This window comes from Schistocerca serialis, chromosome 9 (genome assembly GCF_023864345.2).
Source record: "Schistocerca serialis cubense isolate TAMUIC-IGC-003099 chromosome 9, iqSchSeri2.2, whole genome shotgun sequence".
In the NCBI taxonomy this organism is placed as follows: Eukaryota; Metazoa; Arthropoda; class Insecta; order Orthoptera; family Acrididae; genus Schistocerca; species Schistocerca serialis.
In genome coordinates this window covers 137,724,349-137,785,296 of record NC_064646.1, presented here as the reverse complement: position 1 = coordinate 137,785,296, position 60,948 = coordinate 137,724,349, and the positions used below count along the sequence as shown (strand labels likewise).

At 39.3% G+C, this 60,948-nt stretch overlaps 1 protein-coding gene across 1 annotated transcript; it reads left to right on the top strand.

Annotated features, from left to right (window-relative positions):
* The first annotated feature begins 16,509 nt into the window (after window positions 1-16,509).
* LOC126419155 (actin-related protein 2/3 complex subunit 3-like) lies at window positions 16,510-55,707 on the top strand. Its single transcript, XM_050086266.1, has 4 exons — window positions 16,510-16,658; window positions 16,801-16,974; window positions 42,022-42,217; window positions 53,369-55,707. The coding sequence occupies exons 1-4, from the start codon at window positions 16,653-16,655 to the stop codon at window positions 53,524-53,526; spliced, it is 534 nt and encodes a 177-aa protein (XP_049942223.1). The 5' UTR covers window positions 16,510-16,652; the 3' UTR covers window positions 53,527-55,707.
* Window positions 55,708-60,948: the final 5,241 nt, after the last annotated feature.

Here is a 60,948-nt window from a genome sequence, read left to right as displayed (position 1 = left end):
CTTACTGGCAGCCATGCACCCTCCACTGGATATGTGTAAAACGAGCCTAACTCTATATTTGGAATGACGAACGATAACGCTCGAGGTTAGGCTTGTTCTGTACACCTACGTCATGTTTCTATGACAGCCAATGAGTTGTCAATAGTGTTTTGAACATAATGCTGTGTATGTCACAGTCACTGCCAACATTAAATATGGTTGTCATGAGTTATTTAGTGATGTTTCATTCCATTCATTGTGAGTTGTCATCGCTGATGTTGGTGACAAGTGACAAATTCTTCATACGTAGGTGAAAGAGACAGTTTGCAGCTTGCATGCTTTTTCAAGCACACAGCATGTGTACACACAAACTGCAGTTGTCACTTGGAACCAGCAACAATACAGTCCCTATCCATGCCACGACCTGTGTGTACCTCCATCGTTCATGTATCAGACTACAGTTTATGCACGATCACTTTTAAGTGTAATGTTATGATTTCAGTTTGTTCTCCACTGCGTTTTTCTTCGCCTAGAACTGCGCTGCTCGTGCATTTGTAAGTTATTGGTGTGGGGTAACAGTAACTGGATCATCATGTGCCCTGTCACTGATTAATACTTTAAATATGGGAGCCATAACACCATAAGACAACAGATAACTCAAAAATTTTTATTTCGCTGGAACACTTATTTCTTATTATTAACAATCATGCCTGCTTTTCTCCTTTACTTAGCACTCAGACTACTTTCCACACTCAAATAATCATTACTCATTACTCCAGTCACCACACTAGATTCAACCTAGCTAAACGTAGTCCAAAGAGCCCCAACGACACAACAGTCTCACTGCTATAACATTACAATTGTCAGCTGTGACGAATGCATCATCAACATTTTCCATTAAACTACCTTTCAGATGTACACTAAGGATTAACCCTAACATCTCACTGCTCTGAAATATGGGTTTAGCCTGCCTTTTGTGCCTACTATTATGTGAGCTTCACTACTTTTTAGGAGTACCTGAGACTCTGGAACTTTGTTGTGATTGCTTCACAGTTTATCACCAGTATTTAATCGTCTCTTCTTTGTAGGGGGTGGGGTATTTCTTTAGTTCTCACACTAATATTTTGCAGTCATGTGCTGGATGGAGAATCACAAATTTAAAACATTCTCTTGTGTGCCTCCATAGACCTTCAGCTCATTAGTAGTAAATTGTACTGTGCTGAGGAGACCTCACAGTGTCTAGAAAGTGAAGTGTCAGATTTATGTCACTGCAAGAAACCTCCAAAAATTGTACATCTGGTTTTCATTTTTAATTGCGCAATCGTCTACTCCAACGAAATATTTGGTTTTGCACTCAATATACCAGAGACGATTTAACTATTAAATTTAACAAGCAAGACAGTAAAGATCATATTATTGCAGTAATTTTGAATGGAATGTATGCATTAACATATAAATGCCACTTTCCATTCATGAAATTGGACCCTTCCTAGAAAGGAAATGAGGCTTTTTGTTATGGAATGGAAGTGTGATAGCTGCATTACTACTGTCACTATATATAGTTATTCATTCAAAAATATCAGTAAGAGTAGTAAGGAAAGTGCAACTCACCGTAAACAGCTGAAAGAAAAAACTATCAATCTAATTCTACATGCTGTCGCTGCTGCCGAGAATATCAGCGTTTTTGAACATGATAGTGATAACTCACAGATAATGAATCCTAGTGCTGTCCCCTATATAGTCTATGATAACTATTAACACTTGACAAAAATTGATCACTTCATCAAACCACAATTTGTACTGATAGCCAAAGATGCAGGACAGTTTCACTAGTATCATCCATCCATCAGCTGCTGTTGTTGTGGTCTTCAGTCCTGAGACTGGTTTGATGCAGCTCTCCATGCTACTGTATCCTGTGCAAGTTTGTTCACCTCCCAGTACCTACTGCAACCTACATCCTTCTGAATATGCTTAGTGTATTCATCTCTTGATCTCCCTCTACGATTTTTACCCTCCACACTGCCCTCCAATACTAAATTGGTGATCCCTTGTTGCCTGAGAACATGTCCTACCAACCGATCCCTTCTTCTGGTCAAGTTGTGCCACAAACTTCTCTTCCCCCCAATCCTATTCAATACTTTCTCATTAGTTATGTGATCTACCCATCTAATCTTCAGCATTCTTCTGTAGCACCACATTTCGAATGCTTCTATTCTCTTCTTGTCCAAACTATTTATCGTCCACGTTTCACTTCCATACATGGCTACACTCCATACAAATACTTTCAGAAATGACTTGCATCAGCTATACAGACAAAAGGTATGATCAAATATAGTAATGCTTTATTAGAAATTAGCAAGTTTGGACATTTGTAAATTTTGTAAACTTTTAAACCTCCAATAAATGTTTCTGTATGAAATTAAGCCCAAATTTACCTCCAATTCTATAAAAAAATATACATATTACCGAAACTATGTACCCAAAAACTGTTGTCCAACTCAAACTAATCTTTGACTATTTAAAACCTAAATCGAACTGAACTGTACTGTACTGTACTGTACTGAACTGTACTCTTCTGAATACAACTTGTCTTCATATTACATGCCCAACTGAAGTAAAACAATTATCTGTCCCTAACCAAAATTTCCACTTACCTCGTACCTTGACAACACTGTCGCCAATTTTTTGAAAATGCAATGGCAAACAGCAAGCAGGCAGTGGCAAAGCTAGATTTCTATTTTTAAATAAAATTTCCAAACAATATGTAAATTGCATACCATGTGGTGCAATGTGGTAATACATAATCTTTAAACAGTGGGATGGGGATAGTAGCTACTCCTATGAATGATACCCCAAAAAAACGGTTTTAGAGTGAAGTATTCATTCAAAAAGACAGAGTAAAGTTTCACATGACATTCACACATAACATTGGTCTAAACAATACTATGTTTCACAAAGTGAACAATGATTTGAAAAGGGGACAGTGTTAAAAAAGAATTTATATAAAAACCAAACAGCTTAATCAGTTGGTATTTTAATGCATGACTCAGGGGAGTAGGGTGGTCTTTCTCTCGGCTATGAGCAAGTTAACAAGTTGACAATAATCATTCCGACAACTAACTGCACAGTGCTGCAGCATTACCTCACATTGCTTCTCTTTAAAAAAATTATTCAAAATTTAATTCTTCTCGCTTTGTAATACACATATTCATCCTTGCTGTCCTATACAACAATTAATCTTTCATCATCTAACAGATACAATCACAAGCCGACACAGCACTACTGAATACATCCATCACATACCACATTTCAACTAAGAATGTATCAGACAGCGCAGAGGCAAAGACTGTGCCGCAAAAAGGTCAAAGATTATTTAAAAACAACATAACTTTATCTCTATCTGATGTGCACATCGATAACTTACAATGATTAAAAGACATGCCCACCTTACAAACTGAATCCTAATTATTTTGTTGTTCTTTTCATTTATTTATTTATTCACCTACCTGGAATGAAAGAAAACAATAGGAAGTTTCAAACCAGTGCGCATTCCAGCGCAGAGCGAAAATTGATTCTGCAAACAATCCCCTAGGCTATGACTAAGCCATTTCTCCACGCAATCCTTTCTTCAGGGAGTGCTAGTTCCACGAGGTATGCAGGATAGTTTCTGTGAAGATTGTAAGAGAGGAAAGAGGTACATGGTGGAAGTAATGCCACGTGGGCGAGTTATGAGATCTGCTTAGATAGCTCTATCAATAGAGTGCTTGCTTGTGAAAAACAAACATCCCAGTTTTGAACCACAGTCTGACACACAGTTTTAATCGGACAGGTAGTTTCAAACTAGTGCACATTCTGCTGCAGAGTGAAATTCATTATAAGAAAAGGATGTTGTCTGCTACACTCAGAAGCTCCAGTAACCTTGTGGACAGGTTACTACATAAAAGACACTGCAATATTCCAAATAAATTGGATTAAAAACTCAAAGAGTTTGTTCATTACCTCTGAAGCTGACAGTTCAAAGAATAAAATGAAATCTGTTTGGAAGGTAGCAAACAAACAGGGAGATCAGTAAAAGAATCAGAAGCCACAGACAAAATACAAGTGTGTTATGGTGGTAGAAAAATAGAGGCATGATCAACTGTTGCTAATGTTCCAGAATGAGATTGTTGCTAATATTTTCAAAACACATTGTTTGCAGCAACTGGTTAAATTTGTAATAGGTTGGCGTTGCCATTACCCTTATGTAAATTAAATACAGTACATAATCAACTTAATTTGTATACTCTCCATCACGACAAGCGTAGTAGAAAAATTCATGAAAGAAATGAGAAACATCAAGTCCACTACCATGAACAATATACACTGGTGTCCAAAATTAAATAAACACACAGAAATTTTGCAAGGTTGCGTCTATTTGTCACAAAACATTATGAACAGGTTTAGTAAAGTACAAAAAGAATAAATAACGTAAAAGACTGCAAAATAGGTAATGGTGAACAAAAATGTTCTTCGTTTTTCTCAACTTAACAGGTTTGCACACACATTCTGAAAACTGGTTAATGTGTTGAGTATGGAGTGAGACCACCTCTGACAGCAATACAGGCCTGACAACGGCAGGGCATGCTGTGGATGAAGCTATCAATCTTGTGCTGAGGCAATAATGCCCATTTTTCCTGCAAAACTGCTCGCAAGTCTTGGAGAGTGGCTGGTCGATGATGACACATTCCAGCCCGTCTACCTAGAGCATCACAGACGTGGTTTGTCGGATTCAAATTGGGAGAGCGAGCAGGTCACACCATGTGTGCAATAACTATCGGCCCCAAGAAAACATCAGTCACATGTGCTCTATGAAATCGAGCATTATCGTCCATCACTACGAAGTCTGGGCCTATAGTACCTCGTAGCAACTGCACATCAAGTCCAAAGTCCTCATCATGATACATGACAGCAGTTAAAGCTTAAAATCCGTACAAGTTCATGAAGAGGTGTTCGAGCAGTCAACATGATTCCTGCCAACACGATAAGGGATCCTCCTCGATATCAATCTCTTTCCACAATGATTTGGTCCCAAAATCGTGTCCAAAGTTCTCTCCAGATGCTAATCGGCAGTGAATCACTTTCCAGACTAAATCGGGACTCATCTGTGAAAAGAACATTGGCCCACTGTTCAATCGTCCAGGTGACATTTTGACGACTCCACTCTAGATGTTCCCTTCTGTGAAGATGTTTAAATAACTGCATGTAATGAAAAATGCAAATTTTTAACATATTATCCAATAGCATAAGTGATATATCGATTACAAAAATGTAGGTGTGAAAGAACGCTGTGAGGCGGCTATTGCTGAGCCAGAGTATGTGTAACAAAGAGCTTATGTTAGGTTGCGCAGGTGGGCAGTGGCTGCTCAGGAGTAGCAGAGACTGAAAGTGTCTGTTGTGATGACACGGAGAGGGCAATCACTTAATATTAAATATTCATTTCATTGATTTCAGTGTTGTGTATTAATGTTTTATGGAAGAAATAAGATTTGGAGCAAAAATTATCTTACAAACTGCTACAAATATTATGATGAAATTATGATGAAGAATCTTTCTGCATTTGATACACCGATCTACTGTGAACTAATCAGTAGTCATGTATTTGTGCACTTTTAACTAATTTGAATGTGGCTAGGTTTGTATGTAGTCCCACGTATTTTATTGTATTTTTTGTAAAGATAATTTGTTTGTTTAAATGCAATTTTTATGGTTTAACAATTGCAAGTCAGGTTCACAATATAGTAAGACCTTCAAGTCGTTTTTATTTAAACAAATTCTAAATGTGTCTCAGTCAAATATCTTGGATTTTGGCTTTTGCAACTGTAGCTAGTTTAGTAGTACTGAGAGCAGAAAAACATGTTATCCAAAGTGGCACCAATATGAGGTACGAAATTTTATTTCACACCATTACTGGATTTTCGCACAGGGACCACTCTTGTACTTATTCAGATTTACAAGACTGTAGTAAGATCGAGTAGATCTGAATGTACTTACCTCTAATTTGTCATTATTGTGCACAGGTTTTCATTAGTTTGAATTTACTGGTATTGCTTTCTTACTAGTAAACGGATTGTTTAAAACAGGGTTAGATAAATATGCAGCTACACATAATCAGATACATAGTCAGCACACCACTTGATATAACTGTTTCTTGTTAAAGATAAACATTATGCATTACTTAAGACAGAAAAGGTACAACGTGTCAGAGCAAGTCTGATAATAAAGATCACTCTGCCGTAGCTCTCCGTACATCGTCTGCCTCGATACAACACGTCCAGTGAATGCTGCGAGGTCAGATGCCAGTTGCCATGCAGTAGTGAGGGTACACCATCATGCCCTTACAGCCAAGTAACGGTCCTATCTTTCTGATGCAACACATAGTCAGGCCTGCCCTGGTCTTTAGGATACAGTTTCGGTCTATATAAACTGTCACTTCATCCAAGAAGCAACAGACTGATTCACATTAAGCTATCAGGCCACATAATTTTGCGACTGCCTGCATCCATTCTTCCCGTGACCCTCCACCACACTGACTGTGGTAGGAGTCTTCTCTGTGCCATACTGCACCGTCTGTGACTTTCTACACACCAATTGTGTATCTGAGACTACCCAGGAAACTCTAATATGTTAGATAGGTGTCCTGACGTCATCATTGGCGTGGTTGTCCATTGACAGAAATGCTATCTTGTGTGCAGAAGACGATCATAAGGACATCTTTTGACAGTTTGTATGACTATGCTGTGAACTAGACATAAGATGGGGAAACAGCAGTTTGTTCTTTTAATTTTGGATACCAGAGTAGCTAGCAAAGCTCTGAAACATTGCTATAAATGTGTAATCCATGTTGTGTATGGTATATTCAGTGAGTAACTGAATCAAGGATTGGTCCCACATTGACTCAAATATGTGACCATTAAATTACTTTTTAAGAAAGGTGATTATATTTAGGTCTCCAAGCACTGTCCATTGTCTCTAGCAGAAATATTTATAAAGTTCATGAAAATATGATCTTAATAAGACTATGGAACACATTAACAACCATAAAATCCTTAAGAAAAAGTCAGCATGGATTCCACAAAGCACCACAGCTGAACATGCTATAAGAATCTCTTGCGCAACCACGCCATTCCAGCTCTCCAACAGCGTGGATGTGTGGATGGGATCATTTTTATGCAAGATAGCGCACCTCCGCACATTGCAGATCCAGTTAAGCAGCTGCTGAAGCGCCATTTCTGGAATGCCACTTTTTTCCTACATCCTGGCCATCCTTAATATTAATCTATGTGACTTCTGGCTGTGGAGCAACCTGAAAGATGATGTGTTCAGTGCTCCAATTGCAAACTTAATTGCACTGAAGGCACGCATCATGCAACACATTTGAACGTGACCCCAGAAACACTTCAATCAGTTGTGGAACATACTGTTTCTCGATTTCAACTTGTTGCAGAAAACGGTGGACAGCATATTGAACATGTTTGGCGCCAATCACACGGAAATTAATAATCCGATTTGATTTTGATTGGTGCTTTTTATTGAGGTTTTTGGCTTCAGGAAAATTAAAAACCGAGATGACTGATGCTTTTTATGCAGTTTTTGGCGTCAACACAATTAAAAACAGATGTGAATATTGTTTTCTTTGCGGTTTTTGGCCTCAGAACAATTAAATACAGATTTTTTTCCCATCTGATGCGATACGACCTTGCCATGGTGGATGGGCATACGTAACTAACGGTATAATACCTGTACATCCATGCACACTGAGTAGTACAGTTTGTTTAATCTTAAACGAACACCTTAGGCATTGTTGTATGATTCATTTGTAATTTGTAGTCGACCACTATTAAATTATGATGCTTATAGCACCATCTACTGCTACATTTTGTAGCTATTTATTTTTCTTCTGACATACGTTTTCCCCCTTCTCTGATAATATTCCGTTGCAATTTGATGTCATTATGATCAGTGATGTTACTTCTACAGCGGTTTGAAAGTTTAACTTTAATTATAATCACACAATACCACGTTTTAAAAATAAAAAATTACACAAATTTAATAGTGTTTATTATGAAACTGATACATAAAATAATCAAAGGTCATACAGAGAGTAACAAAAGCATAGCATGCTACACAAAGGACTGTGTTACTGAAAAATCAAAGTGAACGATCCACATCTGCTAATATCAAATCTGATAGCAATGACGTATCTGGATTTGTAAAGCATCTTAAACACTACATTTTACAAACTTTCTTCTACTCGACTTTTTTGGCATTATATAACCAATATATCATTATGAGATACCACTAACGAACTGCTTACTACAAGTTAAAACATATGAATCCTGTTAATACAATATGTGAGTACTTGTACACATTTTGAAGTAATGAGACACTTACTGTCACTGTAATATCTTGTAAGTACCACTTGCTGTCACTGTAATATCCTATATATGTTAGCAATGTAACATCTTATCACTTTTATCATGATGGAAGTGAATTTTGCAGTGTTCAGTGAAAGGGTTTGTGAGAGTTATTAACATGGTACCTGATTATTATTATTGCATTTGTCATGATAATTACTGATGTAGTAATCTGACCATAAAGTCGTATCTGTACCTAAGAATGAATGATATATCTGTAACATATGCAAGTCCTGCATCTGAACCATATAATTGCATCATGAATGTATCGAACATGTAAGGAACAAAAAAAATGCGATTAAAGTGGACACACATGTTGCTTGCAGTTTTTCACGGTGCCAACTGATAGTGAAGCCAATAGATCCAGAGGTAACTGCACACCAAAGAGAGTTAAGTGCCACAACGCTACCATCAGGCTGAGTCTGCAACCTGTGTTTCGAGTGTAGTGTAGTTCAGCGCAATTTCAGATTATTGATACAGCTATATTTGTGAGTTATTTGAAGCGGGTGTTCAAGCTTTCATTTTTTTAAAGAATTAGAAAGAGAACCGCGACAGGATGCTAGAACACGAGTTGAGGGTGAGTGGGTAGATTTTAAAAAATGAAGCACTACTGAAAAAATTATTGGAATCAATTATATTGATGAAAAATACTGTACAAAATAAAAATAAATCTTTGAATTTTATCATGTTGAGAAATGAGAAGGCGCAATCTGTTACATTTGGTAAAAACTTTCCAATGGACGAAATAGCATAAATTTTCCGTAATATTCCACAACCAATTTTGAAGGACATTGCTGTTATTTTCAGGTCTTCAAATCTTTTTTACAAAATTTGTCCATTGTGAGATGTAACCTCAAGCCAAATTCTCATCTTAGAGCAGAAAATGTAACACACTCAGACAAACCTTTTATATAATATGCTACATTTTATCAATTAACATGACAGTGTGGACGAGATTCCAACTCAAAATGAACACATTTTGTAACAAAAGTTTTGAAGACCTGAAGATGACAGTAAACACTGTCAAAACCGCTTGCTGAAAATAAAGAAATTTTGATACGATTTTGGCTTAGAAATGTTTTTAGCAAATAAATATTTTTAATAAATAAATTACTAACTATATATAATTTCTAACAAAAACTCAAGGAAAAAATCTGTCTTAATGTTAATGACAGCTACTGTGCATTGACTGTAGTGTGATATAGGCCCATATTAAAGAGCAGAATTTTTTGGCTCCTTATAAATGATTAATAATGCTTAATTTATCAATAGAAGTAAAAGGAAGAGACCTGTAATTAAGAGGTGACAAAATATTCTTTTCCAGCAGATGTGTTTTATTGCAGTTTTACTTTGAATTTCCTGGGCTTGACCAAGTAAACTTTTTGATTATGTCATTATCGACAAGATACCTAAATTTGAGAATCGTCTTTCACCCATTTTTGATCTGAAGTAGCTAGTTTTTTCATCTTTAAATATCTGAAACTACATTCATAGTATCGTTTCTTTGTGGAGTTACTTGGATGAAATGAATGTCTAGGAATGACAATATGACAAAGTGTGCCTTTACAGTCACAGGCTGAAGGATAGGCTCCTTGTTGGCATTCTTATAAATCCCCTCAAAAATATTTTGTTATTAAACAAAATCGCTAATTACCAGTGAATTTAAACTACAATGATGCTGCCTACATACCACAGTTCACTTTGATGTTCACATATGAATGACATGTTCACATGGGCATGACTTTCAGGCACAGTGAAACTGACTGTCCAGTAAATTTTCATATAAGAAATGATAGGGTCAGACGTTTGACACAATCATTAACAAAGAAACGTGACTTGATAGTTTAGCATTTGTCCAGGTTTCATTCACGCTACGCAATGACAAAATACTGAAGACATAATTAGCTGGTCTACTGGATGCATCAGCTCTGAAGCTGATTGTGCGATAATTATCACAATTGTCAGCTTTGACTTTAGGAAAGGTGAAGACACCAGAGAGGCAATTCTGACCTTGTGATTGATAATGGAGCAAGACTAAAGAAAAATCAAGACATATTCATAGGATTTATCGACATAGAAAAAGCATTCAACAATGCAAAATGTTGCAAGATGTCCGAAATTCTAGGAAAAATAGGTGTAAGGTATAAGGAGAGATGGGTAATATACAATATGTATAATATGATAATATGTATAAGAGCCGATTGGAAATAATGAGAATGGATGACAAAGAACAAAGTGCTTGGATTAAAAAGAATGTAAGACAGGGATGTAGTCTTTCACCCCTGCTCTTCAATCTGTATATGGAAGAAGCAATAATTGAAATAAAAGAAAGGCTCAGGAGTGGAACTAAAATTCAAGGTGAAAGGATATCAGTGACACAATTTGCTGATGATATTGCTATCCTGAGTGAAAGTGAAGAAGAATTACATGATCTGTTGAATGGAATGAACAATATGTAATATGGACTGAGAGTAGATCGAAGAAAGGTGAAAGTAATGAGAATTAGCAAAAATAAGAACAGCAAGAAGCTTAACATTATGATAGATGGTCAGGAAGTTGATGAAGTTAAGGTATTCTACTACCCAGACAGCAAAATAACCCATGACGACTGAGCAAAAAGCACTGGTAAAAAGGGCATTCATGGCCAAGAGGAGTCTACTAGTATTAAACATAGGTCTTAATTTGAGGAAGAAATTTCTGAGAAGGTACGTTTGGGGCATGAACTGTGGGAAAACCAGAACAGAAGAGAATCGAAGCATTTGAGATGTGATGCTACAGATAAATGTTGAAAATTAGGTGCACTGATAAGGTAAGTAATGAGAAGATTCTGTTCAGAATCGGAGAGAAAAGGAGTATGTGAAAAATACTGACAAGATGAAGAGACAGGATGACAGGATATCTATTAAGACATGAGGGAATGACTTCCGTGGCTCTAGAGAGAGTTGTACAGGGCAAAAACTGCGGAGGAAGGCATAGATTGGAATACATCCAGCAAATAGTTGAGGACATTGGTTGCAAGTGTTACTCTGAGATGAAGAGGTTGGCACAAAAGAGGAATTCATGGTGGGCCGCACCAAGCAGCAAACAAGTCAGAAGACTGATGATGACTCAATAAAAAAGTGGTATTATGACAGCAGGTGTTTGAACAGTTTATCCCTCGACTAAAGGCAGAGCACAAGTTTGCTTTCCCATTGGTTTAATTAAGCTGAACAGTATGTGGTTGGCTGTAGATACAACAACTGAGTTAATAACGAGCATCAAAACCGATTCAGGGATTAGTGAACACAAAGTTGTCGTAGGGAGATTGAATTCTGTAATCCCCAAATCCTGGAAAAATAAGCGAAAAATATAGATATTTTAAAAAATCAGATAAAAATTCACTTGACGCCTTCCTGAGAGACAATCTCCACTCATTCCAAATCAATAACATACGTGTAGACCAGATATGGCTTAAATTCAAAGAAATAGTATCGGCAGCAATTGAGAGATTTATACCAAATAAATTAACAAATGACGGAGCTGATCCTCCTTGGTACACAAACACACTGCAACACTGTTGCAGAAACAACGAAACAAACATACCAAATTTAAGCAGACGCAAAATCATCAAGATTAACAATCTATTACAGAAGCTCGAAATTTAGCGCGGACTTCAATGCGAGATGCCTATAACAGTTTCCCCAACGAAACTTTGTCACGAAACCTGGCAGAAAATCCAAAGAGATTCTGGTCGTATGTGAAGTGTGTTAGTGGCAAGAAACAATCAATGCCTTCTCTGCACGATAGCACTGGAGATACTATCGAAGACAGTGCTGCCAAAGCAGAGTTACTAAACTATGCCTTCCGAAATGTCTTCACAAAAGAAGACGAAGTAAATATCCCAGAATTCGAATCGAGAACAGCTGCCAACATGAGTACTGTAGAAGTAAATATCCTCAGAGTAGTGAAGCAACTTGAATCACTTAATAAAAGCAAGTCTTCTGGTCCAGATTGTATACCAATTAGGTTCCTTTCGGAGTATGCTGATGCATTAGCTCCATACTTAACAATCATATACAACCATTCGCTCGACGAAAGACCCGTACCCAAAGACTGGAAAGTTGCACATGTCACACCAATATTTAAGTAAGGTAGTAGGAATACTTCACTAAATTACAGACACATATCGTTAACGTCGATATGCAGCAGGATTTTAGAACTTATATCGTGTTGGAACATTATGAATTACCTCGAAGAAAACGATCTATTGGCACACAGTCAACATGGGTTTAGAAAACATCGTTCCTGTGAAACACAACTAGCTATTTATTCACATGAAGTGTTGAGTGCTATTGACAAGGGATTTCAGATCGAGTCCGTATTTCTGGACTTCCAGAAGGCTTTTAACACTGTACCACACAAGCGGCTCGTCGTGAATTTGTGTGCTTATGGAATATCGTCTTAGTTATGTGACTGGATTTGTGATTTCCTGTCAGATAGGTCACAGTTCGTAATAACTTATGGAAAGTCATCGAGTAAAGAAGAAGTGATTTCTGGCGTTCCCAAAGGTAGTGTTATAGGCCCTTTGCTGTTCCTTATCTATATTAACGATTTTGGAGACAATCTGAGCAGCCGTATTCGGTTGCTTGCAGATGACACTGTTGTTTATCGACTAATAAAGTCATCAGAAGACCAAAAAAAACTGCAAAACTATTCAGAAAAGATATCTGAATGGTGCGAAAAGTGGCCCTAAGTAACGAAAAGTGTGAGGTCATCCACATTAGTGCTAAAAGGAACTCATTAACCTTCGGTTACACGATAAATCAGTCTAATCTAAAATCCGTAAATTCAACTAAATAACTAGGTATTACAATTACATACAACTTAAATTGGAAGGAACACATAGAAAATGTTGTGGAAAAGGTGACCAAAGACTGTGTTTTATTGGCAGGACACAGGATTTTTATATTTTTAGGTTTAGTATATTTTTTTTGGGTCTTTTGCTGTTGCTCTGTTAAATTTAATTAGGCTCTCTTTCTTGGTCTGACTTAAGCCAAACAAATGTACATTATCTTCATAAGACTCTGCATCAACAGCAGATTTTGCTACATTTATGAAGAATTTATTAAAATTTTCTGATATCTGAGCAGGATGTACAATTATTTTGTCTTGTACCTTTATTTTAGAGATTTACTGGTCGCTAGGTTTGATTCCAAGTTCAGATTTGACTACTGTCCATACTGCTTTGGATTTATGTGTGTGTGTTTTTAATGAATTTGGTGTTTGCCTTTTCCTTTGCTGCTTTTGCAACCTTCTTAAATAGTTTTTTATACGGTTTAATATAGTTATTGAACTCAGAAATTTAATTTGATTTCAGCTAAGCATGTAGCTCTCTTTTTCTATTACTAGATACTTTTATGCCAGTGGTAATACACTTCAGTTTATTTGTTGTCGTTCTTGGACAGCTATAGGTGGAAATGTTTCATTGAATACATACAAAAAGCTGTTTAAAAACTTAACAAAACTTACTGAACATTAGTTCTCTTGTTGTAATGACCAGTCTACCTCATTTAATCTATAACAGAACAAGTTTATATGTGAGTGCAGGCGTTCTCGACGAATTTCATATATGAAGTCTTCACAGATTGTCAGCCGAGTAGCGTCGTCGTCTCGTAGCAGCGTTTCGATCGAATGCGTCTCCATCATCTTCAGGCGAAGTGTCGGGATATCGTCGGTCGCAGGCTGATATCTCTGCTGGAGCGAGATGCTTCCCGCCGCCGGCCAATCACGTGCCCGCGAAATCTCCCTATGCGCCTGGAGCGGCCGGTGGGGTTGGGGGGGGGGGGGGGGACGCATGTGTGGAGTTCGTGTCCCGGCGTCCGTCTCTGTCTGCTCCGTCCGTGACCCTTGGTGGAACGGAACGTTCTTCTCTGATTTTCCTGATTGAAGGCTCCCAGGCTGTGCTGATATGGCACCCACTGCCGCAGTTGATTAGGTTGTCGTGTAACCGTATTTCTCTGGACTCTTTGATTACTGAGTCCCCAAAATCCGTTTATACTGCATATTTTCTTTGTGTCCTCGAAATCGAAGTTGGGCTTCTCGTCAATACTATGTTTCGCCACAGCATATTTGTTGGTCTGACCCAAGCGTACATGCCTGATGTGTTCATTGCACCACTGTGAGATGTAATGCTGCGTCTGTCCTATATATTGCATCCCACATTCGCATCTGGTCTTCTACACACCAGGTGCCGTCAGACCTAGTGGATCCTTGGTTGAACCGAAAAGGTCTTAGATTTTTCCCGCTCCACAGAAAACAATCTTCATTTTATGTTTCTTGAGAATTCTCACGATCTTGGCAGTTGGAGGACCCCCATATGGCTAGAACGCACAGTCCATTGCTTCGTCATCATCTGGTCCCTCTTCTCTCTTCTTGTGGTCGGTCTTCAGGGCTCTCCTTATTTGTTTCTCACTGTATCCATTTTTCTTGAAGGTGTCCTTGGGGTGTTGGCATTCTCCTGGCAAACTTGCCTTATTGCAGATGGACCTGGCCCTGTGCACTAAGGTGTTGAGTACAGAATTGCGTTGCGCAGGGTGGTGGCAGCTGTTGGTATTAAGGCAGAGTTCTGACTGTGATTTCTTTCTATACACTGCGTGTCCCAGTGTGTGTCCATGTTTCTTGTCATCAGGATATCCAGAATGGGTAAGCTTCTGTTCCCTAATCCAGTTCCTACCCATATAACACCAATCATCTCGCCTACCTCAGGCAAGTACCAGACACATTCACAACAATCATCACATATCACAGACACCAAAAAACTATAGAGAAATCACACACACATGTACACAGGGGAGTAAAAGCCGAAAGGCTACAAACTCCCCCTCACACTTCCCCAAAGAGGGGAAAGTAACAGATGAAAGCAGCAGCAGTATCCCGAAACTTCGCTTGAAGATGATGGAGAAGCAGTCGGTCGAAACGTTGCTACGCGACGACGACATTACTAGGTTGCATGAAGCATCTCCTCCCATTTTTTTGCTATTTATTTTTTGTAAGTTGAATTCTAAAAGCAGAGCAGAGTGATCTGAGATACGTAGGTTTAAAGAGAATTTGACAGTGTCCTCAAATGTATAATTTGTTAAAATATTGTATATGCATATTGCTGTCCGCTCATTTACTCTGGTGAAGTCAGTGAAATATAGTCTTTAGCCATGTTCTTGAATTATGTCAATAAACTTAGTTGACATGCTTCTTTTGCTGGCTGCATCTACGTTAAAATCAGCAGCAATTCAATTTTTTCCCTATTTTCTTTAGTGAGTTTATATAGGAGACACTAGAATTTTTATAAGAATAATGTATTTAGGTCACTACCTGGAATTCTGTATATAGAGATAATGATGATATTCTTTTGTTCGAGCTCTACACAACAACTTTCAAATACAAGCTCTTCATTTAGAAATTAAAATTTGTCTCTTTCTTTCTATTCCTACAAATTGTTAATCAATATACAGGAGCCTTCACGAGAACTGTTTTGCCTACAAACACGATTAGCTATCCTAAAGTTTTCTAATTTATTTAAAACTGTGATTGAATCTTGCGTGAGCTAGTTTTCGTTTAGGCAAACGACTCTGATATTTCTTCCTTGTGAAAGAATAATTTGCAGCTCGTCAATTTTTGTGGTTTTATCGTTAGGACATGTTGCATTTAGGCCGTTCATGTTCCAGTGCATTAGGAATGAAGACTTAATTACACTTACTTATAGTTTCCAACGTATCTTTCCTTGAATAGCCCTCTTCACGTTTACTGTTAAAATTTTCTTTCCAGAGCGATGTTTTACACGATTGATGTAACATTTCTCTGGAACCACTTACCGTAAATTATATTTACGAAATAGGCCTACAGGCACAAAACTTAGTGCCAGTCCAAATGTAGCATATTCTGTAACATAGCGTCCAGTTCCCAAAAACCGTTGCAAAACTTTTAATAATATTCAATTCTTAGTTTTTTTGAAAATTATCCTGTTGCAAGCATTAATCGACATTCAGGGAACCATTGTCACTGCTGTCGTTCATTTCTCACAGCAGAATTCTTATCGTTTGTTCTCTACCACTGTTAACTTTGGGAAGACAAAAGACGTCGCCAAAGATCATCAATATACAATACTGTGTTGATGTGCGGAAGTGGTTTGTGTTTTGATGTGTGTCGTGTAGTTTGAAAAGCAATTTTGAAGTCGCAGTCGTCATAATGCCGGTAAGCTAAAATTTTGTTTCCTGTTCTGCCTTAACAATATCTTCGACACTAGCAGCATCAGTAACACTTGACGAAATCGACATTTTATTTTTGTTTCAAGAAATGGGTGTGACACCTTATCAATGCAGTTGTCATTTTTCAGGCGTATCATTCAGGCTTTACGGAATTTAACCAAGTCGTGGGTAACATGGCAATTTTACCTTTTAGAACACAATTTAGAGGACCAGCGCCTACATTCACAAAGGATACAGACATCATTGATGAAGCTCTGTACTACTTCAAAGCAAATGTATTCTTTAGGACGTACGAAATAAAGGTAAACCAAGTCTTAAATATTAAAATAGTTGCCATGTTATAAGAACAAAGGAATCCACAGTATAGTAATAAACGTAAATATAGATTGCCTATCTGCCTTTGATTTATGAAAAGTGACAATCTAATTCTGCAGTGGAAAATTATGTATTCTTAAGCTCATTCTTATGTGTAATTGTGATAAATCTGAAACTGAGTAAGGTAGAAGAACGAGTCTTTGACAGTATTCCAGTAACTGACACTTACCTCAGGTGTGTGAAATAAGGAAAGTAAAACCTGTCTCCTTGATATACACATACAGGACATTTTATGTCTTACTATATTGGCATCATCGTAGGTTAGGAAATCCTGAACACCAGATTTTGTAGTAAGGAGAATAAATTGTAAAATGATTTATGATGTGTTGAGAGCAATTTTACCCTACTTTCATGAAGACAAATGTTAAGGTAAAGCTCTTCTTTATTGCCTGGTGTGTGATATTTACAAGTTAAGTTTAGTAATAGTATTACGTGGAACTGACCCATGATATTGCATGAAGTAAAGCAACCTGTTAAAATTAAGATCAACTGTACCTGCTAATTTTAAGGTTGGGTTATAAGACTGTTACATTATGTTTTTTGATGATCTGGTCTTTGATATGCCCTGTCAATGACTGGTAGAATGATTTTATTTTTACATTGAGTTCAGAACATATTATCAGTAGCCAAAATTAATTAATTTATGAATTCCTATCTTGGACTTTTCTTTCTGTAAATCGTGGTTCCAGTGGAAGTCAGTCACTGGAACAACTGGCTTCTAATGACAAGCATCTTGTTACAGATAAGAGGCACAAGAGAAATTACAAGCCTGAACAAATTGCAAAAGGGGTAGAAGTTGTCCAGGCAGGCATTATAATGGCTTTTGCAGCCAAATAGTTTGATGTGCCGAGTGTGATATTGTGTTTCAAAATAAGCAGCAAAGGTGTGAAATCATGCACTGCGCTGACTGAAGATGAAGAAAATATTGTAGTCTAGCAGCTTTCCTCAGCTTGAAAATTGCGCTATCCAGTCGTAAAAGACATGTTGCTGGACAGTGTACACTAGGGAAGAAGTGAAATGTAATGATAGAACCAATTACTGATGGAAGACAAGGCAGAAAATAATATACATTACTTATTAAAAGGCATCCAGTTTCAAGTGAGAGAATAACATGGAACTTATCTTCCCATGAAAATGTCTGTGAGCAACAAAGTTGGATATCCCCTCTTCCCCCCCTCTTGCTTAAAGGAAAAAGTGATTGCATGTAAGAGGAATATCGCTGTATACTCTGTTGGGGAAGATAAGTAAGAAAATCTGACTTCGCTTGCCACAGCAAATGCTGCTGGTAAGCTTGCTCTTCCTATGATTGTTTTGTCGTATGAGAGAAGTCCTGGCATAATAACTAACATCGTACCAAGGACATGGGGAATACCTATAAAGAAAGTGAGTAGTGCTTATTGCATTGTTTATTTTACAGTCAATGGACAACTGAATGTCAGTGTAGTGAAACAGACTGTCTTTCACAAATTAACAGCACCTGTTCTCTTGTCTGCATGAGCAAGACTAAAATACTAGTTTCTCAATTGTGTGGATATATTTGAAAAGGCTTGAAATGATGTGTTACTTCTGAAAAATTCTCATGGCAGCTTATGTCTGATTCCCATTGTTTTTCATGTATGTTTCTTTTATCTGTTCATAATTGTTAATTGCAACCAGTCAAACAATGTTTGTATTACATTAATGAAATGTGTTATTTGTCTAATATTCTGTTTATGCACTTTTCCACATTCTACTTACCACAGAATGGTTTGGAATAAATAATGTAAACAGTTTTAGGATGTTCAGGAAAACCCTAAGGAAGCTTTAGATTATGAAACGTTTCAAGCAGTAGGTTGAAAGCCATATAGGAAATACATAAATATCCTCATTATAGTTTCAAAGAATGGTGCTTCTATGTTGTAGATGTGAAGTCATTCGAATGTAAATTTTCTTTTTATATTCAGGATAGGTGGTTCACGGTGTGGGTTCCTGGTATCATGTCCTAGTTCATGAACCACGGGCAACGTATGAGTGGCCAAGTAAGTGGTCCCGACAGTCAGGATACCAGTTACTTTGGAATAAGGCTGGGCATATCGGACATATTACGAGTCGTGGCCACCTATGTGCTCAGACGGCAAAGACTACCAAATCCACCGGTTAGTCCCTCAACCGTTAGGGGTAAAACTCAATGGGACCCGGGGCAAGTAAGGCTAGCAACCTGCTTCCCTGGTACTATAAATATGATGCTGGCAACAATCAGAGCAAAATGCCTCGGACCTTTGGAAGTGACGGAGTCCCACCTTTAATTGACAAACCGGGGACTCCTAAGATACGACTCTGCAAATGAATGGTAACCAAATGGGGAGCTATTAATATCAATGGGGGCTACTCTGGGAAGAAGGTAGAGCTGGCAGAGGCTGCAAGTAAGATGGGATTGGATGTTTTAGCTGTTAGTGACATTCGGGTAAGGGGTGAGAAAGAAGAGGAAGTGGGAGAATATAAGGTCTACCTGTCAGGAGTCAGAGTAGGAATAGCACAATGGGGTGTAGGGCTTTTCATCAGGAAAGAAATGGAACCCAGTGTACTTGCAGTAAGGTATGTAAACGAATGACTGATGTGGATAGATTTGACAGTGTCTAGCAAGAAAATTAGGATTGTGTCAGTATATTCGCATTGTGAAGGGACAGATCAAGATAAGATGGATAGTTTTTATGACGCACTCAGTGATGTAGTTGTTAGAGAAAGGACAAGGACAGTGATCTGCTCATGGGTGATTTTAATGCCAGGATTGGAAATCGAACAGAAGGGTATGAAAAGGTTATGGGTAAATGTGGAGAGGATATGGAGGCCAACAGGAACGGGAAACAGCTCTTGGATTTCTGTGCCAGTATGGGCTTAGTAATCACAAACTCCTTTTTTAAACATAAGAACATTCACCAGTATACTTGGGAAGCCAGGGGAACCAGATCTGTCATTGACTATATAATAACAGATCAGCAATTCAGGAAGGCTGTGTGGGACACACGTGTATTCAGGGGATTCTTTGGTGACACTGATCACTATTTAATCTGCAGTTAAATTGGTATTGTGAGGCCGAAAGTGCAGGAGGTCAGGTCCATGTGTAGGAGGATAAGAGTGGAGAAACTTCAGGATAAGGAAGTCAGACACAAGTACATAACAGTGATCTCAGAAAGGTACCAGTTAGTTTAATGTAGTCAATCGCAGTCACTGGAAAAGGAATGGACAAGGTACAGGGACACAGTACTAGAAGTGGCCAAAGAATGTCTTGGAACAGTAGTGTGTAAAGGTAGGATGAAGCAAACAACTTGGTGGAATGACACAGTCAAGGCAGCCTGTAAAAGGAAAAAGAAGGCATATAAAAAATGGCTACAAACTAGAACTCAGGTAGACAGAGAAAGTTATGTTGAAGAAAGAAACAAAGCCAAACAGATAATTACAGCATCCAAGAAGAAATCTTGGGAAGACTTTGGAAACAGGTTGGAGACCTTGGGTCAAGCTGCTGGAAAACCATTCTGGAGTGTAATTAGCAGTCTTCGAAATGGAGGTAAGAAGGAAATGACAAGTATTTTGGACAGGTCAGTAAAACTGCTGGTGAATCCTGTTGATGCCTTGGGCAGATGGAGGGAATATTTTGAAGAGTTGCTCAATGTAGGTGAAAATACGATCAGTAATGTTTCAGATTTCGATGTACAATGGGACAGGAATGATGATGTAAATAGGATCACATTTGAGAAAGTGGAGAAAATGGTCAGTAGATTGCAGTGCAATGAAGTGGCTGGGGTGGATGAAATTAAGTCGGAACTCATCAAATACAGTGGAATGTCAGGTCTTAAATGGCTACACAGGATAACTGAAATGGCGTGGGAGTCGGGACAGGTTCCATCAGACTGGACGAAAGCAGTAATCACACCAATCTTTAAACATGGAAACAGAAAAGATTGTAACAACTACAGAGGTATATCTTTGATCAGCGTTGTGGGTAAAATCTTCTCGGGCATTGTTGAAAGGAAAGTGCAAGTATTAGTTGAGGACAAATTGGATGAAAATCAGTGTGGGTTTAGGCCTCTTAGAGGGTGTCAGGACCAGATCTTCAGCTTATGGCAAATAATGGAGAAGTGTTACGAGTGGAACAGGGAATTGTATCTATGTTTTATAGACCTAGAAAAGGCATATGACCGGGTTCCTAGGAGGAAGTTGTTGTCTGTTCTACGTGATTATGGAATAGGAGGCAAACTTTTGCAAGCAATTAAAGGTCTTTACATAGATAGTCAGGCAGCAGTTAGAGTTGATGGTAAATTGAGTTCATGGTTCAGAGTAGTTTCAGGGGTAAGACAAGGCTGCAACCTGTCTCCACTGTTGTTCATATTATTTATGGATCATATGTTGAAAACAATAGACTGGCTGGGTGAGATTAAGATAGGTGAACACAAAATAAGCAGTCTCGCATATGCGAATGACTTGGTTGTGATTGACTTGGTTGTGATGGCAGATTCTGTTGAAAGTTTGCAAAGTAATATTTCAGAGCTAGATCAGAAATGTAAGGACTATGGTATGAAGATTAGCATCTCCAAAACGAAAGTAATGTCAGTGAGAAAGAAATATAAACGGATTGAGTGCCAAATAGGAGGAACAAAGTTAGAACAGGTGGACGGTTTCAAGTACTTAGGATGCATATTCTCACAGGATGGCAACATAGTGAAAGAACTGGAAGCGAGATGTAGCAAAGCTAATGCAGTGAGCGCTCAGCTACGATCTACTCTCTTCTGCAAGAAGGAAGTCAGTACTAAGACTAAGTTATCTGTGCACCGTTCAATCTTTTTACTAACTTTGTTGTATGGGAGCGAAAGCTGGGTGGATTCAGGTTGCCTTATCGATAAGGTTGAGGTTACGGATATGAAAGTAGCTAGGCTGATTGCAGGTACTAGTAGACGGGAACAATGGCAGGAGGGTGTGTACAATGAGGAAATCAAAGAAAAACTGGGAATGAACTCTATAGATGTAGCAGTCAGGGCGAACGGGCTTAGATGGTGGGGTCATGTTACAAGCATGGGAGAAGCAAGGTTACCCAAGAGACTCATGGGTTCAGCAGTAGAGGGTAGGAGGAGTCGGGGCAGACCAAGGAGAAGGTACCTGGATTCGGTTAAGAATGATTTTGAAGTAATAGGCTTAACATCAGAAGGGGCACCAATGTTAGCACTGAATAGGGGATCATGGAGGAACTTTATAAGGGGGACTATGCTCCAGACTGAACGCTGAAAGGCATAATCAGTCTTCAATGATGATGATGATGATGATGATGATGATGATGATATTCAGGATGGAAACACAGTTCAAGAATTCCACAGTGTCCTTTTGGAGTTGTATATTACGATAATACTTGAATTAGATATTGCAGAAGTCAGTACAGCAACTACTGTTTTGGGGAGTGCGGTTCAAGTCTTAACTTACTCATAAAGGCACAGGTATCGCACAGGGCTCCATTATATTATTGTCAATAAATGATAGATTTGTTTATTCAGCTAGGCCACAAATACTTCCCTTTTTCTGATAGGAAGGTCCCACAAACCTAACAACTTTGACATAAATAAGATGTAACACTAGCTTTCCTTCCCTTCTTTTTTAAACTTTTGTGCTCATTGGCAGACACTATTTGATCAGGCAGTAGTTGTTTTTAATATATGAATATTGTTATCTGGTGACCTTATGTAATACTTTCACAATGTGACAGTTATTTCTCTGTGATGCCCTCTGCCAAGAAATTACACTATCTATACCTCATTTAAGGATATACTAGTCTAAGTAATTTTCAGTGCCAGTTTATTTATTGCCTTGTGAAAATTATTTTACAAATTAAATTATTTCTAGAAATTTCTGCATTCATGTAAGTCTTCCTGGTATGACTGATGCAACTTCTTGTGGTTATTTGACATAACTTCTCCTCCTATGTGAAAAAAGTGAAGTATTTTAATTATGTTAGAAGATACGGGTGTGTTTTGTGGAATTAATAAACAGTGTGATACTGCGCTGACAGATCATTTTGTTTTCTTCATTCAAATCAACCAACATTCTTGCACACAAAATATGGAGTGTGGGAATCTGTTAAGTTTAGTCCAAGAAAGAGTGAATCTGTGGCATCTTGAGGCTGAAAATATAATTAGGATATAGTTCAGACTTTATAGACCAAAATCACAGGTTTATTCAAAACTTCAAATAGGCGAATATTCACTGGAAATTTTAGGCATAGATTACAACCTCAAAAATTAATTTGTTCAAATGAAAAGAGTGATCTATCTTTTATGCTTATAGCCACTGTATTGGATCCTTTTTGTGGTGGGTTGTCTACAAATTATTATTACTGCTTACTGGCCTTGTATGCCAGTAGGGTAGTGTACATGTGTTGTATGCTACATATTTCCACTTTTAATTGCTTTAGGTTTTCAGCGTAGCTTATACTACACTTTTTGCGTGTCTTTTATTTGTGTGCTGAATGACAGTTACTGAAGGTTAATTGACATACTTCAGCACAACTTTAAATAAATACAATGAATCAGAGTGTTTATAACTTGCTTTTCAAGGTCACCAAGAATTATCTTGAATATGTAACAGAACATCTTTCCTGTTATCTCACATATTCGTAGAACTTGTCTGGTTAGGCCTTTAACTGAGAACAGTATGTACAATATTCTCCATGTTCTTTATGAGACAGGAAAGTTCGTTCACATGCATTCGGCTTCTCTTTAATAGCAAAAGCTGCTATGCAGTACTCATATTGAAACACAGTGGCATCATGGTGTCTACCTCACCCTAAAAGGTTAAAATCTAAATCTAACCTACCACCTCAACTCTGCCAAAAACTGATGGAGGTTATCAGATGCACCAAGACCAATATATGCGATGATGGGATATATGTTCTGTTACATACCCAAGATAATTCATGGTGTTCGAAAAGCAAGTTATAAACACTCTGTTTCACTGTACTTGTTTAAAGTTGTGCAGTCACACATCAGTTAACCTTCAATGACTGTCATTTACTACACAAGTAAAAATCAACCATAAAGTGTGGAATAAGACACTCTGAAAACATAAAGCACTTAAAAATGGAAATATGTGCCATACACTACATTTCCAAACCATTTCATATTAACAGTCACTAAACTACTGGCATAAAACGCCAGTAAGCAGCAATAATAATTGTGGACAACTAATGATAACCTACCACAATAAAACATCTTGTATCTTGTATAGTAGCTATAAGCTTGTAAGATCCACCACCCTCTCCATTGAACAAATTATTTTTTGAGGTTATAATTTACGCCTAAAATTTCCAGTAAAAATTTTACCTATTTGAGGTTTTGAATAAACCTGCAATTTCTATCTTTAGATTCTGAACTATATTCTGATTCTGATATTTTCATCCTCAGGATGCCACAATCTCACTCTTTCTTGGACTACACTTACCAGTTTCTTACACTTCATATTTTATGAACGAGAACGTCGGTTGATTTGGCAAAAAAATAATAATAATAATAATAATAATTTGTATTTCACTGATTGCCATCAAAGTATGTATGTTCAGGTGATAAGACCAGCTATAGTAAGACCGTGCATGTAGTGGCATACTGATTTGAAGAGATCGTCTGTCTCCGGCCGATGTCGGTCGGCAGCAGAATCCATTGATATTGGAACCATTGTGATCGTAACCTAAGACATACAAACAAATCAAAAGTCTAGTTCATGGTCATTGGAGTACTTAATATTTTGTGCAGCAATGTCATCAGCACTTGGTGTGATATATAATGGGAACAAAAAGGATGCCACCTGGTAGTTCTGTGCATGCAGTATGAGAGCAGTTGACTAGTGACCTGTTTTGAAATAAGAGGCAAAAGAATAGTATGGCTTCCACGTGTCAGTATATCACTGCCTTGGAAATTATAACACATTCAGTAGAAACAGTCAATTAAGATAGAAAGTTTAATTTGCTGCTAGTGTCACTTGCAGCAATATATGCTGTGCTGTTAGATCCTATCATAACAACAACCTTATAATTTTCAGAAAGAAGACAGAGAATGGTTCCTAGTTTGGCAGTAGAAATTCATTGCCCCCTTTCTTGCCACTCATTGATTTTATGAAAGTATCATTGCATTGGGTATAGGAAACAAGCATTGCCAACCTGTGAGCAGTATAGAAACATCACCGTAACTGGTCCTAATCTACTCTTTAGCCAAACATTGCAGACTCCAATTATGTAACATATGGTTATATGAAAGTATCATTGCATTGGGTATAGGAAACAAGCACTGCCAACCTGTGAACAGTAGAGAAACATCACCGTAACTGGCTCTAATCTACTCTTTAGCCAAACATTGCGGACTCCAGTTATGTAACATATTATGTCACATTTAAAAGAATACACTGGTGAGTGAAATCGTTCTCTAGACTGGAATATGTTAAAACAACCTTGTTTGCTTATGCTTACTGAAGACATATACATCTCTTTCACGGTATGAGCAAATGTTATCAGAAGATATGTGGGGTGTCCTTGTATATTGTGTTTACTAAAGCAGTTCTGGTTACTGTAGTTATCTGTGTAAAATTTGTTATATGTCTAGTTTAGGTGCCACCAAATAAGCACTGTAAAACTGATTTGGAGGTCATCGTAATGGTTCTTCCCAGTCTCTTGTATTCCCTAAAATTCGAATCAAAATGTTGTTGATCTCGTATTCCTTATGCCACAGAGATTGTCTCTGAATGGCATTCAGAAAACAGTTATGCTAGGTGCATTGTACATCATTATTAAATCTAGTAGAAGATCAGTACTTTACCACCTCCTAAGAGTCTGTATCCACATTGACTGACTTCGCCAATGTACAACTGAACAGCCACATTCCAATGTAACCTGGACCTCAGGCTATGCTCCAGATTAGTCTACAACAACAACAACAACCTCCTCGTGTTGCACAGCAGAATAGTAATTGAGTGTGGGAATAAATTTTCTTTGAACTGGCTAGGGCAGCTCTGAGTGGAACACAACCACCAAGTATCTGACAGTGGCATAACCAATGTCAAGATTTGGAAGAACTAAAGTACAAACAGACATAGAGCTTATTACATCATATAGTATGAAAAAGAACATCAGGAACACCTGATTCACCACTTAGTCAACTGTGCAGTGCAGACACAATGGTCTTCTGTAATGCACCTCCTCGTCTATCTGATATTCACATATGGAAGTGCTTCTAGTGGGCTCCTACACTGTATGCTAAAAGATAATGTAGTTGGAAAAAGAATATTCTCATGGTTCTATTTGACATCTGTTAGTGCTCGTACAATGTCAAGTGACACATCATCACTACGTCATATGTCAAAGCTGATGTCCAGTATCAATTGGGTCAACCCACTGCACATCCTCCACAGTCTTCCACTTTATCACGCTGCTTCACCAATGTACAGTGATGTTAGCTATAGATCAGTAATTCTGCTTATTATCTTTATTGTTGTTCACAATGCTAGTTCAGCAAACCTTTTCGAGTTTGATGCCTTTCAGGCCTTCGGTTCTTCAGTCATGAACTTGATACAGTTGCTATCTGCAGATGTCCTCTATCAATCAATTGAATCTGTGTGCTCCAAATTTCAGGATATTTTAGCGGGTGCACACAAACTTTGAATCCCCCGGCAGATTCTGATAGCCCTCCACTCCCAAGTCAAGGTGGAGCTGGACTGGCTCGCATCTCTCAGGATTGTGGTTTCCATTCCCTCTAGTGAATGGGCCACACCCCTTGTCATTGTGATAAAACACTGTGGTAGACTGTGACTTTGCGATGATTTTAAGGTCACTATGAATTCACTGTCTGTGCTCAACACATACCCATTGCCATGCCCGAAGAGCTATTCACACGCTTAGCAGGGGTCAATTCTTCTCCAAATGTGTGTTCAAGCATGTCATGGTTCTTAATACACCATTTGGTCTGTATCAATACCTACAGTTAATGTTTGGCATGGCAAATGCCCCAGAGTATTTCAGCACTGTTCAGAACAGGTCACATCGACTATTCCACACTATTTCAATTATCTAAATGACATTGTCACTACCAAATGTACTATGAGCAACCACCTGCACAATCTCTGGACCCTTTTCAAAACACTTCAGTCCGTGGCTCTGCATTGTAGTCTAAATTTTTCCAACCCTCTCTTGAGTATGTGGGCCACACCATATCATGGCACGGTGTCCAGCCCCTGGTGAATCTCGTCAAGGCCATTACGGACTTTCCCTGTCTCTTGTTACATGAACTTAAGGCTTTCTTGGGTAAAATTTCCTGCTACTACCTATTTATCCCTGTGGCATCCACCATTGCCCACCCTCTCTACCTCTTTCTCCACAACAGTGCTTCCTTTGTCTGGTCTCTGGCAAGGCGTGAGGCCTTTTCCATGGTGAAGGCCCACCTCAGGACAGTGCTGTGTGTAGATACTTTTGATCCTAACAAACCATTGGTTTTGGTTACGGACACCTTGTAGTACAGCATGGGGGCAGTCTTCCCCCATTAGGATGCAAATGGTTGAGAGCAGCCACTAGTGTTTGCATCCAAAATTCTTGAGTCCAGCACAGGTCCTCTGCTTTCTTCAGGTTGAGAAGCCTCTGACCATTGCATATATGGTCACGCAATTTCACATGTTCTTGTATGGCACCAAATACCAAATTATGGACCACAAGCTGTTTGTTTCATTATTCAGTCTATCCGCCCATGACCGCAATAAGGTGGCCCACGGCTTGCAGCAGTGGGCATTGTTTCTCTCCAAATACCACTATGACATCCATTTTTGCCACTCTGGGTGCCATGCCTGTGTGGACTCGTTATTCACACTGCCTTTCAGTCCGGACACAAAGTGTGACAGGGAGGTGCTCGGGTGTTTTCACTTCTATGTCGCGTCCCTCCAAGCAATAGAAGGTTTTTTGGTCACTAGTACCTGGATCGCCAAGGGCACTGCATCTGACCCCGCTTCGAGCAGATTGTCCACCCTGTCCAGCAGGTTTGGTTAACTCGTCATCCAGGCTGCACTTCTAATCCACTTTGTAATTATTGTGTCTTGCGCTATCATCTGTCAGTCTTAGATACGGTTGTCCTGCTCTCCATCATGACCCAGCTCCTAGGTGGTCATTTCCGAAAGTTTCTGGTGGGAGGTCTTACAGCTGTTGCATGAGGGTCACTGGGGTGTTTCCCACACTGAAGCCTTGGCTTGCAGACTGACGCTGCACTGACCGGGAGGCGGAGTATTTGGTGTGCTAGTTAATAGGTGGCTCTCAAAGCTTCTTTTTCCCCATGGCAGCCAGCAACCCAGCCCTGCGAATACTTCCATGTGGATTTTGCAGGTTCATTTCTGAACGTGTTGTAGCTGATTGTTATTGACACATTTTCCATACATAGCCCGGTGCTCCTTGGCCACTACCGAAGTTACTATTCAGGGGTGAGGGGTGTAGTGACCTGTGTAAGATTCCATACCCATGACGTGGGCATGCAGCTGTATTGTGTGCCACAGAATTCACAACATGCTAGCCCTGGCAGAGGCCTCCACTCTTGGATGGATGGATGCATGCATAACCTCTCCGTAGTGCACACTACCGGCTGGCCAAAGGCTTAGAGTATCGGGCCCGGCCAGTCTCGCTCTTCCTCTTGGTAATATGTTTGCATTTAGCCTATGTGTCTTGGACTAGTAGGGTAGCCACTCTATGCCAAGAGTTTTACAATACCAGTATTCCTGAAGTAATAAAGTGTTGTGTTTGTTATTATCTGTGTTGTTGTAGACTTTATCCATTTGCAGTAGCTTTGGGAAATATCGGTTGATATTTGGTTCTCTGCTTGTGTTATGTTACAAAGGCTTACAGTATTTTTTGGGTGCATATCAGCTCCAGACTGTAAATGAGGCTGAAGACATTAAAAAGCAGCAGTTCTTTGTTAGGCATGATCCTTTTGGCCTGGTATTGTGTTCCATTTTGTTCTGTTTCTCATCAGGATCATCTTGTTATAATATCTGAATTACAATTGAAACATTTCAATTTTTTTTTAGGTTATTGGTCCTGTAGTCTTTGGGGGTGGGAGGGGGGGGGGGGGGAGGTGGGAGGGAGCAGTTTGCTGCAATGTGGAAAAGATTTGATGTCACAAGAAGAAATTTAGTTGAGACTTCAAATTTATGTACTAATTTGTTACTAAGGACAAGACATCAATACACCACTTCATGTCAAGCATTAAACAGAAATCAAAGCAATGGATGGATGCCAGTGCCATGCATTTGTTTCATCCCTTATGACTTGATGTACGTGGATTGACCAAAAAGTAATGCCTCCACCATTGTAACTCTTCAACAGTTGGCAGCATTGGTATGTGGGAGGTACTGGCTTGTTCCGTTGCCTCTTCTCCACAGCTCCAGTTGGTGGGAAGCCTTAGCATTGAACGGTTTTGTTGTTACAGTGTAAAGTATGGAATCCTGCGCAGACGGTCGGACAGTGCAATTTAAGCAATGTGCAGTCATTGAATTCTTGACAGCAGGAGGTGTCACCCCAAAGGAGATACATCAGAGAATGAAAGCAGTTTATGGTGATTGTGTCGATGTGAGTACTGTGCATCGTTGGGCAATTAAGTTTAAAGATGTTGAGGCAGGAACATCTGACCTGTGTGACACAGTGTTCTGGGGCGCAGATGTTGTTATCCGTGTTGATTTCCTTGATTGTGGAACAATAATAAATCCAGAACATTACATCGCAACATTGCGAACTCTGAAACGATGGCTAACAAAGGTTCGAAAGGAAAAGGGAAATGTTTTCCTGCAGCATGACAATGCTAAACCACACACTTCATGTGCCACCACAGTGGAACTTCAGAGACTGAGTCTCACCACCGTACGGCATCCTCCATACAGTCCAGGTTTGGCACTGTCTGACTTCCACTTGTTTCCAATAATGAAAGACAAACTGCAGGTAAATCATTATGCTTCTGATAAAGACGTTGAGAGAACTATGAGACTTTGGTTGTGGAGACAGAGTGTCGACTTCTTCCGTGACGGCTTTAGAAAACTTGTTCATCATTGGCAGAAATGTATCCAATTGGCTGGTGATTAGGTGGAAAAGTGAATATTTGTAATTAAAGATCACATTCTGAGGATTATTTCTGCATTTGATTTATTAAAATAATCCCATCCAAACCCAATTAACTAAGGTAGAGGCATTACCTTTCATTCATCCCTCATAATTCTTCTTGTTAGTTGACTTCATAGCTGAAGCTGTAAGAGATGTGGAAAATTCTCCACTCTGAATTGGTGAATGTTTTCTAGGTGTAGACCCATTTACCTTTCATCTTCATAGTTTGCTGACCAGGGATCATTGGCATTAACTTTCTAGAACATGAAATCAGCACTCTTTTGGTGCATGGCCACTTGTGTCCGTCCATTGCTTTGATTTCTTTTTAATTTTAGACATGAAGTGGTGCACTGATGTCTTGTCCTTATCAACAAATTGGCGCATAAATTCAGTTAGATCTCTTTTAAAATGATCATTGCCAACCAATTCATTTTTGCATTATCTCCCAAGGGCACATAGTGAACTGATGTGACAGTGCTGAAACCTGCCACAAAAGAGGAGAATTGTGGTTCCATTAAGTGGCTGGCAAGTGCAATGAGCTGTATAGTGAACTGAAAGATGATTAGAACTAAAGTATAGATACTTAGTTAATTATCCAACCATGTGGCACAGCAGTTACTGTGTGCCAAATTTTAACAAAATATTTTTTCTTTAATATAAGTAGGTATTTATAGATGTAGTAAGACCTTCTCTAAGGCACAGTAATTGGACTAGGATGGGGCATTTAGAGGTTTTCATGCCAATGAAGAGCAGATGTGCCACAAAGCCAAGTAATCCAGACTCGCCAGAGACAAATGGGAGATGAGTAGCTGTATGATCAAAGTAGAGCGGCAATATGTTCTTTTTTTTTTCATTTTATGATTTGTGTATGTATTCTTTTTTATAATAAATAATTACCTAAAATTTGGAACTGTCATTCCTGCAAATTTTGGAGGCTCAGCCAAGATCAACTGAACAAATAATGATATAATTTTTGGCTGCCTATCTATGATGGTTACAATGAAATTCTCATCTGTCATTTTGTCTGGATCAGTGTGTTTTTTTGTGGGTTTTATATGAGGAGTTATTTGAAGACAGATTTCACATTTTAATAAGAAGTAGCAGTAACTGAATATTGCAAAGATATATTTTATTTGATATGAGGAAATGTGTAGCATCCAGTGAAACAAAACACTTTTCACAAAATATGTTTGGACCTGGAATTCTGTGTAGGAATTTTCAAGTTTACCTTTGCATTAATTTTAGGGTGTTATAACAGATAAGATTATGCAGTTTTACACTCTTGTGAAAAGTGAACTGTAAGTAAATTGATGTGATGTGTAGAAATGATGATGTTATACAAAACTGAAAAAGTAAGTGTTGACTATAGAAATTGATGATGATGCAGTAGTAGTAATTGTTGTTGTTGTTCATATCAGTCCACATAATTATTGAAAATTTTCACTGTTGTGTCACGACATTGGTGGAACACTTAAAAAAGAAATTAATGGCGGTGAAGGATACTCAGTGTGAGAAATGGGTCTTTGAGTGGACTGCCTTTTTAATGTTTTGAAACTAATTGCAAATACCTGCTTTTGGGAGGTGGAAGATTGATGCGAAGACCAATGCTACAGAGATACACAAACAACTGTCTCAATGAAAGAAGAAAGTGGAAGTCTTTCTTCACAAATATTTTGTCATAATCTGAGAGATATCCAACCTAAAAGATGTTGATAATGGCTTATCATTCCTTTACATGATAGATGAGGGAGGAGACCATTCAGTCACAAAACTTATATTGGGCTGGTGCATAAGTTCGTAGTGTTTTTCCATAAATTTCATAACACAACAGATACATGTAACAAAGACTTTTGTCATTCAATAAAATATTCTTCTTTACTATTTACAACAGTCTACCAATGCTGGGGTACCATTTCGATTCTGTGTATTTTTCGTCTGAAAAGGAAGTTCCTTACAGGTTGTTTGATAGAGAACAGGAAAGGTGAAAATCTGAGGGTGCTAGATCAGATGAGTAAGGTGGGTGCAGAATGACTTTCCAACTTGATTCCTGTATAGCATTTTTTCTCAATCTAGCATAATAAGTGCAGGTGTTATAGTGCATCACTTCATGCAGTCTTCCTGGTCCCTGTTCTTGGATTGCCTCTGCAAGAAGTCTCAGTTGTTGACAATCATTGTAAGCAGTGATAGTTACATCTCTGGGAAGCAATTCGTAGTGCACCACACCATTGCTGTTCCACCAGGTGCATAACATTTTCTTTTGTAGATGCATGCAGGCCTTTGTAAGGGAAGTTGCCACTCTGTTTCGGCTCAACCATTTCGTTCTCTTCTTTATGTTACTATAAAGACTCTGTTTCTCATCACCAGCGATGATATAGGATAGGAATGGTCAGTGTTGTTCACGAGCTCATTAATGACAAGCAAGCAGAGATGCATATATGGCCACCTGCTGATTTTTGTGATTTTTTACCTAGAGCATGCAATAACCTTACGCCCAAATTTTGAATCTTCCCCATTGCATGCAAGTATCACATACTCATGGATTGATCACTGTCACATTTGCCAGTGATGAATTATTGTAGATTAATGTGTTTAAACAATCTTCATTAAACCCCGAATTCCTGAATGTGGAGAGACGCTAAGGTCAGAATGGTCCTCCTAAAAACTAGTAAAACATTGTTTTGCTGTGCTCCGTCAAATGGCATTATCCCCATACATGGCACAAATGATTCTGGCCACCTCTGCTGCTGTAACCGCTCTATTGAACTTGGGCAGAAGAATACATCGGAAATGTTCAGATTTCTACATTTGGCACCCGTTTTTCTAGTGCTCACAGCTCCACTCACGATCTCCAAATTACAAAATGACAATATGTAAACTCAAGTAGTGGCAGTGAACTGCAAATAAATATGATAATCAATAAATAAACCCATAGCAACCAGAATACCAACACACAGCCAGCCACTGTGGCCGAACGGTTCTAGGCGCTTCAGTACGGAACAGTGCTGCTGCTATGGTTGCAGGTTCGAATCCTGCCTCGGGCATGGATGTGTGTGCTGTCCTTAGGTTAGTTAGGTTTAAGTAGTTCTAAGTCTAGGGGACTGATGACCTCAGATGTTAAGCCCCATAGTGCTTAGAGCCATTTGAACCAACAGGCAAAACAAAAGTGCTACAAACTTATGCACCAATGTAATACGTTGTGGCACAACAAAAAAATGCAAGGAAATAAAGGAGACACTATGGAAGTAATGTGAAGTCATTGCAGGAGGAAATGACAGTAATAATGGCAATCAAACTATAAGGGACACCAGCAACAAAGAGGCTGAAGACTCAGTTAATACGAGTATTGAAAGTGCAGTTTGATTTGGAACTAGTAGTGTTTCAGTTATTGTGCCAACAGCCGTAAATAAAGTTATTGCAACCACAGAAGCAAGGGCAAGGGATGCTGTAATTGCAGTGAGTTTGGCCATGTCTTGCCTGAATGCACGAAGGAAAGGAATCAAACTAAGAATCCAAAAACAGATGTAAATGATGTTAAGAAGAGGGTCACCAGTTTCACGTTTAAAAAAGCTCAACAGTGCAGTCAAGAGGAGAAGGTGCTCATTGACTCTGAAGATCAACATAACTAACTACAAGATAATGGATGGTCTAAGATTGTGGGGTAAGGATATGATCTTGACACAATTTGGGAAAACTAACAGTCAGAATATTTTAGAAGTATGTTGAGACTGATGTTTAAAGTGAAACATTTATTTGTTAAATTAGAAGGAAGGTCAGCGTTGGGCATAATTTTGATGATTTATTGACAGCAAAATCGACTTCCGATGACATAATGATCATCTTGAGTGAAACTTCCTGGCAGATTAAAACTGTGTGCCCGACCGAGACTCGAACTCAGGACCTTTGCCTTTCGCGGGCAAGTGCTCTACCAACTGAGCTACCGAAGCACGACTCACGCCCGGTACTCACAGCTTTACTTCTGCCAGTACCTCGTCTCCTACCTTCCAAACTTTACAGAAGCTCTCCTGCGAACCTTGCAGAACTAGCACTCCTGAAAGAAAGGATATTGTGGAGACATGGCTTAGCCACAGCCTGGGGGATGTTTCCAGAATGAGATTTTCACTCTGCAGCGGAGTGTGCGCTGATATGAAACTTCCTGGCAGATTAAAACTGTGTGCCCGACCGAGACTCGAACTCGGGACCTTTGCCTTTCGCGGGCAAGTGCTCTACCAACTGAGCTACCGAAGCACGACTCACGCCCGGTACTCACAGCTTTACTTCTGCCAGTACCTCGTCTCCTACCTTCCAAACTTTACAGAAGCTCTCCTGCGAACCTTGCAGAACTAGCACTCCTGAAAGAAAGGATATTGTGGAGACATGGCTTAGCCACAGCCTGGGGGATGTTTCCAGAATGAGATTTTCACTCTGCAGCGGAGTGTGCGCTGATATGAAACTTCCTGGCAGATTAAAACTGTGTGCCCGACCGAGACTCGAACTCGGGACCTTTGCCTTTCGCGGGCAAGTGCTCTACCAACTGAGCTACCGAAGCACGACTCACGCCCGGTACTCACAGCTTTACTTCTGCCAGTACCTCGTCTCCTACCTTCCAAACTTTACAGAAGCTCTCCTGCGAACCTTGCAGAACTAGCACTCCTGAAAGAAAGGATATTGTGGAGACATGGCTTAGCCACAGCCTGGGGGATGTTTCCAGAATGAGATTTTCACTCTGCAGCGGAGTGTGCGCTGATATGAAACTTCCTGGCAGATTAAAACTGTGTGCCCGACCGAGACTCGAACTCGGGACCTTTGCCTTTCGCGGGCAAGTGCTCTACCAACTGAGCTACCGAAGCACGACTCACGCCCGGTACTCACAGCTTTACTTCTGCCAGTACCTCGTCTCCTACCTTCCAAACTTTACAGAAGCTCTCCTGCGAACCTTGCAGAACTGGCACTCCTGAAAGAAAGGATATTGTGGAGACATGGCTTAGCCACAGCCTGGGGGATGTTTCCAGAATGAGATTTTCACTCTGCAGCGGAGTGTGCGCTGATATGAAACTTCCTGGCAGATTAAAACTGTGTGCCCGACCGAGACTCGAACTCGGGACCTTTGCCTTTCGCGGGCAAGTGCTCTACCAACTGAGCTACCGAAGCAAGACTCACGCCCGGTACTCACAGCTTTACTCGGGACCGAGTTCGAGTCTCGGTCGGGCACACAGTTTTAATCTGCCAGGAAGTTTCATATCAGCGCACACTCCGCTGCAGAGTGAAAATCTCATTCTGGAAACATCCCCCAGGCTGTGGCTAAGCCATGTCTCCACAATATCCTTTCTTTCAGGAGTGCTAGTTCTGCAAGGTTCGCAGGAGAGCTTCTGTAAAGTTTGGAAGGTAGGAGACGAGGTACTGGCAGAAGTAAAGCTGTGAGTACCGGGCGTGAGTCGTGCTTCGGTAGCTCAGTTGGTAGAGCACTTGCCCGCGAAAGGCAAAGGTCCCGAGTTCGAGTCTCGGTCGGGCACACAGTTTTAATCTGCCAGGAAGTTTCATATCAGCACACACTCCGCTGCAGAGTGAAAATCTCATTCTGGAATCATCTTGAGTGCTTTAGCGTAGGCACTAGTGTAAAGGTATTATTAGTAACAAAAGCTATGAAACGATCGCAATGACAAAGATGAAAACACAGAAAATGGTACAAAACAGTACTATCAGTTCAACATATCTCTAATACACTATACCACAGAAATGTTGGGAAAATACCGTGCTCTCATTTATTTAAGATCCATACACAGATTAAGCCTCACATCACAATTACGCAAGGTGTGATCAAAAAGTAATGGGAATTTTTTAATTTTTATATGTGTTTTCCAGTGCTTGGTAAATTTTTATTTTAGAAAAAGTTGGATTTAAGAATTTCCTTTAAACTTTGCTTGAGAAATGGAATAAAGTGCAGCACCCCATTCGAAATGTTGATTGTGGCTTTTGACGAATCTACCATAGGTAAGGCAAGAGTTTATGAGCGGTATAAACATTTCAAAGAGGGTCGAGAAGGGGAATTGCTGAATGAAGTTGACAGTGATCCAGAATTTATGAAGAAGTTTACAAAGGGTGATGACGTCGTTGCTGATGATGTCGGCATATCCTTTGGCTCGTGCCAAGCAATTTTGTTGAACCTGTCGTTTCAGGGTACAGCCAAGCAAACTTGTCAAATGTGTCAATAATACCTAGGATGTAGTCGTACCATTAGTGAGTTAGCATAAGATAAACATAAAGTGGTTTTCTCTCTTTGTAAAAGGGGTGAATAAAACCCTGTTCAAGATCGAGAGGATCAACTCCATGTTGGTTACGCAAAAAAAACTTGTTTCACAAAGCGCCTAGCATCCAGTGCACGTTTGTCTATCAGTTATACATATGATTTTGAAACGCATCCCTGTTGGTTTTTGAACATTTTTGAACAATTTTAAGCTGATTTCTGAATGAGTCATAAGTTCATTTTGAAAGCGTGAATAGTGTATGTGATGTCTCTGTCAGGAGAATCCTCGTCGCATCTAGAAATAAACTTTCTGCAGACAAAAGGGGACGGGGCTATACAAGCTGAGCGGAGTAAAGCCGAATGGATGAATGCCAATCACTGTCTGATTATGTGGTTGATTGGGTTTGCGAATGATCAGCGTTGTTATAACTACTAGAAACATTCATAGATTCATGCTACCAGAATGGAAATAAATGACTGATAGGAATAACAGGTTAGAAAGATTACGTACTATCTTCTCGGTGTACCCAAGAAAATGAAATATTGACAAATTTTTGGCCAGGTCACTATACTAGTAAGGACCAGATTGTACAGTCCCCGGCTAGCAGCCGCTTAAGTTCTATTTGGGGAGTAGCACGCAAAACGTGTTGTACAAACACGTAATAATGCCTAACTGGAGAACAATCGTGGGACAACTAAACCTGTGATTCTGGCAGGGTTAGTGAAATTAATCGGCAAACAAATTTTGACAATGGCAGGAATAGCTGCAGAATTGATGATGACAAGATTGTTTGTTAGAACGAGGAAGGAGAAGAAACGGGGACATCACACAAATTATGGAAGAATAAGACAATTCCAAATTTATATAAAAATTTCTTAATGCTACTTTTCGATCTCATGCTTGAGAAGCTGGTGTGTATGAATGAAATGTGAAACTATTTCCTAACATAAAGCTTTTTGCTTGTAGGCCTAGTAGGCATTTGATATTGGCACTTCGTGAATTATATATCCTGTTGTGTTATGAAAATGGCCATTTGTGCCAAAAGTCTCGTTTATTTGGTGTGTCTTACAAAATTGTTCCAATATTAGAAAGGCCTCTTTTGTTTTATCTAGCAGACAGTGACAAAATAGACATAATCAGATTGAGAAACGACATACCAGTCTTGGGTATTATTTGTGTTTAACAGCTTTTTCGGTATTAGATAACTACATTTCGATTTTTCATGTAGCGAATCGTTTGACAAGCTTTGATGAGGTAATAGATTCTTTCGCAGAAAGGTAAGCATGCCATGTAAAGCTGTGGCAAGATTAGAGAGGAAAAAAATGCTAGGAGCTAAGGATTGAAGAAATGTGTATTTTCTTACTTGTCTCTTTTCTTTATTGGTTTTATGTATCCTATATTTAATTTTATGTCACACAAAACAGCAAGTTGTTAGCTAATAGGCAATAAAGAGTGCAAATTTTCTGAAGAGTTCTTGTTCTCCCGATTACAAATGATCCCATCCACTATTAATTGGGAGATTTTTTTTAAAAGATGGGCAGGCTGTCAAACTGGCCGACTGGAAGCAGGAGAGGCACCACAGGACATTTCAATTTCCACTGTCCTGAATATAGTTTAATGGCATTCATTGCAAAATACACATGTTTCAATTCCACAGAGCGAAATACAGTGATGTGCGATAGAAGAATGCTTTATGAAGAGGCGTGGCACTGCACTTTGGCACACTTAAGACTAAATAACATGTATTAAATTTCCTTGAACACACGTTTCATGTTTCAGACTTTTCAGAAAGATGTGCGCTACAAGATGAACATATTTTTGAAAATTCAATTTTTTTTTAGTATTGACCCGGATCGCAAATATCGTAGATCTGAGGCTGATGCGCAGAGCAGTCTGAGTTACAGTGGATAGTTTCCACGTGACCTGTGTTTACATTTAGCGATTTTGCTGTTTCCCCTTCGTTTACTCTCCCGTCAAATGTTTATTTCCACCTTTCTGACTGTCAATCATTAATCACCCTGCATAACAATGAAGTTATTTTTGTCTGTTTGCTAAAGAAATTTGACTTTCATTAACCTTTTCCGCAGAGGCAGTCAGTGTATTTGAAACAAAATGTATCTGAAATGAATTGTTTAATTCCACAGTACTGGCGAGTTTCAACTGTTCGCTGCATTTCAAGTGCACGTCTTCATCTTCTAGCACATATGGCATTGTTGTTGTTGGTGTTGTTGTGGTCTTCAGTCCTGAGACTGGTTTGATGCAGCTCTCCATGCTACTCTATCCTGTGCAAGCTTCTTCATCTCCCAGTACCTACTGCAATCTACATCCTTCTGAATCTGCGTAGTGTATTCATCTCTTGGTCTCCCTCTACGATTTTTACCCTCCACGCTGCTCTCCAATACTAAATTGGTGATCCCTTGATGCCTCAGAACATGTCCTACCAACCGATCCCGTCTTCTGGTCAAGTTGTGCCACAAACTTCTCTTCTCCCCAATCCTGTTCAATACTTCCTCATTAGTTATGTGATCTACCCATCTAATCCTCAGCATTCTTCTGTAGCACCACATTTCGAATGCTTCTATTCTCTTCTTGTCCAAACTATTTATCGTCCATGTTTCACTTCCATACATGGCTACACTCCATACAAATACTTTCAGAAATGACTTCCTGACACTTAAATCTATACTCGATGTTAACAAATTTCTCTTCTTCAGAAAAGCTTTCCTTGCCATTGCCAGTCTACATTTTATATCCTCTCTACTTCGACCATCATCAGTTATTTTGCTCCCCAAGTAGAAAAACTCCTTTACTACTTTAAGTGTCTCATTTCCTAATCTAATTCCCTCAGCATTATGGCATTATGCCATAATAAAGAACCAAACATGATGTAATACAGTACTGGTGCTCCAAGAAAATTTACATCCCGAAAACCACACTGAAAATCTTAATATCAGGTCGAGGTCTGCTTGATTGGGAATCTGAACATACGAATGTGCACTTTAAGTATGCACTTTAAATGTGCACATTTTAGTATGGTTTACGAAATTCCGATGCTCTTGGGGTATCCTCTGGTGTCTTGTTTCTTTTATGACATAAAGGTATGATCTTTCAATGTTTTACACGTATGTACATATGGGCTTTCTACGTCATGGTAGCTGTGCAGGCACGGTGTCGCCTGTTATCTGCACTCTCTGGCAACTGCTGAAACGAACCTACTTCTAACAGTTAGCGGGAAAATATGGCGAATGGTGGTTTGAAAAGCATTACTTTCAAAGTAAATATCCTTTTACGTAAGTTGAACTATGTGTTGAGAATGTACCAGCAATTTCTTAAACCACAGAGCATTTGACCATCATTTAAAAATCAGCTCTTTGATGATGAGCCATTTCAAAGATTTTCAAACCCTGAAGATCAGACATTTGTCATTATTAAAAATTTTACTGGCACATTTGAGTGAGTCTTAAAGTGTAACACTCGCAAAAAGATCAACATTATATGCGAAATCTTAACTTCTCTTGCAGCTTATTAACCTTAGAGACCAATATTATATGTGAAAGCTTTGCTTTTTGTGTAGCAACACTATGTATATTAATTTAAACTATTAACTTTCCCTGTTTGTGTGTTCATGCTATGTAACAATGATGATGTTGCTGTTGGCCGACTACATCACGTGTCCTATGCTCTGAATATCCACTCTTATCGGCTGCTGAGATCACATGACATGAGCTATGACTGGCTTACAGAAATGCATCACAATCTCGATTTCAATGATTTGGAAAGTAACATGCGGTGTTTGGTGGAATTCCAATCTATACTTTCGTAATACGAAAATACGCAACATATAAACGATATTTCCAAAACGTGTCATTTTCTCTGAGTTTCATTTTCTAAAGTGCTGGGAAGTTCTATGCCGTGTGTAAAACCTTAACGATTCAAAGGATCGATAAGGATTCCGTGTCACTTAACACGGAAAAAGCATGTTTTCACCCGGGAGAAAGTGTATTTTTAACCGGGTAATCCGGGAATGTTTCTTCCTTGTCCACGTATACACCCTGCTGCTGTTCTTGGTCACTAAGTGAAGGTTGTTGGCCACTGCATTGTCTTTGGTGAGAGGTAATGCCTGTAATTTGGTATTCTTAAGACACTCTTGACATTGTGGATCTCAGAATATTGAATTTCCTAATGATTTTCCAAATGGAATTTCCTAAGCATTTAGCCCCATATATCATTCCATGTTAAAAGCCATAATCACATCATACACCTTTTCACATGAATCATCTGAGTACAAATGACAGCTTCACCAATGCACTGCTGTTCTGTACCCTGTGTAAGCAATACTACTACTATCCGTGTATGTGCATATCACTAACCCATGACTTGAGTCATCCCAGTTGCACAACACCTGACAAACAACACTGGACCAGTCCAATCACTCAAAAGCAATGTTCCAATGCAACATTAAAACCTTGACACTCACTCCCAGAGAGCTCCACCATGTATCCACTTCAGACACTGTCCTATTCAAATACACTACTGCAACCATGACACCACATAACACAACACGGTTATGTCAAGAGTCAAAGCCAACAACCAATATCAAAAGTTTTGGTTGGCTCCATGCAACCAATTTTTGCAACCATAGCCAAATGACTACTCGTCATCTGAATCAGATGATTATCAGGATGGCTGATTGTGGGATTTGGATGGGCGGCTTACGTGTTTTCCTCTCAGGTCAACTGATCCTAACGATAATGAAAATTTTCATCATCTCATGACAACAATATGGCATGTAATGTTGTACATGTGCAAACAGGAAGAGAACAGAATGATGACAGTAAGTTTTTTCTTGTGTCCCTCTTATATTTTGTAATGTGAGATGGTTCTGTAGTGCAGCCTGAGTTATAGATTAAGCTGAAAGGTGACATTTGTTTGTGAGTTGGAAGCCAAAGAACATGAATATGAACTCTTAATTGTGGCAAAATAATGATCTGTAGTGTAGCTTGAGGCCTATGTTAGGTTGACTGACAGTTCACACTCGCGCGCGCGCGCACACACACACACACACACACACTCACTCACTCACTCACTCTGTGTGTTTTAGTGTAAATTTTTTATCCCTTTATATTTTTATAGTATGTGAATATTGAACATCATTCAAAAGTATTTGTGCCATAATGCCAACTGTTGTATTGAATGTAAAGAAATCTGCTGTGAACTGCTGTTAGAATAAGGAATATTTCTGAAATATTGTACAGTGGTGCATTAATGGTAACTAGTGCTTAGATCTTAATGGAAGTTGTCTATATGTTGAGGTGATATACCACTTCATAACAAAATAACATTTAAAATGTTTTACTTGGATTGCTGCATTTTGTAATCAGGCTTTTCGTCACTTTTTGAATGTATTCAGTCATGATATTCAAAAATTATGTCAACATTGGGGAATTTCCACATTAATCAGACTTACCAGTTTTTAGTGTCTGTAATTATAACTTTCAGATATTTTATGCTTCAAAATTAATGCCAGTATTTCTTGCTCTTGCATAAATTGTACAATAACTATGTATTTCACCTAAAGTTATGTCTTTTCTTTTTCACTTATTTAGAATGAAGCTGATAGAGTGCTTATTTACATTACCTTGTATATAACGGAGTGTTTGAAGAAGCTACAAAAATGTAGCACTAAAGCGCAAGGGATGCAGGAAATGTATGCATTGGCAATATCTAAGTTTGACATCCCTGGTGAGCCAGGATTTCCTCTTAATTCTGTATATGCCAAACCTAGCAGTCCTAGTGAGGCAGGTAAGTACACACAGCAACAATATGAAACTGTGTAGTGTATTAGTTTTAACATAATTTTCAATTAATTTTGCTGTGTGATATAAATCGGGATCAGATAAAAAGAAAAGTTTACTTTAAGTGACCTGTAGTTATGTGCACTCATAAGGTTGAAGTCCACAAGCTCTCTCATTTAGAGAAAGATCGCCAGAAATAAAGGATATTGGTGGAGAGAATGACTCACATAGTTCACAGGTGTTCAGGATAGTATAAAAAGAAAAGCAGATAAAAATGTGAAATATATATCGGAGTTGGAATCTGCAAAATAGTGTTGTATTCATTTTTCAGATATTTGTCTTTCTTTTCACTGTATATGTATTTAAATCCACACAAGCTGAATTCCTTTCTGCAGTGGGCAGGCTTGCACGCATCAGTGATAGAGACAGCAAACTGCTGATTCAACAATGTCTGTTAGGTATCTGCAGGGAGGCTAAACTAGCATGGTTTCTGAAGAGGGGTATCACCTTCCAATGTTGCTATTGTGGCACAGCTGAGAGCAAGGAGAAACTACAGCCATTATTTTCCTTGAAGATATATGGCACTGTTTAATGGTGATAATATTCCCTTGAAAATGGGTGAGGGTAGCTGAGGAGAAACAAGGCAAAAGGATTGGGCCCAGCAGAAATATTTTAGTAACACACAATATGTTAAATTTAACAGATCAGAGAAGAAAATGTAAAAATAAAGCAAGGTGAAAGGGTAATAAAAAATGAGATTTTCTGAAAGTAGAAAATGGCAAAGCAGAAATGACTGGAGGACAACTGCAAAGCTGCAAAAGACTGCATGACTTTAGGGAAGGTAGATGCTGTTTATTGAAAATTAAAGGAACATTTGTAGGGAGGAAAAACAGTTAACATAACATCAAGAGGTCAGATGACAAACCAACACCAAAAAAGGAGAAGAATGCTGAAAGGAATAAAGGAAAGAAAGTTGACAACAACATTATGGAGAGGAAAAAGAAAGTGACCGGCAGTGAGATGGATGTGATATTCCCCCAGAATATTAAAATCTGTTGTGAGAACCAGCCATGACATAACTGTTCTATCTGCCATACATGAGATATGTATAGGTTAAATACTTTATCAGTATTCAAGAAGAATGCACTAATCCAAATACCAAGCAGATAGGTGCTCACAAGTGTATTACAAGCCACCAGTATAATAAGTCATGATTGCAAAATACTTGAAACAAATTATGTACAGAAGAATGAAATGACTAGTGAAGGCCAATCTGGAGAAAATCGGTTTGGGTTTCAGAAAGATTTAAAAACATTAAAGCAGCTTGACTTGCATTAGAATATAGGTTAAAGAAAGACTAACCCACATTTATAACATCTGTATATTTAGAGAAAGTGGTTGACAAAATTTATGGTAAGCAACAAGTTATCAGGGATCAAATATGGGAGAGGGGGGGGGGGGGGAGTTTATACGCAACTTAAACAGATACACCAGGCTTCATTTATAGGAGTTAAGGACATGAGAGCGAGGGACAGACAGTAGTTGAGAAGGAAGTGAGGCGAGGCTGTAGACTGTGGCCCATGTTATTCAATCTGCACACTGAGCAAGGTGTAAAGAAAAGCAAGAAGAAATGTGAAAAGGGAAATAAAGTCCAGGGAGGCTACCCAATGACAAATTCTGTTAGAGACTGCAAAGGAATTGCAAGAGCAATTGAATGGGTTGGATAATGTCTTGAAAAGAGATTGTGAGTTGAAGATCAACAGAAATAAAATGAACATGCTGGAATGTAGTTGAACTAAATGGGGTTATGATGAAGGAATTATTAGAAAGTTAGGCACTAAAAGTAAAATATGAGTTTTGCTATTTGGACAGAAAAATAACTGGCGATGATTGATGTAGAGAGGACATGAAATGCAGACTGCTAAGAGGAAGGTAAGTGTTTCTGAAGAAGAGAATTTTGTTAACAATGAATATAAATTTTACCTTTTCTGAATGTATTTTTCTGGAATGCAACATTATATGGAAGTGAAAGATGGTTTATAACAGTGCAGCTTTTGAAATGTGTTGTTACAGAGGAATGCTGAAAAATTAGTTGGCTAGGCCAGATAATTAAGAACAACTAATGAAATAAAATCAGGAGGAAAGTGCTTTGTGGCATAATTTAACTAAAAGAAAGGATAGGCTGAGAAGAGAAACATTTAGGCATCAGGGAATAGGTAATTCGGTAATGTAGAGAAGTGTGAAGGGTAAGAATTGCAGAGTGTGGCCAAGGCTTGAATACAAAAAACAACTTCAAAGGGATGTAGGCTACAGTAGTTCTGTTGACATGAAAGCGCTCAACTGCATCAGACCACCCTTTTGACTGTAGATGACAACAACTTGTATTCAGGAAACACCGAAGTGTAAAGATACAGTGACTTGTAAATTCCATATATAGTATGCAGTTCCTTGTGCTCTAAAAGCACTAAGTGTTCGTAAATTAATTATTAGGTGGTGCATAAGTTTGTAGCATTTTTCTTTTGCAGATTGGTATTTTAGTTGCAATGGCTTTATTTTTTTATTTATTTAAGCCAACTTAAGGAATGCTTATGACTAGTTCTTCTTCGATGCTCTCTTCCCTTGCCAATATCTCTTGAGCCCTGTTGGTAATTTCTCCTTCCTCTCCTGTGAAAGGGGCTTCCAATGTTTAGGGACTCTATGTGGTGGGGTCCAAGATTCTACCAAAGCACAAAATTTGGAACAGTCTTCTATCTCAAGATCAAAGATCCCAGCTGAATCCATGTCCTTTAGTACTTCATTAAGCCACAGGCTTCCAGTCTTGTAGCTGTTAACCAATGAGAAGATCTTCTTGGTAGAACTTGAGCCTCCTACGCCACATACTGGTGTTGGCTGATTCTAACTGTTGATACAGTTCAGTATTAGACTTCAGTCGGTAGGTTCAATTTGGGAACAATCTCGGGCCATGAATTTTTCTGAGAATATGTGTTTCGGCTTTCTCCAGGTAATCCATTGTGCCTTCTCCGTTCATCAAAAGGGTCTCTGCGGCATACAGAAACTGTGGTCTGACAGCACTTCTGTATTGACAGACCTTAGCATTCTTTGAAATACACTTCTTGTTGTACTGATTATGGGACAGATGGTATGCTGCTTTGAGTTTGTTACGCCTTTCTAAGATGGATGTGCCATCTCTACCATTGGGGTGGACCCATTCACCAGGATAACGAAAGTGATTGACCCTCCCAATCATTCCATGTATAGTTGTCAAAGGGATGTTACTGGAGTGCCGGTTCTCTAATTATTTGGTCTTGTCATATGATATTTTTGACCCTGACTTCACCGCTGTCTTATGCAGGGCTTGGACAGAAATGACAGCATTGCAATGTCATCTACAAAAGCAAGGCACCTTATCACATTTCTTTGGGTCCCAGCTCCAATGGTAACTGGTTTGATTCCTAGATTCCTCAGCGTGCATTCCCAGGTTTTGATGACTTTATCAAGCACCAGATTAAACAGAATGGGTGATAGACCATAACCCTGTCGTACTTCCGTTTTGATGTTGAAACTCCGAGATAGTTCTCCTCTGAACTTCACCTTAGAGGTTGTATCCGTGAGTTTCTGTTTGATGAGTGTGTGTGTGTGTTGTAATCCACACCAGCTCCCTGGCCATATTCTTAAAGTGAAGGCATTGTGATTTATACGCTGAGAGTTCCTCTTTGAAGGCTCAATGAAAGTTTTGTACATTTTAAATTCTTCATCCAACTTTTCCAGTCTTGGTCGATCGTAAGATCTCTTCACACACCTGATGGTCTTGCTTGTCAGTTTCTGCACCATTGTGAAATTCTCCCAGTCTTTTTGTCATTCAGTCGAGTTCCATTTCCTCCGGGCTATGGCACGCTCATCATCTGCAAGATCGCATTCAGAATTCCACCATCTATGACGTCGCTTCCTTCGAGGATGTCCGAGGGTATTGGTTGCCTCACTTACAGTGGACCTCAGTTGGTTCCAGTCTTTCATTTCTTTTTGCATGATGTCAGTTTTAAAGCGTTCTTTATACTCTGTAAAGAATTGGAGATCAATCCTTGATGGCATTGTGTTAGAAGGTACCTTTCGATTAGGTAGTAATCTGGTCTTTATTTGTGTGAAGAAGTGGTCAGAGACAACATTCAAACCTTTGCATACTCTGACATTCATGATATCTTTCCTTCTCTTTACACTGATTGCAACATGATTGATTTGAAATGATCCAATAGCAGTGTTTGGTGACTGCCAAGTCATCTGGTATCTTACCTTTCAAGGGAATACCATGGTAATGATCTCCAACTGACGCAACCTTCACAGTTTTCTGTTAGCATTTGTTCATCTATGTGTTGTGTAAGGCCCCAGTATGTCTTGGTACTGTTGTTCTTTCCCCAGTTGAGCATTGAACTCACCTACCAGTAGTCTGACTTGGTGATCGGGGACCTTACTGATCTCGTCTTCTAGCATCTGCCAGAAACTTTGGACCTTTTCAGGGTTGCTCTTGTTATTATTAACTGTAATGTGTGCATTTTATAATAGAATATCCCTTGTTGTTGCATCTGAGGGATAACAGAGAGATGCGTTTGCCAGTTGATGTGAATCCAATGACAGAATCCATCATATCATGTCATATTAAAAAGGCAGTTCCAAAAACGCTGGAGCCATATGTGTTCTTAGATGCCAGCTTCCCATTAATTATTCTATAACCTTCCGACTCAAAAGCCATATCATCAGTGAATCTGGTTTCTTAGACAGCTGTTATTGAAATTTTGTGTTTATTCAGGATATCAGTCAATTGCTTGAGTTTTCCGGTCCAACAGAGGGTTTGAATATTGATAGTTCCAAAGAGTGTGATAGTTTTGGGTCTCAATCAGTTGATGGTTTTAGGGAACTCCGACTTCCCTGCACGATGAGGTCAGGCTCCCCAGACTACGAAGGCCTGAATGCACCACCGTTGGTGACGGAAAATTAGATACTCCCTGGGGTAGTGACATCTCATCGTCGTTTATCATTGTGTGTGAACTAGCAAAGGGATTTACTAGGGGAGAAGGCTGAAAGCCTTCAGGGTTGGCTACTCTGAAACTTATTCACGAGCTTTGATTACAATAGGGTCACCACTCCCAGAGGCATTTTAGAGCTACTGCCAGCAATTATTCAGGCCGCCCCTTACATGGGGAACAGATGCCATTGAAGCTGCCCCTTACATGGTGAACAGATGTTGCTGATTTCTAGTGCACTCATACTATTTCCTGGGTACTGGGCTGCCTCTTCTGCAATCTCCGGCATTCTGAAGTCCATCTTCTCCGCTGTGGATTCAATTGAGGTCTTCACTCATAACTGTGAGCTGGGGCCCTTTGTCACCTCCTTGGCTGTTGGGAGCTTCCCACCACTCCTCCTCCACCCTCGGAGTCACAGGATGTCTTTTAGGGGATGTCCTGTTCTTCATTGTGGACTATTCTTAGCTTCCCCTTGCCTCTGACCAACCTGCAAGCTAGCGAGCGATCTTCTGGCTCATTAGGTACTAAGCCATCCCACTGTCGTCAAGGTGATAGTCCCCGGGGTGATGGGGTTATTTATCAGTTGTAATTTTTTATTTGTAGTTTACTGATGCTATTTGAGTTTACATATTGTCTTTTTTCATTTGGAGGTAGTGAATGGAGCTGCGGACACTAGAAAATGGAGTGCCAAGAGGAGGAATCGGAATGTTTCTAACATTTGAGTTCAGTAGATGGGTGACAGCAGCCGATACATCGAGAAACATATGCGGTGGTATGGGGATAGTGCTCATTGGGTAGAGCATGCCAAGATAATGGTTTTCTCGTTTTAAGGATGATCATTCTTAAACATTTGTGATTCTCTATGTTCAGGAAGACATTCGGGGTTTAATGAAGATCATTTAAACATTATCATCCTCAGTGGTCCATGTCATGTACTTGAGACTTGCCAGATGTAATGAACCGTGATCATTCCACCATCGTGCGCCATTGGCATCTTGTGAGGAAGATTCAAAAATTGGGTGTATAGGTACCACATGTTCCAAACCAATATCTCAAAAATCAGTAGATGGCCATATGTAGATATCTGCTTGCCCATCATCAGTTAGCTCATAAACAACCACCACCATTCTTATTCTGTCTCATTACTGGTGATGAGAAGTGTTATCTTTATGCTATCATAAGGGAGAGAAAGGAATGGTTGAGGCCAAACAAAGCAGCAACTTCCCTTGCAAAGACCTGAATGCTTCCACAAAAGAAAATGTTGTGCACCCGGTGGAACAGCGACAGTGTGGTTTACTATGAATTGTTTTTCCGAGATGTAACTGTCGCTGCTTGCCTTTATTGTCAACAACTGAGACGTCTCGTAGATGCAGTCCAAGAACAATGACCAGGAAGATTGTGAAACGATGCTACTCCACTATAATGGCTGCCCACATTCTGTTAGACTGACAAAAAAACACTATATGTGAATTTGGTTGGAAGTTATTCAGCACCCACCTTATTCACCTGACATTGAGCACCTTCAGATTTCCAACTTTTCTGCTTTCTATTGAACAACCTTCAAAGAAACTTCCTTTCCAGATGAAAGTGCTCTCTGAACATGGCCTGATAAGTTCTTTTCCTCAAAACCACACGATTTCTACAACTGCGAAATCGAGAAGTTACCCCAGCATTGGTAGACTGTTGTAAACAGTGAAGGAGAAAATTTTATTGATGACTAAATTCTCTGGTATGTGTATCTTCATGGTTATTAAACTAGTGGAAGAATGCTACGAACTTGTGCACCAACGTAATATATTCCATAGATCTCACCTTGGAGTGCGTTCAGGCATCAGGGATGAACCAGGGTGTACTCTTAGAAAGAGATGCAGCTGTCAAAAACTAATTGTGTGTAATGTATTAGTAGTTTACAGTCACAGAACAGTTACATACCATTTGCATTCATCCTAACCAAAGTGAACATAATAAAATTTACAGCAGAGCCTCAATTGATGAAAAGGCTCTTTGTTCCTTTCTCAAAAATACCGAATAGATGCTTCTTGTCTACTACCATACCTTAATATTTGACAGGCATGTTTGAAAAGGAACATTGCAACTTGTCATTATGTTTATGAAATGTTTGGTTTGGGTATGTAGGTAACCAGATAAATTTTATGAAGGGCTGCTAATGCAGTAGTTTATTAATTTTCATTTGAATTTACATAATTACCAATTTATAGCTTCATATCTGCCAGCATCGTGTTACAGACCTCTGTACTGCTTAGAATCCTATATAAAGATTCTAAATATACAATGATACTTTATCCTGTCATTAACATATGTTGGACTATGGATAAGATACCCAAGGAGTGTAATCTGGCTAAAATTTTCTCCATGTTAAAGAGAGGTAACAGAAGCAGCACAAACAACTATAGAGGAATTAGCCTCATTAATGTAGGCTGTAAAATCTATAACATTATCTTAAACAGGAGACTGTGCTCTATGGCAGTATTAGATTGCTACTCATCGTATAGTGGAGATATTGAGTCACAGATAGATTCATCGAAAAGATGATCAAACAAGTAAGCTTTGGCTGGAAAGTCCTTCATCCAAATCAGACTACACACACACACACACACACACACACACACACACACACACACACACACACACACGGCCACAGTGTCTGGCTGCCAAAGCCAGACTGCAAGCAGCTGTGCATGGTGAGAGAAGCAGTCTGGATGGTGGAGGGAAGGAGGAGACTGAGATGGGAAAGGGGAGGCATAGCAGGATTTATGGGTGGGGGATGATAAAGTGCTGCTTTTGAGAGTATACAGTAATGAAGAGGAGAGAGTGTAGGGCAAGTAGGTGCAGTTGGAAAGTTAAACAGAGGAGGGGAGGGGGGAGCAGAGAAAGGAGGGGGTAAAAAGCCTGTGGAATAGAGGGCTGTGTAGTGTTGAAGTGGGAACAGGGAATGATACAGGCACGTGAGGGACAATGACTAATGAAGTTCGAGGCCAGGAGAGTTACAGAATTGCGGGATATATTGCGGGGAGAGTTCCCACATGTACAATCCAGAAAAGCTGGCATTGGTAGGAAGGATCCAGATGGCCCAGGTAGTGAAAATGAAGGATATTGTTTTGTGCAGCATGCTCAGCAACTGTGTGGTCAACCTGTTTCCTATCCACAGTTTGTCAGAGGCCATTTGTACTATACTCAATGTCCATTCTTCTTTCCCTTCTTTCTTGTGTTTCGCTTGTTGCCTTCCAAACCGCACTCCTTGCTCATCATTATTCCATCCTGGATTTACCATTGTTAGGTTGTGTGCTATCTCCAATACATTTTGATTATAATAGCATATAGGTTTTAAAAAAGGATGCTCCTTCAAATGCGCTACATTTAGTCTACAACAACTGATAAATAAAAAGGAAAGAATTTAACTTAGAGATGCATATAGCATTTGTAGGTTGTGAAAAATCTTTTGACAAAGTAAGCAGACACCTATCGCAGCAGATTATGGCAAAAGAGGCTTCCCACCTCATCTAATTAACGCTGTAAGAGCTCTTTTCAAACATACAAAAATTATAATCAAAGATGGAGATAACTTGTTTAAACAATTGGCAGCACTGATAGTTGGGCAAGAATGTGTCCTTTTTCCGAGTGGGTTCAATATCTGCGTAGATATCCTCGTCATAGATTGGGAGCAAAATATCACCTACGACATACAGAGCAACGGGGAAAATGTTTTAATACTATGCTATACACAGGTTATCAAATAATAATTCAAGAAAATGAAGATAATCTATTAATAAGGGAATGGTCCAATAAGACATGTCGAAAACTGCCCTGAAATTTTTTACTCAGGAAGGAGACAATGGAAGAAATGCACTGTAAAAGTTTTAGCTGCTAAGAGGCACTGCCAGTATTTTGTAAAAAATCTTGAAATTACATATTTTTGTCACACAAAGAACAGCATATAACAGCGGTTTGTACAGCCCTGCCCACCTAGTGCATTACCTGGCGAATCATTAACGCAGTGCCACATAGTGGAATTATCGAGAGTTCACAGACACCAATTTTAAGCACCTAAAGCCTGTTTACAGTGGAGCGAATGGAAGCGAACACTTGCGAGTGAGCATTTGCAGAAAATGCAGTATCATTCGCTTGTATGTGGGTAGAATCATTTATACTAGAGTGAATAGAAGAGAATATGAGATAGCGAACATCGCCGATGAACGCTGTGTTATTAATTTCTAGTTTTTGGAGCTAATATTCTGCACTCTCTCTCATTAGAGCTGCAATGTGAAACTTTGCTATTCAATTGGGATTATTTTGCATGGCGAGCGCACTGTTCTTGATAGAGTATGCAAAATGGTGCAGGGAAGGAAGAATTTAAGTGTGTCTGTTTGTATGGAAGTGTGACATGCATGGAGATTGTGCACTTTACACGGAATTTCATCTCCATCTCTCCTTAGAACTGGTCCAAAATTTTCCTTGTATGTCGACTGCCATTTTTCCCGGGCCACTCATTATCATTGAGGGAAATTTATAAACAGAACACTAATTACCGACATTGAACATCATCTCGAGAGGTGACACAGCTGGCGTTTCCACTGTTTGTGTATGGTCTAATGGACATATTCTCTTTTTTTTGGGGGGAGGGGGGGGGGGGATGGTTTAATGGCAAAGTGTGCACTTCGTGATCCAGTGAACATGGGATCAAATCCCGTTCAGACCACAACTTTTTCACTATGATTTTTAACTGAGTATTCACTTCTCACAGATGTTGCAGTGGCCACAAAAGACATGTGGTTCAAATTCCATGTTAAGCTGCCGGTCTCCATTGTCCGATTAGGTAACTGGGGAAGGTTAGGGACATGTACGTAGCTGCCTTGGCATCCTGTTGAAAGACCTGTGAGAGGCCTACCGGGTACAACAGACAGAATTCTCTTTTGCTCATGCTTATTAGCTTGTTTGCTCCAGTGAAAACCTGGCTTAAACTATACAAACATTTGTTTGAATAACTTCATATCGACATTTCAATTCTTGCACATGTAATTCTGATAAAAGTGGCTAGCAGAGAAAATAAAATCATGGCAGTGTTTGATGTCACAGATGACTTCCTTCAGTGAGGACTTGTAATTTGTTGGAATGAAATGTGTCTTGCAGTACTAAATTTTATAAAAATTCCTGTAGGCCATTCCTTATAATAATGTTTGAATGTTGTACATTTGACTATCAGTGAAACAGTTCAATGTCTATTCCCTGTAGTCATCACAAAAATGTGAAGTGTCTATTGAATGACAAAAACAAACATTTTTCTTGCACCAGGCATACTGGACAAAAGAAACATTGAGGTCAGTCAGGCACTTTGCAGTAACCACTAGTTTTATTTGGACAGAACAAGGATGGAGTCAGAAATGGTCCTGGCCGTTGTTCTGCATATTGCACTGCATGCCAGGCATACTTGATCAAATTCGTAAAGCGTGCTGAAGAAAACTGGTAAGGCACATACGACTGGAGCGTAATAATATTGTTCCACTGATGAACCTGAAATGGGGGTATCGGAAATTATGTTGTCTGATAATTTCCTGGAAAATGCTTTCCACTGACGAAAAAATTCTTTATCAAGAGGTTGAATTGCACTAGTAGTTCCAGGTAGAATCCACATTACATCTTCAGATTTTTTTTGTCATCCTCCACAAAAAAAGAGGTGTTGTTATGTCCAGAACATGAATTCAACAAAAGTAATGAAATAGTTTATTCATCTGGTAGGAACACATTTTGAATGAAATGTTGAAAATTATTCTTTCCCATTTTTCCAGATTTTGATGAGTCGATTACAAGATTTTTGCAACTAAACAATCCATTTTTATTATTTTTTTTCTAATTTGCCTTGCAGTTCTTGCTGCAGAAACAGTAAACCACTCATATTTACAACTGGCGTTATCGTTCTTTAAGCACTTGAAAGATTTTGAGAGACTCTGTGTTCTGGTTAAGTTTGCATGTAAATCACTTTGTCCTTGCACTTAATTATTAGATAACAGATGTTAAACATATTTTATTTTGAAAGGCTTTACTCTATGTAATTACATTCAGAACTCTGTAGTTTTCCATGTGTATAATTTTGGATGTAGGACAATAGATGTTTATTTCCATTTCAGACCTGATGAGGCAGTATATACAGCAACTTCGTCAAGAGACTGGTGTAAGAGTATGTGAAAAAGTTTTCTCTAGTGATGATGGGAAACCATCAAAGTGGTGGCTGTGCTTCGCAAAGAAGAAGTTCATGGACAAGTCCCTTTCTGGTCCTGGGCAGTGATGAGAGAACGTGATGAGATTCATATTTGAGGTGCTCCGTGACAGCAATGCATTTTATGAAGTATGCTTGTTAACTAATTATCGTACTCTCCTGTATCTTACTTCTGTAACGACCTCGTTGCAGAAGTAGTAACAAAAAAAAGTACAATTGCACACACTGTAGCAAGCTTCAGTTTGTTTGGTCATCAATTATTAAATTTATGTTGGTAATTAAATTTGTTGGTAAACACAGTGTGTGGTGGAACAGAAGTTCTTGTTACTGCACATTGAATACCATACTTTTGTGGCATTCATTTTTATATTCTGTGTTGTCACTTGGATTATTAGTTTACCTTATTGTAAATACCATATCATGCATTCCTGGCTGTATGTGTCAATATTATTTTGTAACTATCAGTTTTCTATCAGCTGTTACTAAAAAATATTAATTTGTACAAAAGCGTGCATCATATTGTATTCTGAATAAAATGCTGTTTTATGACTAATAGTTAAAAAAAAGTATATCAGATGTGACCTTGAGTTTGATTATTTATTTCAATTTTGACTTGTATTCTTCGTTGGCCATTAGCTATAGTGCTCTGTGCTGTGATTTTTTGTAGCTCTGGAAAAATGTCAACATACATGTATATGATCATGAAAATCTAAAAAAGAAAGAAAAAAAAAAATACTTACTTGATACCATTTCATTTCTCATTCAGTCTTCGTCATTTTTGGTTCCATTTTCAGTTGGCCATCTTCACAATATCTTATTTTATATTATCACACTTCGTTTTCCACCTGATTAACTCTCAAGTTATTTATATTGCCTCAGCATTCTATCTTACTCCTACCAATGCCGCCATTTGTACATTAAATCACTTATTTGTTTTTAACATATTCATTTAGTAATCTTCATTTAAATGAAAGTTTTTATATACTTGTTCCTGAGTTTATTTGATGCTAAATATTTTAATCAAAGTAGTGTAGTTGCATATTCATTATCAGTATTTAAATGTACTATTGAAAATACAAGGGTGGTTCGAAAAGTTTTGGGATGGAATAGAAAAAAAGTGCTTACATCACTGAAACTTTTTTTTATTTTTCAGTTTAGTCTCCTTGTAGATTAATGCACTTGGTCGAATGATGTTCCAGTGCCTTGATCCCATCTCGAAAATGAGGTTCCTCCAGGCCTGCAAAATAGATGTCAACTCCGAATATCAGTTCTTCGTTTGAAGTGAATCTTCATCCACCAAGAAAAATTTTCAGTTTTGGGAGGAGATGGAAGTTTGACAGAGCCACTTCAGGTGAATAAGGCTGGTGTGGCAACAATACATACCTTAGTTCATGTAATTTCGCCATTGTGATGGCACGTGTGCAGGCACGCATTGTCTTGATGAAAGATGACTTTCTTCCTTGTTAAACATGACCTGTTTTGTATATCTTTTGTTGCAACTTGTCCAGGAGGTTAGCATAGTATTTTCCAGTACTGTTTGCCCAGTGGAGAGATAATCTACAAACAGAATCCCCATCGCATCCCAGGACACTGATGCCATGACCTTTCCCACCGAAGGAATTGTCTTTGCTTTCTTTGGTGGTGGAGAATCAGTATGTGTCCACTGCTTTGACTGTTGTTTTGTCCCTGGGGTATAGCGGTGCACCCAAGTTGCCAATCGGCATGAATGTCCTTTGGTTTCATACCTTTCTTTATGAAGTACTTAATCACTGCTCGAATCTCAATTTTTATTTTTTTTTCCTATCTTTGCAAATCACTACGCAGGAACAACAACAGAGTCATGTCACCACCACAGCTCTCTTCCAAGAATGCTGACATGGCACATGTTTACAAGCAACATTCCAATGAATATCATGTGAACAACTAGTTGCGCTAATGCTGACCTCTCACAGTGATTGTGAGAACTTTTCAAACCAGCCTTGTATTTGTGTGGCTGACCTATCATCAAGTTTAGTAAGATGTCTATTAGTTTGCTGTTTAAATCTACATAATGATGTATGGGTCACATGGACTGGGATTTGGTTATAGAGTATCAGTACAGAGTGCCTGATAAGACTGTGTCCTGTCATCCCAAAATATGTGCAGAGTTCTAGAGTAAGGTTAATCATTTGTAAAGTTTTTATAAATTTGTGATGTATGTTTGAAAATTTAATAGTTCTGAGTTATTAAAATGTGAGCTTCTCAGTCGTAGTGTTGTGTAATTTTTGTAACAAGTTTTGACAATCACACTCACAGTAATGTTCTTGATGACTTTCATTTTTTCATTAAACTTTATAGTAATTATCATCAAGTGAAAAGCAATTCACTGCAACATAATTACACAACATACTATTTTGCGTCAGATGTTGTATGATCTGTGTCAATGGTAGCTATATTTTAATAACTGTAACCTGATAGGCACAGTATTTGATGCTGGTAGGAATAACCCCATACTTACTTACGAGCAGATTAGTTGACATAAGGTGCATAATTAGGCCATCGGACTTGTCTCAGTAGCCAGGGATTATGTGGCAGAAGACTGGCTTTAGAAAAACAAGAGATAAATGTGGAAGTTGGGAATTTGTGAAAATCTACATTGGTTGAAGATGAGAGCACTACATTTCAAAATCATAGCTGTGATGTAGAAATTGTCCATGCAGTCCAAACCAAACTAATAGCATGCAATGAAAGCAACATACCTTTACATAAGACTTGATTGAAAAGTTGTCCCCTACGTTGTAGAACTCCTAGTAGGAAGTAGTTTGCAAGAGGGAGTTTGGACACCCTTGTCAAAACTACATATTACATGCTCACTGTTCTTATTTTTGCATGAGCATGGTGACCCCAGAATCTATAGGAAGAAAGATTGAAGGAATAAATGCACCTGGCTCTATTGGGGATCTTATCAAAACAACATCTGATTTCACATATATAAGTTTTCAACAAGAACCCTGGGCGGGGAAAAAAGGAGAAAAAAATGTGGTTTGTAAATAAGAGATTCAGAAAAGATATAAAATTTGAAGACCAAGATTGAACAGACTAATTTCCCATTGAAAGTTCTTGCCACACATTCGAATACCGTTTTTGACCAACCAAGGTGTACGTATTACACGGCCTTACAAGAAAAGTGGAGGTGCCCGGAAGACATCATTGGATGTCAGTGTAATTTTAGTTGCTTATCCATGAGTTGCTGGATACTGGTGCACATGTTAGAAAAACTGGGAAAAACTAGGAATGATGGCGACACAAGGTGGGAGGACAGCCCGCAAACAGGACTTAAACCCAGCCGGAGTTAAGCAACAGTGGAGACCGAATGGTGGCCTCGACACAATTAGAGGAATCGTGGCTAGAATAAAGCAGAATGAACTTTTGACACTGCGCTTTCAACGGGTCTTGTACGAGCCAGAATCCAAATCGAGACCAAAGAGGAAAACCAATACCAAATCAAAGTCATTGTGAGTAGTCAGTAGTACGGTAGAGATAGTAACGATTGCTATCAGATGAAGTACATGATTGATTAAGGAGTTGAGGTGTGACAGTGTTTATGCACATGGGACACTGTTGTCTGGTGTATTCACATGGAAAGATGGTGGTGCACTCACTAGGCGAGAGTACCACTGTGGCGACCCTGCCCTCTATGATCCATTGAGGTCCATTTGCTCCTGGCAGGCATTCAACTTCTGTACAGCCTGATACCAGACCCCCCCCCCCCCCACCCCACCCCTTTGATCCCCTTCTGAAACCGGTGCATATGGGCAGAGATGCCCCAGTCGGTGCTTTGTAAAGTGAAACAAAGGTATGGACGAAGGTGCAGGCTGTGGGGAGGAAGTGTAGCTGGCAGTGTCCACGGGAACAGTGCTGGAGATGGGCATGCCAGGGGAACCACTGATCCACTGGGAGCCAGAGGGAAGGGCTGGGGCCACAACTAGGCATCAATGGTAGCTGTTAGGCGTTCTGTCCGTTGTGTTTCATTGGCACTCAAAGGTGGTGGGAGAGGGGGGGCTGCAGAGGGGATGCTTGTGTCAAACGTCGAAGTTGGTTGTGGTAATAGCACTCGATCCCCTTCTGCATTTGGACTGATGTAAATTGTCACCCTTGGGTGTACACTACCGTTGCTGGCGTCCAAGCCTCAGCACTCCTATAGGAGGGTGCCCACACCGTTGTGTCAGAGATAATGTCGGGAGGGATGTGAGCGAGGTTCTGAAGGTGACAGTGTCAGCAGATGAAGCATAGTCCAAGGCTAGTGACCATGGAGCAGCTCCGTGGGACCATGATTGTTAATCGGTTGTGGTCTCAGGGGAGGCGAGAAGTAGGCCTGTGGGCAAAGGACTGAGGGGGTGCTACCTGGTGTCAGACACATGCTGCACAACTTTAGACTTCGCAGTATCACGTCTCCCAACTTCTCTTCATGTACTTTATCTTTCCTTTCCATAATACTATTTTCAAGTTCATTTCCATTGTATATCCTTTCTATATACTCCTTCCATGTTTCAGCATTCCCTTCTTTGCTTTGTACTGATTGTCATCCTCAGCCCACAGGCATCACTGGATGGCAATATGGAGTGGCATGTGGTCAGCACGCTGCTCTTCCAGCCATGTGTCAGTTTATGAGACTGGAGCTGCTACTCATCAGTCAAGTAGCATCTCAGTTTGCCTCACAAGGGCTGAGTGTACCCCACTTACCAACAGCACTTGTCAGACTGGATGGCCACCCGTCTAAGTGCTAATCCAGCCTGACAGCACTTAACTTCGGTGATCTGATGGGAACCAGTGTTACCACTTTGGCAAGGCCGCTGGCACCTTCTCTTTTCTGTCAGTCTCATATCCCTTTCATCTGCTGCATTTGCTCTTTTTTTTATGTGTTTCCTTAAATCATCAATAAATTCAATATCTCCTGTGATATCCAAGGATTACCACTAGGCTTTGTCTTTATTCATATTTGATCCTCTACTGCCTTCACTATTTCTTCTTTCAAAGCTACCCAGCCATGTTATTTTGTGTTATTACTTCTTTTTCAACTTATCATTGGCTAACGCTCCTTTTGAAACTCTCATCAACCCATGGTTCATTAATCTTATCTAAGTCCCATCTAATTAATTTGCCACCTTTCTGCAATTTCTTCAGCTGTAATCTGCAGACTCTGCACTTCATAATCAATAAATTATTGTCATTGTCAAATCTGTCGTTGGAAATGTTTTGCAGTTAAAAATCTCTGAAACCTCTTGTCTTTTGTTATGTAATCTATTTGAAGTCTTTCTTTGTCTTCAAGTCTTTCTCAAGTATACAACCTTTATTCATGTTTTGTAAACTAAGTATTAGTGATAGTTAAATTATGCTCTGCACAAAAATCTACCAGGAGGCCTCCTCTTTCATTCTGTCCCCCAATCCATTTTTCCTGTACTCTCCTTCTTTACTTTTTTTATTCTCAAATTCCAGTCTCCCATCACAAGTAAATTTTCATTTCTTTTAACTATAATTCCTATTATCTCATAATAAATTCTTTCAATCTCTGCATCATCTGTGGAGCTAGTTGGTGTATAAACTTGTACGTGGTGCGTTTGTTGAGTGGTACTTAAGATAGGTAAATAAATGAGTGAAAGCAATGTGAAGTGAAGTAGAAATTAGAAAATAAATGAAAATCTTAGTTTAGTTTAGAGGAGTTACACACTGACAAACAGCGGGCAGAGCAGAAGAGGCAATGACCGTGAAGTCAGCACATTCAGGAGAAGCCATCGCCCTCCCCACATAAGCGGACGCTGTCGATTCAGCCGTCAGGGCAATTCCCAACCGGCTCACGTGTTTCTCAATTGTCACATGTGATCAAAAACCCTCGCCTACATTCCAAGAGCCAATGACCGACGTTAAGAAGATTCTTCGAGAAGCTTTTCAACGTGACAGAAGCGGCAATGACCGTGAAGTTGTTCACGTCCAGTGAACTGAAGTAAATAAATAAGCGAGACTCAGTGGGCCCCAACAGAGTAGTTTTTCAGTTCAATTCCAGTACAGTTCAGTCGATGCTGAAGACCGTCATGCAGGAAGAGACTACATCGTACACAGAAGCACCAAATCCGCCGTTGTAATGGAATAGCAAGCAGCACCTCGCTGCCAGAAGACAGAAGTTAGAAGATATTTGAAGACTGATTTTTACATACCCGGGTGACTCATGAGGACGGGATGGAGACGGCCTCACATCAGCAGTCACCTGCGAGCTGGGATGAAGGTCTGACAGCCGAAGACCAGCAAGCTGGAGTCTGTTGTTCAAGTCCGGGACACTGGCCTTCCCCCCACCGCACCGCTCCGCTGGCTGACGCACAACACTGTCACATGTGGCCGCATAGAGAAGAGAAACACTGGGACGCCACAGCCAAGGTATCACCATCCGATTCACGACTTCGTTCTCAATAATTAAATGGGCCACCACACGGTGCCCGTCTCCAGTCAGCTGGGCGAGACGGTGACACGAGATACACACCATCAGGCGTAATCAGACGCCGCCACTGCCACAGCAGAAGGCTTCGCAAACGACACAGCTGCCGCTCTTGCAGCCAGAACAATCCAGTAAGGAAACCATTGTACAAATCTTCAATAAAAGTTATCTTATGTAACAATGCTGTTTCATTCTACCTCATACCCAAGCCAAGGAAGAACCCACCCTGCCCACATATGGTTAAGAGAGAAAAAGTAATTTATTTAGTGTTTCTCACCCTGACATAATGCTTTAGAATCAAATGCCCTTTGCAGTAATGCTCATCCTGACAATTGACTAGCACCAAAAGAAAAAACACAGGTATGTTTGGTGTCAGAGAAAAAACCCTTGGCTCAATATGAGGTGTGAATGACAGTCACTAAAGGTTCACAGTTAGTATTGTTTAATGTGTGAAAGGATAGAGGTTTGCATAGCAGTCGTAATATTTTCTTTATTTAGAAGTGTATTTTCTCTCATAATTTTAAGAGTTTGTCGAAAATATTTAAACTTCTTAATTCATTGTAGTAAGATTGTGTAACTAATAGTGTGTAAAATGATGACACGAAATCGAACAAAGTCAGAATCAGCACCACAAACGGTTTCTACTGAGGAAGCTATTTAGAGCTTTGTTAATCAAATAGCACAGCTTAAAAATGATAATAATACATTATTTTAACAGTTGTGAGAGGTTAGGCAAACCAGTTCAATCGCTCCCACCCTAGATTCCTCAGCAGCAGCCTTGGTAACTCCTTTTTCAGGTGAACCTGGTGAGGACATAACAGCCTTTTTTTTGCTGATTTAGTAGCAGCTGCAAAGTTAGGATCATGGTCAGATGAACAGCTCTTACAAATGACAAAGTTAAGATTGATAGGAGAGGCTAAAGTACAAGTATTATACCATGAAGAACTACGGAATGCTCCAACATTTGAGGAATTGAAGAAAGGATTACTTAAACGTTTTAAAAACAGAACAGCTGTAGATTTTAT

Coding starts and splice junctions, on each gene's coding strand:
- LOC126419155 (XM_050086266.1), top strand. Junction 16,975..42,021: donor TTAGGACGTACGAAATAAAG/GTAAACCAAGTC, acceptor TCACTTATTTAG/AATGAAGCTGATAGAGTGCT. Junction 42,218..53,368: donor TAGCAGTCCTAGTGAGGCAG/GTAAGTACACAC, acceptor TTTCCATTTCAG/ACCTGATGAGGCAGTATATA.